The sequence below is a fragment of the Tachyglossus aculeatus genome, chromosome 3 (assembly GCF_015852505.1).
Source record: "Tachyglossus aculeatus isolate mTacAcu1 chromosome 3, mTacAcu1.pri, whole genome shotgun sequence".
NCBI lineage: Eukaryota > Metazoa > Chordata > Mammalia > Monotremata > Tachyglossidae > Tachyglossus > Tachyglossus aculeatus.
The window spans coordinates 108,673,213-108,745,301 of NC_052068.1; the positions used below are offsets into that span (position 1 = coordinate 108,673,213).

The 72,089-nt window shown below is 44.0% G+C and overlaps 1 protein-coding gene across 1 annotated transcript; it reads left to right on the plus strand.

Moving 5' to 3' along the window:
* Window positions 1–24,208: 24,208 nt before the first annotated feature.
* Window positions 24,209–34,860, plus strand: LOC119925396 (olfactory receptor 4C12-like). The gene is made up of 3 exons (XM_038743461.1): window positions 24,209–25,117; window positions 32,693–32,702; window positions 34,757–34,860. Exons 1-3 carry the CDS (start codon window positions 24,209–24,211, stop codon window positions 34,858–34,860), a joined length of 1,023 nt encoding a protein of 340 aa, XP_038599389.1.
* Window positions 34,861–72,089: the final 37,229 nt, after the last annotated feature.

The window sequence follows — 72,089 nt, forward strand, 5'->3', positions numbered from 1 at the left end:
GTAGATACATGCTAATCGGGTTCAACATAATTCATGTCCCACAGTGGGCTCACAATCTTAATCCCCTTTTTACAGATGAGGTAACAGAGGCACAGAGAAGTGAAGTGACTTGCCCAAGGTCACACAGCAAGCTTAGGTACACTGTTTCTCCTCTCACAGTTAAACTGGATTCTACAGATACCCAGGAATCTCATAACATTCTGTTCATACAGCCTCATGGGAATATGACCAGTCTCCCTTGTGGAAGGTTTGCCCAAGATAATGCCAAACTGAATTTTGCTTTAAAAATATGAGTACAGATGCAGGGAAGGAAAAACACATTTTCACTGGATTTTAATCCCAAAAGCGAAATCATTTCTGCTCCTCTTATGACCATCGTCAAATTGCCAGTCACCAGAACCTTGCAACCAAATGTACACTGGTGATTTGAAGATAGCTGAGAAAATATTTCAGACAATTTTGGAGGGAAATTTTCCAGCTCATTTTTCCGTGTATTTCAAGAAAAAGAGATTGCTTACTTGCTTGCCTGACTTTTGCCTCTCTGACCTCACACATTTGTCATGTGGAGACAGCATCAGTGGGCACTTAAGGTTGATAACGTTGTCAATAGACCAAATCAATCAATGGCATTTATTGAACACTTCCTCTGAGCAGAGCATTGTACTAAGTGCTCGGTAGAGTAAAATATATCAGAGCTTGTAGACACATTCACTGCTCACAATGTAGAGGACAAAAGAGTTGAATATGACAGATAGAATGCTCCCTTAGGAAAATAGCCAGTGTTACATCTTGGCAACAGGAAGCAAAATTACCAGTTCAGAATACAAAAACAAAGATGAAGAGAGCACAAGTCCAACTAAAACTAATCCATTCCAGGTTTATTTAACATCTGGTCTTATTATGTATGGTAAGTCCACTTGATTTTACTGAATGCTCCATTTTTTTCTCAGTTTAACAGATTTCTCTTTGAATTCAGGCAAAAGCTGGGCTTGCACGCCAACCTTGTCTTCCTGCTTACCTGATTGGCAAGAGTCTTTCTGATGGACAATTTTGTCCAGATTCACGAGTCCTATTCCTGGATGTTCACTGTTCCATTCCCAAACCTACCGAACCCTTGGCCCCCAGTGATGACATTTTGTGGGGAAAGAATATTTCACACCCACAGAGAAACTTTCTTCAAGAATATTTCATGGACATAGCCAAAATTAATGCATTAATTCTGACAGAATGCATGGGTGAAAATATTATCCACAAATGCCAGCTCATCTACACTGAAGGTCTAGGTAGATAACATCCACTTAAGAATTGGAATCAGTTAGCAGTAGAGATGGTGTCCATTCTAGTGGCCTTTCAATACACTCCAGCTCACTTGGAATATTCCTGAAGACTTCATTCTCCTAATACTAATGTCAACGTTCTCACTATACCTCCATCTCATCTATCTCGCCTTCGACCTCTCACCCACATCCCACCTCTGGCCTGGAATGCTCTTCCTCTTCACAGCCAACAGGCAACTACTCTCTCCCTCTTTGAAGTCTCATCGAAATCACATTTCTTCCAAATTGCCTTACCTGACTAAGCCCTCCTTTCCTGTTCCACTCCATTTTATGTCCCCTTGACTTGCTCCCTTTATTCATCCTCCCACCCAGCTCCACAGCACTTTTATACACATCTATAATTTTATTTATATTAATGTATGTCTCCCCCTTTAGATTTTACACTCACTGTGGGAAGGGAATGTGTCTGTAATAATGTGCTAAATATAGAACTCTGCACACAGTAAGCATTCGACAAATACGATTTACTGAATGACGGACACCACATCCCATAGTCATTCATTCATTCATTCATTCAATCGCATTTATTGAATACTTACTGTGTGCAAAGCACTGTACTAAGCGCTTGGGAAGTACAAGTTGGCAACATATAGAGATGGTCCCTACCCAACAGTGGGCTCACAGTCTAGAAGGGGGAGAAGAGAACAAAACAAAACATATTAACAAAATAAAATACATAGAATAAATATGTACAAGTAAAATAAATAAATAAGTAGAGTAATAAATACGTACAAACATATATACATACATACAGGTGTTGTGGGGAAGGGAAGGAGGTAAGGTAGGGGGGATGGAGAGGGCTCAGTCTCGGAAGACCTCCTGGAGGAGGTGAGCTCTCAGTAGGGCCTTGAATGGAGGAAGAGAGCTAGTTTGGAGGATGTGGGGAGGGAGGGCATTCCAGGCCAGGGGGATGACGTGGGCCGGGGGTCGACGGCGGGACAGGCGAGAACGAGGCACGGTGAGAAGATTAGCGGCAGAGGAGCGGAGGGTGCGGGCTGGGATGTAGAAGGAGAGAAGGGAGGTGAGGTAGGATGGGGTGAGGTGATGTAGAGCCCTGAAGCCGAGGGTGAGAAGTTTCTGCCTGATGCATAGGTTGATTGGTAGCCACTGGAGATTTTTGAGGAGGGGAGTAACATGCCCAGAGCGTTTCTGGACGAAGACTATCCGGGCAGCGGCGTGAAGTATGGATTGAAGTGGGGAGAGACAAGAGGATGGGATATTGGAGAGGAGGCTGATACAGTAGTCCAGACGGGAAAGGATGAGACCTTGAACGAGCAGGGTAGCAGTTTGGATGGAGAGGAAAGGGCAGATCTTGACAATGTTGTGGAGTTGAGACCAACAGGTTTTGATGACAGCTTGGATGTGAGGGGTGAACGAGAGAGCAGAGTCGAGGATGACACCAAGGTTGCAGGCTTGTGAAACGGGAAGGATGGTTGTGCTGTCAACAGTGATGGGAAAGTCAGGGAGAGGACAGGGTTTGAGAGGGAAAACAAAGAGTTCAGTCTTTGACATGTTGAGTTTTAGGTGGCGGCCAGAAATCCAGATGGAGATGTCCTGAAGGCAGGAGGAGATGCGAGCCTGGAGGGAGGGAGAGAGAGCAGGGGCAGAGATGTAGATCTGGATGTCATCAGCGTAGAGATGATAGTTGAAGCCGTGGGAGCGAATGAGGTCACCAAGGGAGTGAGTGCAAATCGAGAACAGAAGGGGACCCAGAACTGAACCTTGAGGAACCCCTACAGTAAGGGGATAGGAGCGGGAGGAGGAGCCTGCAAAAGAGACTGAAAATGAATGACCGGAGAGATAAGAGGAGAGCCAGGAGGGGACGGAGTCTGTGAAGCCACAGTTGGATAGCGTGTTGACATGTTCCCCTATGTCTTGGTCAAAAGAGGAATGAAGCTGATAAGTTTGTTTCTTTGCTTTGTTTTTTAATGTTGTATTTTTTAATGTTATTTGTTCAGTGTTTACTGTCTGACAGGCATTCATTCATTCATTTACTTGTATTCATTGAGTGCTTATTATGTGTAATGCGCTATATGAAACTAAGCACATGGGAGCATATGATATAACGACGAACAGACACATTTCTTGCCCACAGTGAACTCACAGTCCAGAGGGGGAGACAGACATTAATATACATAAAGAAATAAATGGATAGATAAATAAATCACAGTATATACAGGCACTGTAATAAGTGCTGGGGTAAGTACAAGCTAATCAGGTTGCATACGGTTCATGTGACACATGGGGCTCATAGACCTAATTCCCATTTTATAAATGAGGTAACTCAGACATAGAGAAGTGACTTGTTCAAGGTCCAAAGCAGACAACTGGCAGGGCCAGGTTTAGAAATGAAGCCCTCCCTGGTTGCTTCAGATTGCATTCTAGAACTGGGAAATCTTCCAAAGGAATCATCAACTCATTAGAAAGTTGTAAATCACGCCCTTTAACAAAATGGAGGTCAATCAGATAGGGGAGCCCAGGCACATCCAAAATTAAATCAAATACCTCTTAGGCAAATAACACCACCCCTCATCCCCTCCTTTGTCCATCATGTACCTGCTGCTGGACAAGTAGTTAACATCATTTCAAAGCAGTTCATCACTTGTCTGCTCTGGTAGTTTGGGCAAATCACTTCATTTCTCTGAGCCTCAGTTACCTCATCTGTAAAGTGGGGATTGAGATTGTGAGCCCCACATGGGACAGGTATAGCAGCCAACCCGATATGCCTATATCCGCCCAAGCACTTAGTACAGGGCCTGGCACATAGTAAGCACTTAACAAATATCAAAATTATCATTATTATTACTATTTCATATATATCCTGCTGAGGATACCATGGAGACCACGCCATTTTTGGGACTCGGCAGTGAGTGCAGGAACTGACAAGTATGACCTGGCACCAGGATCAGCAGGAAGGAAGAATTGGGCTCTTGAGATATTAGTGGCAACATCAGGAGATAGCTACAAATAACTAGAGGGACAATGTCCAGCAGGATCTAAAATTTGGAAACCCATTTGTAAGCAAATTTTGAAATCAAAGTTTAAAAGTAAAGTTTGATTCTTCTCCTCTTGCTTGAAAGAACATCTCAACTCTTCCTTCTATCCCTCTCCATCTCTATAGGAGGTTTGCACTTGGTGACTTCGTAGAATTGACTGACCACTTCAAAACCAACAGTCCTGGCTGCTTTTCTGGACAAAGTAAGGCCTCTTGAAACACTGAAAAATCAGGGAGGTGAAAGGCTAAGTATGGGGCATTTTGGGGGATCTAAGGACAGCTGCAGCAAATCACCGCAGCTCTAACACTCCCTATCTATTTCCCAGCCTAAATCTTTTCCCCAAGGGAGGTAGAGGGACTTAAAAGCATATCAGCATCTGTGAGTCCAGATTTAGGGGCAGGGGAGGTGTTCTTCCCTACTACCTTGTGACAGCTACCAAACATGGTGAAGATTTGACTTGACTTGACTCTTGAATCACCCATGCACTCTACCAATCAATCAATAAATCAAACAATGGTATTTATTGAGTGCTTACTATGTGCAGAGCACTGTTCTAATAACGTGGGAGAGTGTAATGCAAAAGAATTAGCAGGCGAATTCAATGCCCATAATGAGCTTACATTCTAGATGGGGAGACTGACATAAATATGAACATGAAACTTGGGAGAGAAGGGATACAGTGTGCTTTTCTACATGTATGATCTAGTTATTTCAGTGTCCAGCATCCTCTTGATCAATAGAGGGGAGATTTATCCTCAAAAAATCAACAGAAAATCTCTTTTAACACATTTGTCCATATACCAATAAATTAATTTGGTACTGAGACATTTATCAATGATAACCGGTCACTTCCCTGCACCGTACCTCTTCTGTGAAACTTTTCACTTCTGAGATTCTTGGAATGTAGATTTAGGGGTTTAGCATGGGGCTTATAATAGAATAAAATAGTGCTGTCACCTCATCGATGGGCAGGGTGGATGTAGGTCACACACACAAAGATAAAATGTACAAAAAATAAGATACACTGGTATGGGTAGCACAAGTGGAGAGACCTTTGCATCTCCCCTCAGAGCTTAGAGATTTCAGAGACGCTAAAATGACAGCATGAGAGACAGGAAGTATTGCAAGAAAGATTAAGATTCACTGTAGTGACAACTAAAAGGCCAAACATTTGGGTGAACCCCAGGTGGGACAAGGGACTGTGTTAAATCCGATTTGCTTCTATCCACCCCAGCATTTAGTACGATGTCTGACACAGTAAAAGAGCTTAACAAATACCATAATAATCATTATTATCTATCCAGGTGGTCTATCAGTTGCCTCTCTTTCCCAGTCTAGCCTGCAGATAGAGGCTCCTCATTGCTGGAATTTCTAGACTGAGAGAGAAGTCTTGGGGGACTTCCCAGCAACAGCTATGAATCACCTGAGGTGGCCCTGCCATTCAGAATGGAGTAGATAGGAAGGCCCTCTATTCTATGAAAAGCTCTAAAGGGAGGTGCACCAGGCAATGAAACCCTTTTGTGCACTTCAGTGTTGGATGAACTGCTGTCAGGTGTTTTGTCCACAGTAGGAATTCACCTTGCTGGTGTTTCCATCCCCAAGAGTATCTTCAGGGCCTGAACCCCAGTTAGGCTCACATGGAAGGTGATAAATTCATTGGGGGACTGCAGAATCCCTCTCTGAATTCACAAAATAGACTTGGTATCAGGGAAAGTCCATTCAAATGATGCGACCTTGTAGGTTGTTATTGTTCAACACATATCCACAGGGTGCTGAGCCCTCTCACTGCCCCCCATGATGGGAGCTGATGTCAGAGTCTGCATAATAATTGGTGCCACTTTCAAGGATGTAGTCAAGAACCTGTTACAAGACAAGGCTTGTAATGAAAAGAACCAATTAGTCAAGGACACAGCTGATTTTTACTTTGCATTAACATTCAAAAATGCACATTTTCATCCTTACTATTTAATATTTTTGGTGATGTATACAAATATATTCTCTTTCTACAGCTCACAAAAATATCCAAGTATCTTTCTAGGTCTGTACTTACATTCACTTGATATTGTCTTGAAATGATTCTTTTATAAACATATTGCAACTGGGAGAGGTATGGTCTAGTGGAAAGAGTATGGGATTGAGAGTCAAAGGACCTGAGTTCTAAGCTAACTCTGCCACTTGTCTGCTGTGTGGCTTTGGGCAAATCACTTCACTTCTCTGGGCCTCAGTTAGCTAATCTGTAAAATGAGTGTTTGACTGTTAGCCTCGTATTGGACAGGGTTTGTGTCTAACCTGATTTGCTTGTATCCACCCCAGCGCTTAGTGTATTGCCTAACACAGAATAAGTGCTTAATACAACTATTATTATTGTTATTATTAATCTTGGTGGTGTCTCTTTGCTGAGAACACAATGTTGATAGCTTCCTAAATCCATTCTTATCTACTCACTGTCCACATTGAGACCTGTCTGAGTTTCCTTGTTTCAACAGGGCTGCTGTGCATTTGCCACCAAAGACCTAGGAAGCAGCGTAGCCTCTTGGATAGAGCACTAGCTAAGAATCAGAAGGACCGGGGTTCTAATCATAGCTGCAAAACTTGTCTGTTGTGGAACCTTGGGCAACACATTTAACTTCTCTGTGCCCGAGTTACTTCACCTGTAAAATGCATATTAAGACTAAGAGCCCTATGTGGGACAGGGCCTGAGTCCAGCCTGATCAACTTGTATCTACCCCAGCACTTAGTAAGTGCTGGCACATCATAAGAACTTAATAAATACCTTTAAAAAAAGGAATATCAATCAATAAATATAATTTATTGAGCCCTTACTGTGTTAAAAACACTGTACTAACCACTTGGGAGAGTACAGTTTAACAATAAGCGAGCACATTTCCTGACCACAAACACTATTCAGGTCTTTTCTCAGAATTTGATATTTTTTGAAAGTTTGGATACCACCTTCCAATGCTTCGTTTGTACCAATACCCACGCATCAAAAATTATAACAAAGACTTTAAGCTTGGTCCTACCACCAGTAAAAGTTGGAGAGGTAATAAATAATAATAATAATAAAAATAATAACATTTATTAAGCACTTACTATGTGCAAACCACTGTTCTAAGCGCTAGGGGAGGTTACAAGGAGATCAGGTTGTCCCTCAGGGGGCTCACAGTTTTAATCCCCATTTTACAGATGAAGGAACTGAGGCACAGAGAAGTTAAGAAGTGACTTGCCCAAAGTCGCACGGCTGACAATTAGCAGAGCTGGGATTCGAACCTATGACCCCTCACTCCAAAGCCCGTGCTCTTTCCATTGAGAGACTGCTAGTTTACATTACGTTCTAAGTTTATGGTGTGTTTTATGTTTCTATGTGAAATTCCTGGGTTACTTACAATCTGTTTCCTTTGCAGAACGTCTTTTCTTCTTTGCAAAATAAATGACCAATGGTCCCATAAGAAGGAGGAAGAAACCTAAAGCTGACATGAGGAGAAATAATCTCAGAAGAGCATCAGGGGTATACAAAAGGTTAGAGATTTCTTGTCTGCTAAATATTTGGTTCATTATCCTCTGCCCAGTACGATTTTAGAAGGTCCTGAACCATCAATCTAATGCACTTTTCTCCTAGGGGAAATGTGAATGTGATTATCATTTGGCATTTATGAGACTGGAATAGTCAGAATTACTGAGCTTCTTGTCTATTGAAAAGGGCATGGAAATCAAACAGAGTGTACTCCAGGGACGACTGCATCGAAAAGGCTCTGAAGATATTGACTATGTTCCCAACTCCACCACTGACCAAGTAGGACATGTCTGGGAAGTTCATTCATTCATTCAATCACATTTACTGAGCACTTACTGTGTAACGAGCACTGTACTAAGCACTTGGGACAGTACAGTACGACAATAGTGAGCCAACAATCTAGATAGGGAGACAGATATTATTATAAATAAATAAATTACAGAAATGTATGTAAGTGCTGTGAGGCTGGGGGACAGGGGGATGAATAAAGGAAGCAAGTCAGGATGATGCTGAAGGGTGTGGGAGAAGAGAAAAGGGGGACTTAGGGAAGACCCCTTAAAGGATATGTACCTTCAATAAATCTTTGAACAAGTGGAGAGTAATTGCCCGTTGGATTTGAGAAGTTAAGTTAACCTGATTTGCTTCAATTTCCCACTGGGTGAATTGAGTACAATAAATATTTTCATATCCCGCCCTGGAGTTTGGAGAAAATTGACAAGATGATAGAGATATGATGCTTTGAGTTCTGTTACTTGATCATTTCAAAGCAAAACTAATGAGGATCATCATTCTCTATACAGAATCTGCAGCTCTCATCCATGCCCTCATCGCCTACCCTGAGTTGATGGGTAATAAAGACAATATGACAAAATTCATTCTATTGGGACTTACACTGAATCCAAGGATGCAGAAAGTCATCCCTGTTGTCTTTGTAATCATCTACAGCATCACCGTGGTGGGAAATCTAATCATTGTGGTAATCATAACTGTCAGTAAGACTCTGTACTCCCTCATGTATTTCTTTCTGGCCTATTTGTCATTTAGCGATGCCTGCTATTCTTCTGTCAGCACACCTAAACTGATCAGTGACTCTCTCTGTGAGAAGAAAATCATCTATTTCAAAGGCTGTATAACTCAGGTCTTTGGAGAGCATTTTCATTCATTAATTCATTCAATCGTATTTATTGAGCACTTACTGTGTGCAGAGCCCTGTACTAAGCGCTTGGGAAGTACAAGTTGGCAACATATAGAGATGGTCCCTACCCAACAACGGGCTCACAGTCTAGAAGGGGGAGACAGACAGCAAAACAAAACATGTGGACAGGTGTCAGGTCCTCAGAATAAATAGAAGTAAAGCTAGATGCAAATCATTAACAAAATAAATAGAATAGTAAATATGTACAAGTAGAGTACTAAAACTGAATAAACATATATACAGGTGCTGTGGGGAGGGAAGGAGGTAGGGTGGGGGATGGGGAGGGGGAGAGGAAGGAGGGGGCTCAGTCTGTGAAGGCCTCCTGGAGGAGGTGAGCTCTCAGTAGGGCTTTGAAGGGAGGAAGAGGGCTAGCTTGGCATATGCGCAGAGGGAGGGCTTTTTATGGCAGGCCCGAAACACCTCTCCTTACACTGATGATCTGTGACCGTTGCGTGGCGATATGTAAGCTGCTGCATTACATGATCATCATGAATTGGCGTATGTGTGGTGTGCTGGTGGAGGTCGTCTGGACAGGAGGCCTGGTGCATGCGACCATCAGATTCCCTTCATGGTCAATTTACCCTTCTGTGACCCCAACATCATCGATAATTTCCTGTGTGATTTGAACCCTTTGCTGAACCTTGCCTGCACGGACACCCACACCCTCGATTTCTTTGTAGCCATCAACAGTGGGTTGATCTGTCTATTAAACTTTGTGATGTTCCTACATCATGATCCTGCGCTTCCTGAAAACACAGAGTAAAGAAGAGTCACAAAGCGCTCTCCACCTGTGTCTCCCACATCACCGTTATCATCCTGTTCTTTGTTCCGTGTATATTTATGTATATGAGGCCTGCCTCCACCTTCCCCATGGATAAAGCTATTGCAGCATTTTACACGATTATAACTCCAATGCTAAACCCCCTCCAACTATCCCCTGAGGAATGACCAGGTGACAAATGCCCTCAGGAAACTGTGGAGCAGAAAAGTGACTTCTGAAGATAAATAGGTATCACCTTGTGAAAATGGTGATATTTGTATAAGTGAGGGAAGTGGAAAATATGGATTTCAGGTGCCTTTTTTAGGAAAAATGTATAGGGCCTTCAAAGCTCAGTGAAGCACAAGTGTCGTATGTCTGTTGCATTTCCCAAGAGCTTGTTATAGTGTATTGCATTCAGTAGGTGCTCAAGAAATACCACTACATGAACTACTAAAGAGTTTCTTAGCTGTAGAATTATTCATCCTCATTTAAGCTTATTTAGCAACCTTTACACGTTAAGAGCTGGTTTTACTCCTGCTACAGCTGCTTTCATTTATCTTTTTATCCTTCTTTCATCTCGTGAGGAGAAATGAGAGAAGCTTGCTCAGTAGCACACTGTCAGACCTGTTCTAGTTTAAAGAATGAAGTAAATGTTTCTTTAGCAACAGTGTTGTCTTATTCCTATTGTCATTTTCGTATAGCTCCAATGAATATCACATTGTACCGGACATATCATAGTCATTAACAGTAGACGTGGTGTTTCCTACTTTGATTACTGTAAAGCAGGTCATAGAAGGTGGGAACTACTTGTGAATTTCAAAACAAACCATTGCTAACTCTTTTTCCAATCAACAATCGGGAGAGGGACATTACTAGGAAGAATGACCCATGGGTAGCATTCCACATCCGTATCACAATGCTTACCTATGAAGGGAGTCAAGGTGTGCTTTCAATCATTGATTCTGCACTAGATTAAGCAACTCAGAAAACAAAAACAACCTGGAGGAGCCCAAGATCAAATCAGAGGCACTAGGACTGCTTGGCAAATTATTTGAGCTCCAAGAAAACTGCTTAACTAGGTCATTGTCCAATTTGAGGAATCAATGTTTGCATAAATCTGCATCTGCTCCTGAAACTGAAAGCTGTTGCGGACCAGTCTGGATCCACTGTGAGAAGCAGTATGACTCTCTGGAAAGAACACAGGCCTGATAATCAGAGGACCTGGGTTCTAATCCCACCACGTATCGGCTGTGTGACCTGGGGCAATTTACTTCACTTCTCTGTGACTCAGTTCCGTCATCTGTAAAATGGAGATTAAGGCTTTGAGCCCCATGAGGGACAGGGACTGTGTCCAACTTGATTATGTTGTATTCACCTCAGCGCTTACTACAGTACCTGGCACAAAGTAAGCACTTAACAAATACCATTTACCAAAATAAGAGAAAAGGAAAAGTCAGAAGTGCCTATGGTGGCAAGGGAAGAGCAGGAAAAGGGACAAATTTGTCAGTTGGTTTTTACCTTTCTCTCAGTGACAAAAGCTATTACCTGATAAAGAATGTATTGGTTCCAAGTGCCATCACAGAAGAAGACCCAAGACGTTATAAAGCATTTGATTAATCAGGCCTAGAAGCACTTCATAGGGACGCTGTGGCTGTATCTGGAGGTGATGACCAAGGCATTGAGGCGTCCCATCATAAGCAGCGTGGCTCAGTGGAAAGAGCCCGGGCTTTGGAGTCAGAGGTCATGGGTTCTAATCCCGGCTCTGCTGCTTGTCAGCTGTGTGACCTTGGGCAAGTCACTTAACTTCTCTGTGCCTCAGTTACCTCCTCTGTAAAATGGAGATTAAGACTGTGAGCCTCACGTGAGACAACCTGATCACCTTGTAACCTCCCCAGCACTTAGAACAATGGTTTGTACATAATAAGTGCTTAATAAATGCCATTATTATCTTATTTATTTATTATACTTCGCAGCCTTGCTCAATGATGGAGAATGCCTCTCCTAGTGTAAAGTCTCATCCTATTGACAGAGTAGTTTACATAATTGAGAGTCGGGTGAGAATCAATTACTGCAATCGACACTGTGAAACTCTGTGGAGGTGGGATGAACTAATGGCCCAGGCTGGTATCATCAGCTAATCTATTTGCAGAATTGGAATGGCTCAGAAACAGTATGGCCTACTAGATTGAGCACAGTCTTGGGCGTCAGAGTATCTGGGTTCTAACCTCAGCTCTGCCATTTCTCTGCAGTGTGCCCCTGGACAAGTCACTGCTCTGAGCCTCAGTTAGCTCATTGGTTTAAATGGAGATTAAGGCCGTGAGTTCCTTGTGGGACATAGACTATGTCCAACCTGATTAGCTTGTAACTTCCTCAGCACTTAGTACAGTGCCTGGCACACAATCAGCGCTTAGCAAATCTATTAAAAAAGCCAGGAGGGTGCAAGAGGCAGAGTCTTTGCCTCTAATTCTAGGGGAAACCATTCCACTGGGAAGACAGTTCTGGGTCACATTCAGGATGGAGGTGCAGTGGAACCCTGAGTCCTGCTAGGTGATCCTGGGTGTGTAGATGGGTTGCTGAGCTGCCATCAAAATGGACGTCCTCTTTGGAGGAATCATCTATTGGAGAAGAGACTTCCAAACTGTAAGCTCATTGTGGACAGGGAATGTTTCTGTTTACTGTGACATTGCATTCTCTCAAGCGTTTAGTACAGTGCTCTCCACATAATATGCGCTCAGTAAATGCCATTGACTATGAAAACATTCTCCTTAGGCAGAAAGGCTCCGTCCTCTAAAGTGTCTCTGTTGGAGTCCTTATAGGCACGGCAGTCCTGGGACCATGAGGCACTCTATCCAGGTTCTACCCAGGTTAAGAACTGACCATCTCCAGGGTTTTCAAAGTTATGGGTAACAGAAAGATCCAGGCCCAGCCAACACAAATAATGCACTAATCGCTTCAACTGAGGCTGTGACAAGAACAGAAGCACAATACTGGAAATATATTTGCAAGATCCGTCTTGGGGTATTTCTGGATATTCTGGGTGGCAGAGGCACCCTATGTGAAAGTGTTGGTCTGCTATATCTCTAGCCCCTCCTTCAGAATAGATTTAAGTCTTCTTTCTCTTCTCTTTCCTGCACCTCTCATTCCCCCATAAACAAAAGGCAGTGTCTTAAAATGAATGGTAAATGTTTGGTTTGAGTCAACAGTGTCTCATCTCCTACCTGCTTTCTGACACTTTCCACTTTTTCCACAGACCATCTCCAGAGAAAAGCACACACAAGGAGATGCTGAAACAAGGACAGGGACAGAAAGGGGAAGAAAGGGCAAGAAACATCCTGTTTCATACTGTGAACTCATTGTGGGCGGGGAACATGGCTACCAACTCTGTAATATTCTACTCTCTCAAACGCTTAGTACAGTGTTCTCACATAGTAAGAACTCAATAAATACCACTGATTGACTGAAGGAAAGGCAAGAGGAGAGGATAATTGGGGTCTTGGAGCTGGAGGGGAGGGAGGAAAGAGATGGAGGGGAGGGAAGAGAACTTAGCGATGAACAACCCAAGGAGATAGAGATAGATGGGAGCAGGGGTGAAAGTGAAAAAAAAATGGTTTCTTACCACAACCACCTGACATTTAACAATGTCATCAGCCTGAGATATATAAACAGAGAGTGTTCACACCAGACCTCCATATTTTTGGCCTCTGGGGTCAGGAAAACCCTGCTGCCCTTTCAAATCTGGAGGGGGTCAGTAAAGTTCACTAGGCATATGCCCAGAGATGGACTCTCAGATATTTAACACAAGGGATTGGACAAGAAAGATTAAGCCAAAAGACCATTAAGAGTTTCAGTTCAGATAACCCAGAGACAGGGTCAACTGGAAGCCTAAAATTCTTCTCAGGGTTCCCTAACTCACCCCAGAACAATAGAGGTAGCCCTGTAGAGTTGGGGCTGGTCACAAGGTGCCAGAAAAGTCTCTGGAATGAGTCAGTCGTTCATACAGTCGCATTTATTGAGCGCTTACTGTGTGCAGGGCACTGTACTAAGCCTTGGAAAGTACAAGTTGGCAACATATAGAGATGGTCCCCACCCAACAGTGGCCTCACAGGTTAGAAGGGGGAGACAGACAACAAAATAAAACATGTAGACAGATGTCAAAACTGTCAGAGTAAATAGAATTATAGCTATATGCACTTATTTAATAGAGTAATAAATAATAATAATAGCATTTATGAAGCACTTACTATGTGCTAAACACTGTTCTATGTGCTGGGGAGATAAAAATGTGATCAGGTTGCCCCACTTGCGGCTCACAGTTTTAATCCCAATTTTACAGATGAGGTAACTTAGGCACAGAGAAGTTAAGTGACTTGGCCAAAGTCACACAGCTGACAAGTCGTGGAGCCGGCATTCAAACCCATAACCTATGACTCCAAAGCTCGTTCTCTTTCCACTGAGCCACGCTTTTTCTGTATCTGTACAAATATATACAAGTGCTGTGGGGAGGGGAAGGAGGTAGGGCGGGGGCGGGGATGGGGAGGGGAGGAAGAGAGAAAAAAGGGTGCTCAGTCTGGGAACGCCTCCTGGAGGAGGTGAGCTCTCAGTCGGGCTTTGAAGGGAGGAAGAGAGCTAGTTTGGCGGATGTATGGAGGGAGGGCATTCCAGGCCAGGGGAAGGACATGGGCTAGGGGTCGACGGCAGGACAGATGCGAATGCGGTACAGTGAGGAGGTTAGTGGCAGAGGAGAGGTGGGTGTGGGCTGGGCTGTAGAGGTGAAATGGGAAGTGAGGTAGGAGGGGACGAGATGTTGGAGAGCCTTGAAGCCGAGATTGAGGAGTTTTTGGTTGATTCGTAGGTTGACAGGCAACCACTGGAGATTTTCGAGGTGGGGAGTGACATTCCCAGAGGGTTTTTGTACAAAGACAATCCGGGCAGCAGAATGAAGTATAGACTGAATCAGGGAGAGACAGGAGGATGGGAGATCAGAGAAGAGGCTGATGCAGTAATACTGTCGGGATAGGAAGAGAGATTGAATGAACAAGGTAGTGGTTTGGATGGAGAGGAAAGGGAAGATCTTGGCGATGTTATGGAGGTGAGACCAGCAGGTTTTGGTGACGTTTGGATGTGTGGGATGAATGAAAGAGTGGAGTAGAGGATGACACCAAGATTGCGGGTTTGAGAGACGGGAAGGATGAGAAAATCAGGGAGAGGAATGGGAGGTTTTGGAGGGAAGATAAGGAGTTCAGTCTTGGACATATTGAGTTTTAGATGGCGGGCAGACATCCAGATGGAGATGTCCTGAAGGCAGGAGGAGATACGAGCCTGGAGGGAGGGAGAGAGAGCAGAGGTGGAGATGCAGATTTGGGTGTCATCAGCGTAGAGATGATAGTTGAAGCCGTGGGAGCTAATGAATTCACCAAGGGAGTGAGTATAGATAGAGAAGAACAGAAAGGGACCAAGAACCGACTCTTGAGGAACCCCTACAGTAAGGAGATGAGATTAGGGGGAGGAGTCCGCTAAGGAGACTGAGAATGAATGCTTGGAGAGATAAGAGGAGAACCAGGAGAGGAAGGAGTCTGTGAAACCAAGGTTAGATAGTGTGTTGAGGAGAAGGGGTCGGTCTACAGTGTCGAAGGCAGCTGAGACGTCGAGGAGGATTAGGATAGAGTAGGAGCCATTGGATCTGGAAAGGAGGAGGTCACTGGTGACCTGTGAGAGGTCAGGTTTGGTGTAGCATAGGGGATGGAAGCCAGATTGGAGGAGGTCGAGGAGAGAGTTGGCATTGAGAAATTCGAGGCAGCAAGTGTAGACGACTCATTCTAAGAGTTTGGAAAGGAAGGGTAGGAGGGTGATAGGGATCTAACTAGAAGGGACAGTGGGGTCCAGAGAGGGTTTTTTTTTAGGATGGGGGCGACGTGGGCATGTTTGAAGGCAGAGGGGAAGGAACCAGTGGAGAGTGAGTGGTTGAAAATGGAAGTTAAGGGGGGGATGAGGGAAGGGGCTAGAGTTTTCATAAGATGAGAGGGAATGGGATCTGAAGCACAGGTGGATAGAGTAGCACTTGAGAGGAGGGAGATCTCATCTGCAGATACTGCTGGGAAGGATGAGAGAGTAGCAGAGAGGGTTGAGAACGAGGGGATGGAGAAGGGGGAAGGGTGACTTCGGAGATCTCAGACCTGATGGTGTTAATTTTCCTTAAGAAGTAGGAGTCACTGGAATGAGTCAGGGAAGGTGGCAACATCATGACATCTTGTTCTGTCAAGTTGGTGGTGATTTGGGGAATTCTAGTTCCACCTCTGTGACGAATGGCATTTAGTGTGGGGAAGGAAAGAGAGAAAAGAGACTCAAAAGAATCCTCTCCCTCAGGACACCAGAACTAGAGCTAGAAACTCCATTCTCCACCTCCTCATTTTTATAGTTTCCCAGACCCCCAGTTTCCCCTGTGATCTCTCTTGCGTGTGGACTCTTGCCTCACTGAAATCTTCAAATTTACCTATTGCCCGTAGAGTTGAACAGGGGAAGTAGGTAAGCTGTGTGCCCTCACGGAAAGAGCAGAGGCCTTGGAGTCAGAGGTCTCGAGTTGTAATCCTGAATCTGCCCATTGCTTGCTGGGTGATGTTGGGCAGTCACTTGACTTCTCTGTACCTCAGTTTCCTCAACTGTATAATGTGTATTCACTACCTGCTTTCCCTCTTACTTAGACTGTGAGCCCCATGAGAGACAGAGAATCTGTCTAACCCAAGTGGCCTGTATCTACCCCCGTGCATAGAAGAATGTTTGACATGAAGTAAGCCCTTAACAAATGCCATAAAAATGGCAGAGAGGCTGTCTACCGAAATTGTCCCCTTTTGTTGGGCTATCCCTACTTCAAACTCATCATCTTCCAAGGACATGCTCCACTAGTAATGGATGTGGGGCCCTGTCCAGGCCTAGAACAACTTCACAGTGGCTGGTCCAGTCCAAATCCTGTGGAGATTTTTAAAGACCTAAGGCTATAAGGTGCATCTATTCACCCTGACCAAAGCTTTTATGACCTCAGTGACCAACAGAGGGCAGGTGTGGTGGAGGCCCCAACTTTCACTTCTGAGGTAAGAGGTTTGTGCCTGGCTCCTAGTAGGAGCCATGTGGAGCATTAACTGAAGTTGCCAGGCAGACTGGGGGCGCTAGTTGAATGGAATGTGTGTAGAATGAGTGGTGGGCAGGGAGAGATACTGACTTCCCTTCTAGGTCCTCCTCCTTCAGGTGTAGGGTGAGGTCACATTTCTGGGCATGGGCTCTAGCTTGGCTGTAGAGTGCATCAATCAATCAATCAATCAATCAATCAATCGTATTTATTAAGTGCTTACTGTGTGCAGAGCACTGTACTAAGTGCTTGGGGAGTACAAGTTGGCAAAATATAGAGACAGTCCCTACCCAACAGTGGGCTCACAGTCTAAAAGGGGGAGACAGAGAACAAAACCAAACATACTAACAAAATAAAATAAATAGAATAGATATGTACAAGTAAAATAAATAAATAAATAAATAGAGTAATAAATAATTACTCTAAATAATCAGATACAGACGAGCTCAACAAATACTATTACTACTACTATTACTACTGCCTACAACCACTACTATTAATTATGATATTTGTTAAGGGGTTACCATATGTAAAACGCTGTTTGACACAAAGTAACTATGTAAAACAATGTTTGATACAAGGCACTGGAATAGATACAAGTTAATCAGATCAGAAATAGTTCTTGTCCCATGTGGAGCTAACAGTCTAACTACTTCTACTACTACTACTACTACTGCCACTACTACTACTACTACTACTACTACTACTACTACTACTACTACTACTACAAAAGGGGTCTGAGAAGACAGTGACCAGAACAGGAAGAACAAAATTGTCTTCTTACATGGCAGAGAGATAATGGGACAGAGAAGAGTGGGACAGTGAGGCGGCAAAGGTTTGGGTCATAGTGGTGGCTTGAAACAGTTGGATCTGAGAAGAGCTAGGCCTTGCAGACTCAGGGAGAGCTTTATGAGATGTCCGGGTGAGAGGATGAAATTTTATAGGGGAGAGGAACTAACGACTGAAAATATGAAGGGGGCAGGGGGGACCGATGACCTTTTAATCCACTTGGGAAGACTGTAAACTCATTGTAGGTATGAGATAGTTTCCATAAACGTTATTCTATTGTGCTCTCCCAAGGGCTTAGCACAGTGCTCTGTATACAGTAAGTGGTCAATGAATATGCACTAAGGACAGTGTTTTGCACATAGTAAGTGCTCAATAAATACAATTGAATGAATGAATACCGTTGACTGATTGATTGAAAGGCAGGGAGAACTGTAACCAACAGCCCAATCCTTGCACACAGAAATTACCTCAGCCCTCTGTATCGCTGTTTCACTCAGGGTAGTAATAATAATGTCAATAAATAATAACAATAGCAAATAATGCATTTTTAAACACTTACTAGGTGCCAGGAACTGTACTAAGTGTTGGGCGGAATACAAGCAAATTGGGTTGGACACAGTCCCTGGCACACATGGGGCTCACAGTCTTAATCCCCATTTTCCAGATGTAGCAACCAAGGTCCAGAGAAGTGAGGTGACTTACCCAAGGCCCACAGCAGACAAGTGGCACAGCCAGGATTAGAACCTATGACCTCTGGACTCCCATGCCTATGCTCTATCCACTACACCACGTTACTTCTCCAAGGTTCAGGGGCTTTTAACTGTCTAGTTCAGATGCATAGTGCACAGGCATGTGTGTACATTTTCGCACACCCATATACTTCTTCCATGAACACACATCTGGAGAATCCAACTCAGCATCACTGGCCCCAAATCTGCTCCTAAATTACAAGATTTGATTGGGCAGAGACACAGATAATCTCCCAAATAGCCTAGGGTTTAACTGCTTTGGCACATGTTTCAAGAGAAAAAAAGTAATTCCTCTGAGGGGAGGAGAGAGAATCCTAAGCATTACAATAGAGCTGTGAACTTCTATGGGATGCCCTTTAAATATCTGTCTCCAGCTTAAAGAGAAACCTGTGTAGTTGTAGACTGGAAGGAGGGATGGAGAGGCATTAAAAACGGTTTCCTCCTAGTGGTCTTTCCTATTTTCCACAGCTACCAGTTTGCAAAGAGGAAGGTCAGTGAGCTGTCCTCCAGGCATTAATATTTCAGTCCTCTGCCAGAGCACACGGTCACACGGTCTTTGTGAACTGAGCATGGTAGGCCAGTTGCCAACTGAGCTTGATTATCCTGAGAATTTTTACCTAAATGATTCATTTGTTTTGTGGCCACATATCCAACCTGTCTAGCACAAAAGTACACAATGTCCTTCATCTCTAAAGCAGCTTTATCATGTGAAGATCTAAGACCTGGGATGGTAAAACCCTAAATTCACCAAAGAGCATTGAGATCCACAACGGCAACTCAAGGTAAGGATTCTTGCCTCACTGGCTTTTACAGTTTATTCCTAAATTTTTCATTTTATTTCATCTGAAACCATTTAACTAAAAAGAATACTTTTTTACTATTTTCTCTGATATTCTGGCAATGTCCCTGATTCTCAAAAATATGCTTACCAATACTACAGATAATGCCATGACTGCACAAATTTTTATAGTCTCATTGTAAAGGCCATATAAGTGTGGGGCATCACAAAACAACTGATTGTGGAGAGGTAGTCACTAGGTCACCTAAATTTTGTTTTTATTGTTTTTATGATATTTGTTAAGTGCTTAGAATGCACCATGCACTGTTCTAAAGGCTGGGGTAGATGTTCACCATGTTCCACACGAAGCTCACAATCCTAATCCACATTTTACAGATGGGGTAACTGAGGCCCAGAGAAGTTAAGTGACTTGTCCAAGGTCACAACAGCAGAAAAGTGGCGAAGCTCAGATTAAAACTCAAGTCCATCTGACTCACAGGCCTGTGCTTTATCCAACAGGAAAAACTGCTTCACAATATTACTAAGTAATATTATTGTCTAAGAATTCATCTTTGGTCAAAAATTTCAAAGCTGTCTTGTGGTATCTCCTTGAACTGTGAGAATAATAGTTTGGATGGAAATCCTGTGGTGAGAGATGTACATTGATGTTCAATGATACACACTGATAAAGAGAGAATGTTTAAAAACCAATATTTGAGTACAGGACTGAAGTGATGTAAAGATCAGTCCAGTGTGCTAAAATGTTCCATTAACAAAGATGTGATATAGAAAGTTGGGTGAAAGTATATAAGTGAAAACAAAGAGATAGAATTCCTTCTACTTGCTGAAATCTAGCACCAACCGAACTCTGATTATGAGAGTTGGTCATGTTAGGCTATCAAGATCTGACATTCATTTACATCAAACCTTTCCTACTTGAGTTATTTTTCAGTGATGGCCTGGCTGCTGACACAAACTCCTCGTCCCTCAAATAAGGTCATTTTGAAGGCACATCTCCAAGGGGCCTTGCTCAACTAAGCTCTCATTTCCTAATAGTAATAGGAGGAAGAGGAGGAGGAGAGGAGGGAGAGGGGAGGAGGATAAAGGGGAGAAGAAGTAGGAGTAGTAGTAATATTTATTGAGTACCCACTGGGAGTAAAGGACTGTACTTAGCACCTGGAAAACAGAAAATAAAGACTTCTGTACATATCTTTAAATTATATATGATAAATTATTTATTTATACTAATGTCTGTCTCCCCTTCTAGACAGTAATCTCACTGTGGGCAGGGAACATGTCTGCCAACTGTTGAATTGTACTCTCCCAAGTTCTAATTACAATGCTGTGCGCATAGTAAGTACTCAATAAATGCCATTGATGACTATGGTGATTAAGGGACCAGTGGGTTATCCAAGTGGAGATGTCTTGGAGGCAAGAGGGATGTGGATTGCAGGTTAAATATTAGCAGTAGGGCTAGGGAAGTAGATTTGTGAGTTCATTCATTCATTCACTTGTGTTTGTTGAGCACTTACTAGCAAAGCACTGTACTAATCACTTGGAAGAGTACAATATAACAAAAGACATGTTCCCTGCCCACAATGCAATCACAGTCTAGAGGGGAAGACAGGCATTAATATACATACATAAATATATAATGACAGATATATACATATGTGCTGTGGGGAGTTTTCCATATGGAAGTGGTAGCTGGAACTATGAAAGTGGGTAAGCACCAAGACATTCTGGGTGTAGATCCAGAGGGGACCCCTATCAGATTTTTATGAAACACGCATAGCTGAGACAGGAGAGGTGAAATAGTCTGACATAGAATACCAGAAATTGGACCGACTCTTGCTAGGAGAGGTGTTAAGAATTTCTTGTCTGATACTTTTTCCTCATGCTGGTGAAATCGATTAGCCTTAGAAAGTAAATCTGTGAACCCAAAGCTAAAGCTAGATTATTGACAACATAAGAAATTTTGCTGAGCTTTTATCTTTATTGGTCTTAAAAGCTTCAAAAGCTTTGTAAAATATATTGTCTTTAATTATATTGTTTTCTCTGTTTTCTGAACGTCTCTCCGTGTCTTAGAATTCTGGTACTTTATGGCTCTGTGGCTCTGACCCCATCTCTGCTCATTTGAGATTCTGTTTTTGCCTTCTGAATCCCTCTGCTTCTCCATTTATGACTCTCCCTCTTTTTGCTTCCCTGTTTGTGTATGCTTTCAGTGGCTGTGTGAGGCTTTTGGGAGGTTTCTTTCCTTAGAAATCCCTGAACCGTCAACCCCTTATTTCTGCCGACTGCTGTCACGGTGTAGTGGATAGTACATGGGCATGTGAGTCAGAAGGCACCACCACTTGTCTGCTGTGCGACTTTGGACAAGCCACTTAGCTTCTCTGTGCCTCAGTTACCTCACCTGATCCTAATGTTTAGGGACTTCTTAAAATTCCTTTATTTTCTCTATATAACCATAATTTTCCCTCTAGTGCTACCAATTATTCATTCTGACTTGTTCACAAACTAGTTCAAATCCTTCTTAAAGCTCCCAACACTCTGTGCCTGCATAACTTCCTTTGCTCACCAGGTGCTCACCAATTGCTGCATGAAGAAGCATTTCCTTTGAGTTATTTTGAACCTAGCACCTTCATGGTTTAATGGTTCTCCCCACATCCTGGGGTTGGGGGATTTAGTGAACCCCAAGGAGAAGAGCAATGTGAAGTAATGTGACCTAATGGGAGTGGGAGTCAGGAGATCTGTGTTCTAATTCTGACTTTGCCATGTTTTCTTATGGTATTTATTAAATGCTTACTCTTTGCCAGGCACTGTACTGAGTGGTGGGGTATTTGCAAATTAATCAGGTTAGACACTGTTCTTGTTCCACCTGGGTCTCACAGTCTTAATCCTCAATTTACAGATGAGGTAACTGAGGCACAGAGCAGTGCAGGGTCATTCAGCCCAAGGTCACTCAGCAGATAAGAGGCAGAACCGGGATTAGAACTCAGGTCCTTCTGACTCCAAGGCCCATGTTCTATCCACTAAGTCACAATGCTTCTCATGTCTGCTGTTCTCCCTTCCTTTTAGGCTGTGAGACCCATCTGGAATAGAGGCTGTGTCTTGTCTAATTATCCTATATCTATTCCACGGCTTAGCACAGTGTGAGGCACATAACTGTTATTATTATTATCATTATCATTATTATTAAGTCATGCAGTTTTCCTGTTTGGTTGGTGTTAGATTTACAACTCAAGATAAATCTTCACGAGTTTTTTTTAAAGGTCTGGGAAATATTAGTCATAGAATCCATTTCTGGAGTCATAAATGCATTAATCAACTGACAGTTAAGAGAACAGACAATTGGGAAGTTTGTTATCTATGGAAAGGACGCTGATGTGAAGGCTACTGAGTGTTGTGCAGTTGACTGTGTTTCACATTTCGTCCAGGAAGGTCCTCATTTTGGATGCTTCTTAGCTGCCCCATTTAGTTGTTGAAGGGTATTAGCAAATTCTAGCAGTAACTGCAAGACTTCAAGCTGGAGTGGGTTATTTTTCAACAGCATTTAGCTCCAAGTTGCATGTTTCTGGGAGGAAAGAGACCCAGGAGTCCCCTCCCTACTGCCTTGATCCAGAGAGGAAGACCGGATAAAAATGGATGGGCTCCCACTCTAAATCCCGTGATTCTGGGAGGGGGTGGCATAAGGCCACACTTTGTTGAATTCACAGTCCCTGAGACTTTGAAAAGAAACTAAATTCAAGGGCGTGAGCATTGAACTGGATTCTAGTGAGCTGAATTTAATCCACACTTTCAATAGTGGCCCAGTGGACATTGGAGAGAAACAATCATCTCAATGTTCCTGTGTGAAATTGACCCTAGCCCTAACAACAGTACTTGGCATATAGTGAACCCTTAATAAATACCATAATTAACAAGCTTGGAGTAGTAAAACCACTGTTGAGGAAAGTTTATGGAAAATTGAACTGCAGTGGTTGAAGTGCAAACTCCTCACAATTGGCTTGAAGCTCTCCATCGCCTTGCCCTGTCTTACATCACCTCCCTTCTCTCCTTCTACATCCCAGCCCTCACACTCCGCTTCTCTGTTGCTAACCTTCTCACTATGCCTCCATCTTGCCTGTCCTGCCGTCGAGCCCTTGTACACGTCCTACCTCTGGCCTGGAATGCCCTCCCTCCTCAAATCCACCAATCACTCTTCCTCCCTTCAAAGACCTGCTGAAGGCTCACTTCCTCCAAGAGGCCTTCCCAGACTAAGCACCCCTGTTCCTCAGTGCCCCCTCCCTTCCACATCACCTTGACCTACTCCCTTTGCCCATCCCCACTTCTTGCCCCACAGCACTTATGTATATATGTATATATGTACATCTATAATTCTATTTATTTTTATTGATGCCTGCTTACTTCCTTTGATGTGAATATATCTATAATTCTATTTATTTATAATTGGTGCCTGTCCCCTTATTTTGATGTCTGCCTCCCCCCTTCTAGACTGTAAGCCTGATGTGGTCAGGGACCTGTCTACTTGTTTTGTCACCTGTCTGCTTGTTTTGTCACCTGTCTACTTGTTTTGTCACCTGTCTACTTGCTTTGTTTTGTTGTCTGTCTCCCCCTTCTAGACTGTGAGCCCGTTGTTGGGTAGGGACCGCCACTATATGTTGCCGATTTGTACTTCCCAAGCGCTTAGTACAGTGCTGTGCACACAGTAAGTGCTCAATAAATAAGACTGAATGAATGGATAAATTGTCTCTCATTACTGCTGAATTGTACTTTCCAAGAGCTTAGTACAGTGCTCTGCACACAGTAAGAGCTCAAGAAATTCGACTGAATGAATGAATGAATGTAAGTGTTTTAAGCTCATTTATGAAGCATTATTTAATCATCTCAAGACAAACCTAACAAGGGTCATCGTTCCCTTTACCGAATCTGCAGCTCTCACCTGTATACTTATTGCCTACCTTAAGTTGATGGAGAATGAAAGCAATGTAACAGAATTCATTCTGTTGGGACTCACACAGGATCCAAGGATGCAGACTATCAGCTCTATTGTGTTTTTATTCCTCTACATCATCACCGTGGTGGGAAATCTCATCATTGTGGTAACTGTAGCATACAGTAAGACTCTGGATTCCTCCATGTATTTCCTTCTGGCTCACTTATCATTCATCGAACTCTGCTATTCCTCAGTCAACACACCTAAATTAATCGTCGACTTCCTCTCTGAGAAGAAAATCATCTACTTCAAAGGCTGTATGACCCAGGTCTTTGGAGAGCATTTTCTTGGCGGGACTGAGATTATTCTCCTCACTGTGATGGCCTATGACCGTTATGTGGCGATATGTAAGCCGTTGCACTACACAACCATCATGAGCAGACATCTCTGTAATTCACTGGTGGCCGTGGCCTGGGCTGGGGGTTTCCTTCATGCCACAGTACAGATTCTCTTCATGGCGCACTTACCATTCTGTGGCCCCAATGTCATCGACCACTTCATGTGTGATTTATACCCCTTGCTGAAACTGGTCTGCTCTGATACTCACACCTTGCGCCTGCTGGTTGCTGTTAACAGTGGTGGCATATGCATGTTAATCTTTGTCCTGTTAATGATTTCATATGCCTTCATCTTGCACTCACTGAAGACCCACAGCGCTGTGGGTAGGCTCAAAGCTCTCTCCACCTGTGCCTCCCACTTCACCGTTGTTGTCATCTTCTTTATTCCATGCATCTTTGAATATTTGCAGCTCACAACAACCTCATCCACTGAGAAGGCTGTTGCAGTATTTTATACTATGATAACCCCCATGCTAAATCCCTTCATCTACACGTTGAGAAATGCAGAGATGAAAAATGTCATTAGAAAGTCAGTGAGCAAAACAGTGACTTGTGCCCATGAATAAATGAAAACTTAGGAAAAGGGTTATTAATATAATCGAGGAAATCATCTGCAGAATGTTTTTGCCCCCATGTTTGGAGACCACACACTGTATTGATCAAGGGAAACTTAGTCGAGGGTTTTCATAGATTTTAGGTCAGAGGTCAAATGAACATCATTTCCCCGTTAACTTCGAAATCTTCCAGTTTTAGATGTTGTTTTTCCACCATTCTCTGGCTACTTGTCATTCATTTATAACCATTCCTAATTTCATTCATTTCATTCATTCAATCGTATTTATTGAGTGCTTCCTGTGTGCAGAGCACTGTACTAAGAGCTTGGGAAGTACAAGTTGCAACATACAGAGACGGTCCCTACCCAACAGTGGGCTCACAGTCTAGAAGGGGAAGACAGACAACAAAACAAAACATATTAACAAAATAAAATAAATAGAATAGTAAATATGTACAAGTAAAATAAATAGAGTAATAAATATGTGCAAACATATACAGGTGCTGCGGGGAGGGGAAGGAGGTAAGACGGGGGGATGGGGAGGGAGAAGAGGGGGAGAGGAAGGAGGGGACTCAGTCTGGGAAGGCCTCTTGGAGGAGGTGAGCTCTCAGTAGGGCTTTCAAGGGAGGAAGAGAGCTAGCTTGGCAGGTGTGCGGTGGGAGGGCATTCCAGGTCAGGGAGAGGATGTGGCCCAGGGGCCGACAGCAGGACAGGTGAGAACGAGGCATATCATCATCATCATCAATCGTATTTATTGAGCGCTTACTATGTGCAGAGCACTGTACTAAGAGCTTGGGAAGTACAAATTGGCAACATATAGAGACAGTCCCTACCCAACAGTGGGCTCACAGGGGGGAGACAGAGAACAAAACCAAACATACTAACAAAATAAAATAAATAGAATAGATATGTACAAGTAAAATAAATAAATAAATAAATAGAGTAATAAATATGTACAAACATATATACATATATACAGGTGCTGTGGGGAAGGGAAGGGGGTAAGATGGGGGGATGGAGAGGGGGACGAGGGGGAGAGGAAGGAAGGGACTCAGTCTGGGAAGGCCTCCTGGAGGAGGTGAGCTCTCAGCAGGGCCTTGAAGGGAGGAAGAGAGCTAGCTTGGCGGATGGGCAGAGGGAGGGCATTCCAGGCCAGGGGGATTACGTGGGCCGGGGGTCAATGGCGGGACAGGTGAGAACGAGGTACGGTGAGGAGATTAGCAGCAGAGGAGCGGAGGGTGCGGGCTGCACTGTAGAAGGAGAGAAGGGAGGTGAGGTAGGAGGGGGCGAGGTGAAGGAGAGCCTTGAAGCCCAGGGTGAGGAGTTTCTGCCTGATGCGCAGATTGATTGGTAGCCACTGGAGATTTTTGAGGAGGGGAGTAATATGCCCAGAGCGTTTCTGGACAAAGATGATCCGGGCAGCAGCGTGAAGTACAGATTGAAGTTGGGAGAGACAGGAGGATGGGAGATCAGAGAGGAGGCTGATGCAGTAATCCAGTAGGGATAGGATGAGAGATTGAACCAGCAGGGTAGCAGTTTGGATGGATAGGAAAGAGTGGATCTTGGCAATGTTGTGGAGGTGAGACCGGTAGGTTTTGGTGACGGACTGGATATGAGGGGTGAACGAGAGAGCAGAGTCGAGGATGACACCAAGTTTGCAGGCTTGTGAGACAGGAAAGATGGTAGTGTCATCAACAGTGATGGGAAAGTCAGGGAGAGGGCAGGGTTTGGGAGGGAAATTAAGAAAGTAGAGAGAATAAAGGTGAGGAGTTTCATTAAAGAATAAGGAGGATCATGGTCTAATGGAAGGAGCATAGGCCTGGGAGTCAGAGGAAGTGGATTCTAATGCTGGCTCATACTATGTGCCAGGGTAGATACAAGTAAACCAGGTTGGACGCAATCCCTGTCCCGCATAGGACTCACATTCTCAATCCCCATTTTACAGATGAGGTAACTGAGGCACAGAGAAGTTGAGTTACCCAAGGTCACACAGCAAACAAGCGGTGGAGCCGGGATTAGAACCCATGACCTTCAGAATCCCGGGCCTTGCTTTATCCACTTTGCAGGCTGTTAGAATATATCATGTATCTATATCTGAAAATTTAACAGTTTTAATTGTGCAGTGATGATACAGTTTCAGGCAAGTATTATTAGTTTTTGACCAATTGTAAATAAGAGGAGCTCTGTTTTCATTTGAGCTTAGTCATTGTCATTGTCTCAACTTTAGGTTCTGTTGTATTGTACTCTTCCAAGGGCTTAGTCCAGTGCTGTGCAAATAGTAAGTGCTCAGTAAATACCATTGACTGATTTAGGTTCTTGTGCTCCTGATACCTTTCTGCTCCACATTATTACATGGATATTGTTATACTGTGTCTTTGCTTTTGGCCACCAATTAATAATTTGGTTTCTCTCTTGGTATACTGTAGTGGCAATGCTCTTTCACTCAATACCTTATGACTCCTGTGGTATTTATCCTCTTTGAAAGGTCTTAAATGTCTTTTTCTTGTGTCAGATAGAAAATGTACTTGCCAGAAAAGCCAAATATTTCATCACTACTTGTTACTCTTACTTCTCTTTTGTGAGACTTTTTCACTTGTATTCCATTTTGATTAATTTTAATACCAACACTCAGGAAATTGAAATTCCCTTTGAGCTAAAATACATTTATTTTTAATTCAGTTTTGCATGTATATGATGAGTTTTAATCAGTGTTGTTCAGTAATTCAATTCTGGGGACATGGAGTTCTCCACAGAAACATAAAGCATTTGGATCAACATGAAAAACAATCTTTTGACATTGTCCTTAAGTAATCCTGCCAAGTGACTCATTTTTCAATAAATCCCTAACTGTTACACCAACAATATTAAATATCTCTCTCTGCTGAGGGAGCTGAGCTATTTCAAAAAATTTCTTGTCAAGCAATATTTGAAGAACAGACAGAGTTGGTCATTTAGGGGTTTTATCACTCATTGAAGAATACAATTTATATGAATGTCTGTTTCTCTGGAGACAAGAGGGAAGGTTCTTGTTGTTTTTTTGAATTTACCATCCTCCATAACAGGTACAGATCTTCTGAGGCTCAGACTTGGAACATCTAGCTGAAGACTGAATTTCAGTCATGAACGCCGAGTGCCACAGCTAGTGCCCAACAGGAATATGACTGAATGACTGAACTCCGGAATAATGATCTCTGTCTTCTAGGCAATAATTTTGAAGAGAAAATTCATAGGAATTTCTTCATTACATAATAGTTCTACATAATTCTACTGTCTCCCCATATAGAATGTAAGCTTGTCGTGAACAGGAAATGTGTCTACCAACTCTGTTATATTGTACTCTCCTAAGCTATTTGTACAGGGCTCTGCACATGCTAAGTGCTCAATAAATATGATTCATTGATGCTTTTGTCTTATCTCTTTTTATATTCGTTCTCTAGGGACATTAGAGATAGAGGAGTCGTTTCATTCAAGTGTCAACAAGAAAAAGGAAGGGACAAAATAGGATTAGTTTTCAATGGTATTTGCTAAGCACATACTATGTGTAAAGCACTGTTCTAAACACTGATGTAGATACAAATCAATCAGGTCGGCTCCTATCTCACATGAGGCCCACAGTCTAAGTAGGAGGGAGGACAGGTATTGAATTCCCATTTTACAAGTGAGCTACCTGAGGTGCAGAGAAGTGAAATGACTTATCCAAGGTCACCCAGCAGGCAAGTTGTGAGCTGGGATTAGAACGCAGGTCCTCTGACTCCCAGACCTGTGCCTTTTCGACTATGCCAAGCTGCTTCCTGTTACGTTATCACAGGATGCCATTTCTAGTTACAAGTGAGTAAGGACTGAGTCTAGCTGAAAAATGAGTTGATTATTCAAGAACATTTATTCAACACCTTAAATGATAACATGCAGACCAGTACTTCTAGGCTGTAAACTCGCTAAGGTCAGGGAACATGTCTATTATATAACAATAATAGTGGCATTTTTAAGGGCTTACTTTGTGCCAAGCAGTGTTCCCGTCTGTACTCCTCCAGTCATTTAGTTCGGTGCTTTCACACAGTAAGCGCTCAAAAGCTACCACTGATTGATTGATTGACCAAGTTTTTTCTCTATTGGGAAGGAATGAAGAGGGATTGAGTGGGTGCCAGCATCATATATGCAGGTGTCATTGACCAGTGCATAGAGTAAGAGCATGAAGACACAGAGAGATGAGCTTTATGCTTTCAGATTTAGTAAGTCTATTCCAGGAAAACATTTTGGAATGCCACAGTCACAACAAGCAGATTTAGGAGTTCAGAGGACCAATCCATGAAAACATTTAGAATACTACATTCAATTTAACTGCTGAATCCAAACAAGATGCTTTGGGTGAAACAGAGGGAATACTTCCCAACTCTTCCTTTTTCAAAGCTGATCTCACCTTTCCATGCATTTCCTTGGATTTATGGTTCAATATTGTCCTACCATTGATGAGGCTGCATCCATGAGTGTGTTATTAAAAGAGACTCTCTCTTACACACTTTGTTCATGAAAATAGTGTCCCTTTTCTACTCAAGTACCATTCAGCTGAGTCTTCATCAGACATCACTGAGTTGTGTAAGCTCCTTGTGGGAAGGGATTGTGTTTACCAGCTCTGTTGTAATAATAATTATAATGGTGGAAATTGTTAAGTTCTTAGTATGTGTCAAGCACTGTACTAAGTGCTAGTGTAGATATGAGATAAGAATGATAATTCTGTTATATATTAAGCACTTGCTGTGTGCCAATCACTGACCAGGTCCCACATGTGCCTCACAGTCTTAGTATGAGGGAGAACAGGTAGTGAATCCCCATTTTAAAGATGAGGGAACTATAGCACTGGAAGGTAAATGGTCTGCTCAAGGTTACACAGCAGGCAAGTGGCAGAGATGGGATTAGAACCCAGGTCCTCTGACTCCCAGGCCTGTGGTCTTTCCACTAGGCCATGCTGCTTCTCTCCCTTATACTCACCTAATTACGTAGTCCAGATCTTTGCACACAATAAACAATAAATATCACTGATTGATTGCTAAGAAGGGGATAGTCTGGTCTACCACCAGCAGGCCTTGCTCCTATAGCTATAAGCTCCTTGTGGGCAGGCATCACATCTACCATCTCTATTGTACGGTACTTTCTCAATCAATTAATGCAGTGTTCCACACCCAGTAAGTGCTCAATAAAACTATTTGATTAACTGATACTCCTCAGTGGTTGATCCGACCATACTCTTTGGTCCACTCCACCTCTCCCGATTCATTGACCCCTGTTGTGTGACACTAGGTAGGACACAGAGCCAGATGATCTTCCTTTGGGAGAAAATAGGCCTAGTTAGAGTTCCAGAAGCATCAGAAAAGTCCAATAGGGGCATTCACTTGGGAGCTTGGGACTGAGTCTAAGTGGTGAGAATCAGGTAGGAGTTTAACACTTATGAGTTCACCCCAGTTTTCTACCATTCTTGTTTGTATGTTTTTCCTCTCCTCGCTGTTAGAGTACTTTGATTTGTCAACTCAGAACTTACCTTAGTGGGAGAGAATGTGCAGAGAAACTGAGGAATTCAGCAATGTTCTCAGTAGTTGTCTCTCTGGGAAACTGAGTGCAGTTTTGTAAATATAATGATTTACCCTCAAAATGCTGAATTGCCTGAACTGCTCTTTTTTAGACCTCTGCACCCTCTGCAAGTCCCACCTGGACTTGCTGAACAGCAGAAGACTCCATTTGAAATTATCCTGAGGTAAGGTGGCTTAGTGGAAGGAGCACGTGCTTGGGAGTTGGAGGATGTGCGTTTTAATGCTGGCTCTGCCACTTGTCTGCTGTGTGACATAAGGAAGTCACTTAACTTCTCTGTGCCTCAGTTACCTCGTCTGTTAAATGGAGATTAAGACTGTGAGCCTCATGTGGGACAACCTGATTACCTTGTGTCTACCCCAGCGTTTAGAACAATGCTTGGCACAGAGTAAGAGCTCAACTAATATCATAAACAAAAAAGGGATGAACATCTTCTCTGCGCACCATCTACGACATTAAATTATTATATTATCCCTCTCTTCAGAGATACCCTTCACTGATTATAATAATAATAACAATAATAAGGGCATTTATTAAGTGCTTACTATGTGCAAAGAACTGTTCTAAGCGCTGGGGAGGTTACAAGGTGATCAGGGTGTCCCACGTGGGGCTCACAGCCTTAATCCCCATTTTACAGATGAGGTAACTGAGGCACAGAGAAGTTAAATGACTTGCCCAAAGTCACACAGCTGACAAGTGGTGGAGCTAGGATTTGAACTCATGACCTCCGACTCCAAAGCCCATGCTCTTTCCACTGAACTATGCTGCTTCTTATAGCCAGACACAAATGGTATAATAGAACACTAGGACAAAGACACTATTAATAATGCTATTGTTTGGGGGTCTTTGGGTGAGATTTTTTTTTGGGGGGGTAAATTAGAGTAGATAGTAGTGTTCATCCAGGAAATGGACCCAAAACTCTAGCAGCAGGTGTGTTGAGAAGCAGCATAGCATTGTGGATTGAGCACAGGCCTGGGTGTCACAACTCTGTGACTTGTCTGCTGTGTGACCTTGGGCAAGTCACTTTACTTTTCTATGCCTCTGTTTCCTCATCTGTAAAATGGGAATTAAGACTGTGATCCCCATGTGGGACAGAGACTGTGTCCTACCCAATTTGCTTGTAAACACTCCAATGCTTAGTATAGTGTCTGGCACACAGCAAGCACTTAACAAATACCAGAATTATTATTATTATTCCCTGTAGAAAGCTAAGAACAGACACTTCACATGGCTGGAGGAAGATGAGAAAGAAGCACTTAAAATCTGGAGAGGTTTCTATAAAAGGAAAGGAAATACACAATTAAAGTTTTTGACCACGAACCCCAATGGCCACATTTCTCTTGATCAATTTTCTCTTAGAAAGTCAGCTGCTTCTCTCATTTGTGTGAACATGAGTTTCATTTTGGACCATTTATCTTGTGACTTGACGCTTTTCTTCTCCACAGTTTCCTCATGACATTCCTCACGTCTGCATTTGTCAGAGTGTAGATTAGGAGGCTTAGTATAGGGGCTACCATGGTATGAAATATAGCCACGGTTTTATCTACAAAGTAGTCATGGGTCACATATACACAAATATACAGAGTGTAAAGCATAAGACAACAATAGTGATGTGGGAGACGCAGGTGGAGAGGGCTCTGTGTCTGCCTTTCAAGCTGTGAGTTTTCAGGGAGTGTAAGATGATGACATAGGAAAGCATCAAAACGATGAAATTGACCCCGCTGTTGGCAGCTACGAAGAGACTGAGGGTTTGCGTGTCACTGAAGGTGAGTTTCAGCAAAGGATACAGATCACACATGAAGTTATCGATCACACTAGGGCCACAGAACGGTAACCTCACCGTGAAGAGAATCTGGATCTTTGCATGAAGAATCCCCCCATCCATAACGACCCCCAACAGAAGCCTGCATAACCACCTGTTGATGATGGTCGGGTACTGCAGAGGCTTACGGATGGCCACGACATAATCCTAGGCCATCACTGTGAGAAGGTCATTGGTTCAAAATCCGGCTCCACCACCTGTCAGCACTGCGACCTTGGGCAAGTCACTTAACTTCTCTGTGCCTCAGTTACCTCATCTGTAAAATGGGGATTAAGACTGTGAACCCCCCATGGGACAACCTGATCACCTTGTAACCTCTCCAGCGCTTAGAACAGTGCTTTGCATATAGTAAGTGCTTACTAAATGCCAACATTATTATTATTATTGTTATTATAAGGATGATCTCAGCATCTCCAAAGATGTGCTCTGCATAGACATGGGTCATGTACCCGTCAAAGGAGATGGTGTTTTTCTCCCAGACAGAGTCTGCAATCAGTTTAGGGGCTAAGCAAGAAGAATAAATCATATCTATGAAGGACAGATGAGTAAGAAAAAAGTACATGGGAGAACCCAGAGTTGTGCTGCTGGTTATGGCTGTCATGATGAGAAAGTTGCCAGTCATAGTAACACCTTAGACAGCTAAAAATACGATAAGTATTATTTTCTGCATCCCTGGATTCTGTGTAAGTCCCAAAAGAATGAATTCTGTCACACTGTTTTCATTCTCCATTCAGTCTAGGGGGAAGGTGAGCACACAGATGAGAGTCACTATTCCTGCCAAGAAAACACAGAGATAATGAACACCATCACTACTAACATCTCAAATTTATGGGCTACTTGTCAATGAAGCCTTAGATCTGTTTGTACTGCTGTATTCTAGCTCAAATGCTCCACTGATCGCTAATGGAGGAAGCCAAAATTGCCTCTGACCCACGGTGTGCACTACTTTCATCAAAAAGCAATTATGATAATCGCTTAATATGTGTCAAGAACTGTTCTAAACCCTGGGGAAAATACAAGATAATCAGGTCTGTCTTATGCTGCCAGGTCTTCTCCAACTCATAGCGATGCCATGGACACATCTCTTCCAGAACACCCCACCTCCATCTTTAATCGTTCTGGTAGTGTTTCCATAGAATTTTCTTCGTTAAAATATGGAAGTGGTTTACCATTGTCTCCTCCCACTCAGTAAACTTGTGTCTCTGCCCTTGACTCTCTCCCATGCCATTGCTGCCCAGCAAAGGTGAATTTTGACTTTGTAGCAGATTGCCTTCTACTTGCTAGCCACTGCCCAAGTTAGGAATGGAATAGGTATGCCTCTGCTTGACTCTCCCTCTCAAAGCCGAGACTGACAGAGTACTGGAAACTCTCCAGGTGTAACTCTGAGGGGGCAATCATGTCAGACAAAGTCCTTCATCCCACACAGCATTTAAAATCTAAGTCAGAGATAGTACAGGTATTTAATCTCCATTTCATAAATGAGGTAACTGAAGCACAGAAAAGTTAAGTGACTTGCCCACGGTCACACACCAGGCACGTGGCAGAGCTGGAATTAGAATTTAGGTCCTCTGATTCCCAGGCCTGTGCCCTTCCAGCACTTAGAACCATGTCTGGGACATAGCAAGTGCTTAACAAATACCGAAATTTTATTATTATTATTTCCACTAGGCCATGCTGCTCCTCAATGTATGCTAATCTTGCTTGATGAGCCCCATCTGGGACAAGGACTGTGTCCAACACTATTACCTTGTATCTACCCCAGCTCTTAGAACAATGCTTGGCACATAGTAGGCACTTTACCAATGCCATTATTATTATTATTAATATTCTTATTATCCATGCACCAAATGCATGAAACCAGACTTCAGTCTGATCAAGGCTTAGCCAAAATCTCTTCAACTGAAGGTAAGGTGCTCATGGTCTGAGAACAAGTCTACCAACTCTGTTATTGGGAAGCAGCATGCCACACTGGAAAGAGCACAGGTTTATGAGTCAGAGGTCATGGGTTCTAATACTGGCTCCACTGCTTGTCTGCTGTGGGATCCTGGGCAAGTCTCTTCCCTGGGCCTCAGTACCCTCATCTACAAAATGGGGATTCATTACCTGTTCTCCTTCCTACTTTGACTGTGAACCCCACATGGGACCTGATTATCTCTAACTACCCCAGCGCCTGGCATATAATAAGTGCGTAACAATCACAATTATCAGCATTACTATCATTACAAAAAGACGCCTCCACGTTTGCCTGTGAAAGCCGGCAAGACATGCCGCCAAGAGAAGCTGCAACCTTGAGCCAGTTCAACAGAGAAGGAAGGTCAGAGATCAACAGCTAACTAGAGCCCTCCTGCAGGAAGTGAGCAATTGACTCGAGTCTGGAAGGCTGTGACATTCTTTTAGGTACCTCAGACACAGACGGTGCTTGAGCTTAATAAATCAATCAATCAATCGCATATATTGAGTGCTTACTGTGTGCAGAGCACTGTACTAAGCGCTTGGGAAGTACAAGTTGGCAACATATAGAGACATTCCCTACCCAACAGTGGGCTCACAGTCTAAAAGGGGGAGACAGAGAACAAAACCAAACATACTAACAAAATAAAATAAATAGAATAGATATATACAAGTAAAATAAATAAATAAATAGAGTAATAAATATGTAGAAACATATTTAAATATATAAAGGTGCTGTGGGGAAGGGAAGGAGGTAAGATGGGGGGATGGAGAAGGGAAGGAGGGGGAGAGGAAGGAGGGGGAGAGGAAGGAGGGCACTCAGTCTGGGAAGGCCTCCTGGAGGAGTTGAGCTCTCAGTAGGGCCTTGAAGGGAGGAAGAAAGCTAGCTTGGCGGATGGGCAGAGGAAGGGCATTCCAGGCCCGGGCGATGACATGGGCCAGGGGTCGATGGTGGGACAGGCGAGATCGAAGTACGGTGAGGAGATTAGCGGCAGAGGAGCAGAGGGTGCAGGCTGGGCTGTAGAAGGAGAGAAGGGAGGTGAGGTAGGAGGGGGCGAGGTGATGGACAGCCTTGAACCCCAGGGTGAGGAGTTTCTGCCTGATGCGCAGATTGATTGGTAGCCACTGGAGATTTTTGAGGAGGGGAGTAACATGCCTAGAGCATTTCTGGACAAAGGCAATCCGGGCAGCAGCATGAAGTGTGGATTGAAGTGGGGAGAGACATGAAGACGGGAGATCAGAGAGAAGGCTGATACAGTAGTCCAGATGGGGTAGGATGAGAGCTTGAACGAGCAGGGTAGCGGTATGGATGGAGAGGAAAGGGTGGATCTTGGCAATGTTGCGGAGTTGAGATTGGCAGGTTTTGGTGACGGCTTGGATGTGAGGGGTGAATGAGAGAGCTGAGTCGAGGATGACACCAAGGTTGCGGGCTTGTGAGATGGGAAGGATGGTAGTGACGTCAACAGAGATGGGAAAGTCAGGGAGAGGGCAGGGTTTGGGAAGGAAGACAAGGAGTTCAGTCTTGGACATGTTGAGTTTTAGGTGGCAGGCAGACATCCAGATGGAGATGTCCTGAAGGCAGGAGGAGATGCGAGCCTGGAGAGAGGGGGAGAGAGCAGGGGCAGAGATGTAGATCTGGGTGTCATCAGCGTAGAGATGATAGCTGAAGCCGTGGGAGAGAATGAGGTCATCAAGGGAGTGCGTGTAGATCGAGAACAGAAGGGGACCAAGCGCTGAACCTTGGGGAACCCCCGCAGTAAGGAGATGGGAGGGGAAGGAGGAGCCTGCAAAAGAGACTGAGAATGAAGGACCGGAGAGATAAGAGGAGAACCAGGAGAGGACGGAGTCTGTGAATCCAAGGTCAGATAACGTGTTGAGGAGAAGGGGGTGGTCCACAGTGTCGAAGGCAGCTGAGAGGTCGAGAAGGAATAGGATAGAGTATGAGCCGTTGGATTTGGCAAGCAGGAGGTCATTGGTGACCTTTGAGAGGGCAGGTTCTGTGGAATGTAGGGGACGGGAGCCAGACTGGAGTGGGTCGAGGAGAGAGTTAATGTTGAGGAATTCGAGGCAGTGTGTGTAGACAACTCATTCAAGGAGTTTGGAAAGGAATGGTAGGAGGGATATGGGGCGATAAGTAGAAGGGGAGGTGGGGTCAAGAGAGGGTTTTTTTAGGATGGGAGAGACATGGGCATGTTTGAAGGCAGAGGGGAAGGAACCAGTGGAGAGTGAGCGGTTGAAGATGGAAGTTAAGGAGGGGAGAAGGGATGGAGCGAGAGATTTCATGAGATGAGAGGGAATGGGGTCAGAAGCACAGGTGGCCGGAGTAGCACTTGAGAGGAGGGATGAGAGCTCCTCTGAGGATACTGCTGGGAAGGATGGGAGAGTAGCAGAGAGTGTTGAGAGCCGGGGGGTTGGAGAAGGGGGGGAAGTGACTTTGGGGAGGTCGGACCTGATGGATTTAATTTTGTCAATGAAGTAGGAGGCCAGATCGTTGGGGCTGAGGGAAGGAGGAGGGGGAGGAACCGTGGGCCTGAGAAGGGAGTTGAATGTACAGAAGAGCTGACGGGGGTGATGGGCATGGGTGTCAATAAGGGAGGAGAAATAGTTTTGTCTGGCAGAGGAGAGGGCTGAGTTAAGACAGGAAAGGATAAACTTGTAGTGAACGAGGTTGGCATGGTGTTTAGACTTTCGCCAGCAGCGTTGGGCAGCTCGAGTATAAGAGTGAAGGAGGCGGACAGCGGCTGTGATCCAGGGCTGTGGGTTAGTGGTACGAGAGCGTCGAAGGGAAAGGGGAGCGAGTGAATCTAGCTGAGTAGAAAGGGTAGAGTTGAGAGCAGTAATCTGATCATCAAGACTCGGTAGAGAGGAGAGGGTGGCGAGGTGGGGTGTGAGGCGCTCTGAAAGATGGATGGGGTCAAGGGAGCGGAGATCTCTGTGAGGGAGTAATATGGATTTACAGGGGAACGGAGTGTGAGTGAGGATGCAGGTGAGAAGATTATGATCATAGAGAGGGATTTCTGAGTTGGTGAGGGTGGACACAGTGCAGCGATAGGAGATGATGAGGTCGAGGGTATGACCAAGTTGGTGAGTGGGTGAGGTTGGGTGGAACAAGAAGTTGGCAGCGTCAAGGAGAAATAGAAGGTGGGCCGGCAGAGGAGTCATCAGGGATATCCATGTGGATGTTGAAGTCTCTGAGGATCAGAGTGGGCATGGAGAAGGAGAGAAGGAAGGTGAGGAAGGGGTCAAAGTCGTTAAAGAAGTTGGAGGTGGGGCCGGGAGGTCGGTAGATGATGGCTACAAGAATCTGGAGGGGGTGGTAGAGGCAAATAATGTGGGCTTCAAAGGAATGGAAGGAAAGGGAAGGCGGAGGAGGGACAGTGTGAAAGCGACTTTGGGGGGCGAGAAGGAAACCGACATCTCCTCCTTTTCCGGTGAGTCTGGGGGAATGGGAGAAGAAGAAGCCTCCACTGGAGAGAGCAGCAGAAGAGACCGTGTCGTCCGGAGACAGCCATGTTTCAATAAGGGCAAGGAGGAGTAGAGAGCTGGAAAGGAATAGGTCCAGGATGAAAGGGATCTTACTTAAAACGGAGCGGGGAGTCATCAGCTTCCTTCAAAATAATTTCCGCAGTCTCTGCCACCTAGGAACAAGAAATGCGGAAGAGTCTTTTCAGCTCTAAATAATTCAACCCACTTCACGATCTATACATACCTAATTACAGCCCTGGGTTAATTCTAAAAGAGTACTTCTGTCAAGTAACTTTCTTACTTTAACCCTTTGTAAATTCAGTCCCTGTGAAAGTGCAGGTTTATTCTGTCATGATTTCTTAATGAGGCTTTATTGAGGGACCAAAGAAAAAATTTTCCAGTGACATACTTAAATTATACACTAGAAAAACCTACTCAAATCAGGCTGTGGAAGGAAACATAACCCAAGTCTTATTGTGACTTTTGACATTCTGCCAGGCCTTGGACATTGAAATATGTATGGGATTAAAAGATATGAAATATCCTGACTGAAGACAATTAAAACTGCATTTTTATTACACACATCCATCTTAGAAGTAAACAGCCCACTAGGGAAAAAGAAAAACCAAAGGAAAAGAACTGATGTGTTTTCACCCTTGAGCATCAAATACTTGCTCACTCTGCTTTAAAGAATCTGCAGTTGGTACTGCAGTTTCCCTGTCATTAATATGTAAATAAAAGGTGAGATATCCAAGAAGGGCAAGACACAAGTAGGCGTCGTTAACTTCTAAGATTGCTACTTTTCTAAGCTTCTACATATTCCACAACTTCAAGACCCTGGAGAACAATCTTTCTTTTTTTAAATGGTATTTGTTAATGCTATGTGCCAGGCACTATATTAAGCACTGGTATAGATACTATGAGCTCATTCTGGGAAGGGTATGTGTCTGTTTCTTGTTGTATTATATTCTCGCAAGCAATTCAGTGCTATGCACATGGTAAGACTCAATAAATACGACTGAATGAATACAAGCTGATCAGGTTGAACAAGTCCAATCCACGTGGGGCTCACAGTCTTAATCCCCACTTTACATGTGAGATGACCGAGACACAGAGAAGTTAAGTGACTTCCCCAAGGTCACAGAACAGACAAGTGTCAAAGCCCAGATTAGAACACATGTCTTTGTGACTCCCGGGCCCATGCTCATTCCGTGAAGCCACACTGCTTCTCTGTATATGTAATCAAGATAATAAGTGTGGTATTTAAGTGCAAACTAAATGCCAAGCACTGTGCTAAGTTCTGGAGTAGATGCAAGATAATCATACTATCCATACCAACTATGAGCTTCCATCTCATCCTGCTTTCCACCACCCTGGTGGGAAAAGAGAAAATCACCAGTGGCATGAGGCCACCACAAAACCTCAGGAAGATTGGGGGGAATGGCAGCGTGGTTGCTGTAGCTATGGGTATGTCTTACACTCTGAGCCATGAGAAGCCTGAAATTCTTCTCCTCTAGCCATAGCTCCATACTGATTTTTGGTTTGATATTATGGATTTGTCTTTGTCTTTAATGTTGTTGTAGTCTTTCATTGTTTCATCACTCCTTACATGTCTATATACTTTCAGACTGTGAACTCCTTGTGGGCCGGGGACCATATCTAATTCTCACCTGTGAATTATTTCGCAGAGCTCTGCACATAGTAAGTGCTTAATAAATGAAAGCACTTTGGCTACTAGATACAGATAGAGTCCCTGCCCCAGTTGGGTCTCACAGTCTATCAATCAATCAATCGTATTTATTGAGCGCTTACTATGTGCAGAGCACTGTACTAAGCGCTTGGGAAGTACAAATTGGCAACACATAGAGACAGTCCCTACCCAACAGTGGGCTCACAGTCTAAAAGGGGGAGACAGAGAACAGAACCAAACATACCAACAAAATAAAATAAATAGGATAGAAATGTACAAGTAAGATAAATAAATAAATAAATAAATAGAGTAATAAATATGTACAACCATATATACATATATACAGGTGCTGTGGGGAAGGGAAGGAGGTAAGATGGGGGGATGGAGAGGGGGGCGAGGGGGAGAGGAAGGAAGGGGCTCAGTCTGGGAAGGCCTCCTGGAGGAGGTGAGCTCTCAGCAGGGCCAGTCTAAATAGAGGGGAGGGAGAACAGGTATTTTATCCTCATTTTACAGAAGAGGAACGGGCACAGAAAAGATAGGTGACTCGCCCAAAGTGACACAGCAGCCAAGTGGCAATGACAGGATTAGGACCCAGGTCTGCTGACTGTCCTGTGTTCTTTCCACTAGGGCACAATGCTTCTCCTCCAGGAAAACAACTAGCTGCCAAAGCAATGAATTCACCAAAGTACACCTGAGCTACTCTGCATTATCCACTGAATACTCTCGGGTAAAGCAGGTTTCTATAACTCATTAAAGCATTCCCACTTGGTATTGGTCACTTGACCAGAGTTCAGTTCATTTCCATCTTTGAGTCCACAGAGATTCCCAGTCTGTCCCCCAACTAACAGGTATGGAAACGTCCTGAACTCAGCTTCACAAGGCTACTAGACTGTGAGCCCATTGAGGGCAGGGATTGTCTCTATTTGTTGCTGAATTATACTTCCCAAGCGCTCAGTACAGTGCTCTGCACATAGTAAGAGCTTAATAAATAAGATTGAATGAATACTAGACACAAATTCAATGCTGACCCTGTCAATTGGAGACGACCATCTTTCCCAACAAAGCAGATGGGCAAACAGGTCACGTTAAAGACCTCCCTGTCCTCCTTGCCCTGTCAAGAAACAATTTGGGCAGGCTTTAAGAAATGATTAAGAGCATATTTGTCCTCGGCTCATCTGATTCCATGCCAAGACACCAATAACAGCATCTAAAAATGGAATTTAATAAGTGCACAGCTAAATACACTTTTTGTTTGGGAAATTCTTTCTGAACACCACAAATATTAATTCTTCATAAAGGGGGAGTAGATGGTACACTTCACCACCGTAATTCATAAAAAATAGCTTCGACTAGTGGGGATTTGTACAGTGACACTAAGATCTGATATTTTCCACATTAACTACCCACCATCCTGGATCCATCTGGATTCTCCATCTGGATGTCTACCCGCCATCTAAAACTCAATATGTCCAAGACTGAACTCCTTATCTTCCTTCCCAAACCCTGCCCTCTCCTTGACTTTCCCATCACTGTTGATGGCACTACCATCCTTGCCATCTCACAAGCCCGCAACCTTGGTGTCATCTTCGACTCTGCTCTCTCTTTAACCCCTCAGATTCAATCCGTTACCTGCCAGTCTCACCTCTGCAACATCGCCAAGATCCGCCCTTTCCTCTCCATCCAAACTGCTACCCTGCTGGCTCCATTTCTCATCCTATCCCGACTGGATTACTACATCAGCCTCCTCTCTGATCTCCCATCCTCCCGTCTTTCCCCACTTCAATCTATACTTCAGGATGCTGCCCGGATCATCTTTGTGCAGAAATGCTCTGGGCATGTTACTCCCCTCCTCAAAAATCTCCAGTGGCTACCAATCAACTTATGCATCAGGCAAAAACTCCTCACTCTCGGCTTCAAGGCTCTCCATCACCTCACCCCCTCCTACCTCACCTCCCTTCTATCCTTCTACAGTCCAGCACACACCCTCTGCTTCTCTGCCGCTAACCTCCTCACTGTGCCTCGTTCTCCCCTGTCCTGCCATCGACCCCCGACTCATGTCCTCCCCCTGGCCTGGAATGCCCTCCCTCCGCACAACCGCCAAGCTAGCTCTCTTCCTCCCTTCAAAGCCCTACTGAGAGCTCACCTCCTCCAGGAGGCCTTCCCAGACTGAGCTCCCTCCTTCCTCTCCCCCTCTTTCCCCTCCTCATCCCCCCCGCCTTACCTCCTTCTCCTCCGCACAGCACCTGTATATATGTTTCTACATATTTATTACTCTATTTTACTTGTACATATTTGCTATTCTACTTATTTCATTTTGTTAACATGATTTGTTTGTTGTCTGTCTCCCCCTTCTAGACTGTGAACCCGCTGTTGGGTAGGGACCGTCTCTATATGTTACCAACTTGTACTTTCCACGCACTTAATACACTGCTCTGCACACAGTAAGCGCTCAATAAATACGATTTAATGAATGAATGATCCCATGAGGCCACAAACCGAATATGGAGGGGTCTTCTATAGCCATGGGTCATTATGTCTACTGCAATTTTTCCCAGGAGGAGGCGTGGAGATGGAAAACCTTGAAGACGAGAGTGAGGAGTTTTTGATTGATGCGTAGGTTGACAGGAAGCAACGAGATTTTTGAGGAGGGGAGTAACATGCCCAGAGTGTTTCTACACAATAATGATGCGGGCAGCAACGTGAAGTATAGACTGAAGTGGAGAGAGACGGGGGATGGGAGATCGGAAAGGAGGCTGATATAGTAACCCAGTAGGGATAACATGAGAGAATTAGCCAGCAAGGTATCGGTTTGGATGGAGAGGAAAGGGCATATCTTGGCCGTGTTTTGGAGACGCGACTGGCAGGTTTTGGTTACAGATTGGATGTGAGGGGTGAATGAGAGAGCAGAGTCGAGGATGACACCAGGTTTGTGGGCTTGCGAGATGGGAAGGATGGTAGTGCCGTCTACTGATGGGAAAGTCAGTGAGAGGGCAGGGTTTGGGAGGGAAGATAAGGAGTTCAGACTTGGACAAATTGAGTTTTGGATGGCGGGCATACATCCAGATGGAGTTGTCCTGAAGGCAGGAGGAGACACGAGCCTGAAGGGAGAGAGAGAGAGCAGGGGCAGAGATGTAGATTTGGATGTCATCAGCGTAGAGAGGATAGTTGAAGCCGTGGGAGTGAATGTGGTCACCAAGGGAGCGAGTGTAGATAGAGAACAGAAGGGGACTAAGAACTGATCCTTGAGGAACCCCTACAGTAAGGGGATGGGAGGGGGAGCAGAAGCCCGCAAAGGAGACTGAGAATGAATGGCCAGAGAGTTAAGAGTAGAACCAGGAGAGGACAGAGGCTGTGAAACCAAGGTTGGATAGTGTGTTGAGGAGAAGGGGGTGGTCTACAGTGTCGAAGGCAGCTAAGTCAAGGAGGATTAGCATAGAGCAAGATCCGTTGGATTTGGCAAGAAGGAGGTCACTGGTGACCTTTGAGAGGGCGGTTTGGGTGGAGTATAGGGGACAGAAGCCAGATTGGAGGGGGTCAAGGAGAGAGTTGGCGTTGAGGAATTCGAGGCAGCGGGTATGGACGACTCATTCTAGGAGTCTGGAAAGGAATAATTCACGCCGCTGCCCAGATTGTCTTTGTCCAGAAACTCTCTGGGCATGTTATTCCCCTCCTCAAAAATCTCCAGTAGCGACCAATCAACCTACGCATCAGGCAAAAACTCCTCACCCTTGGGTTCAAGGCTCTCCATCACCTCGCCCCCTCCTACCTCACCTCCCTTCTCTCCTTCTACAGCTCATTCCGCACCCTCCGCTCCTCTGACGCTAATCTCCTCACCGTGTCTCGTTCTCGCCTGTCCCGCCATCGACCCCCGGCCCACGTCATCCCCCTGGCCTGTAATGCCCTCCCTCCACACATCCACCAAGCTAGCTCTCTTCCTCCCTTCAAGGCCCTACTGAGAGCTGACCTCCTCCAAGAGGCCTTCCCAGACTAATCCCCCTCCTTCCTCTCACCCTCCTCCCCCTCTTCATCCTCCTCGCCCTTCCCCTCCCCACAGCACCTCTATATATGAATATATGTTTGTATTTATTTATTACTGTATTTATTGATTTATTTTATTTGCACATATTTTTGATTTTGTTAATGTTTTGTTTTGTTCTCTGTCTCCCCCTTCTAGACTGCGAACCCAATGTTGGGTAGGGACCGTCTCTATATGTTGCCAACTTGTATTTCCCAAGCGCTTAGTACAGTGCTCTGCACACAGTAAGTGCTCAATAAATACAATTGAATTGAATTGAATTGAATTGAATTGAATGGTAGGAGGGAGATAGGACGATAACTAGAAGGGGAGGTGGGGTCAAGAGAAGGTTTTTTAAGATGGGGAAGACGTGGGCATGTTTGAAGGCAGAGGGGAAGGAACCAGTGGAGAGTGAGCGGTTGAAGATGGAAGTTAAGGAGGGGAGGAGTGATGAGGCGAGAGATTTGATAAAATGAGAGGGAATGGGGTCTGAAGCACAAGTGGATGGAGTAGCACTTGAGAGGATGGAGGAGATCTCATCTGAAGATACTGCTGGGAAGGATGGGAGAGTCGCAGAGAGGGCTGACAGTAGAGAGGTTGGAGAAGGGGGAGGAGTGACTTTGGGGAGCTCAGACCTGATGGAGTTAATTTTACTAATGAAGTAGACTCTTGCCAGCAGCGTTCAGCATCTTGAGCATAACATCGAAGGCGGCAGACAGTGGCAGTGATCCAAGACTGTAGGTTAGTGGCACAAGATGGCCAAGGGAAAGGGGAGCGTGCAAGTTGAGTTGGGTAGAGAGGGTAGAATTGAGAGCGGTAATCTGGTCATCAGGATTGAGTAGAGACGAAAGGCAGGCGAAGTGGGGTGTGATGCGCTGAGAAACATGGATGTGTTTGAGAGAGCAGAGGTCTTTGTGAGGTAGTAATATAGATTTACAGGGGAGAGGAGTGTGATTGAGGAGGCAGGTGAGAAGGTTATGATCAGAGAGAAGGATTTCAGAGTTGGTGAGGGTGGAGATAGTGCAGCGGTAGGAGATGATGAGGTCAAGGGTGTGACCAAGTTGGTGAGTAGGCGAGGTGGGGTGGAGCAGGAGGTTGGCAGCATCTGCTGGCGGCAGATGAGTCACCAGGGACATCCATGTGGATGTTGAAATCTCTGAGGATCGGAGTGGGCATGGAAAAGGAGAGAAGGAAGATGAGAAAGGGGTCAAATTAATTGAAGAAGTTGCAGGTGGGGCCGGAGGAGGGCAGTAGATGACGGCTTCAGGAATCCGGAGTGGGTGGTAGAGGCAAATAAAGCGGGCTTCAAAGGAAGGGAAGGAAAGGGAAGGGGGAGGAGGGATAATGCGAAAGTAACATTGGAGAGCGAGAAGGAAACCTACACCTTCTCCTTTTTTGGTGAGTCTGGAGTAGTGTGAGAAGAAGAGGCCTCACTGGAAAGAGCAGCAGAGGATACCGTGTCATCCGGAGAGAGCCATGTATCGGTTAAGGTGAGGAGGAGTAGAGAGCTGGAAAGGAATAGGTCCAGGATGAAAGGGAGCTTGCATATAATGGAGTGGGGGTTCCAAAGGCCACACTTGGCAGTATCCGTGGAGGGAGGGAAGGGAGGAGGAAGGATGCGAGGGGTGGGGAGGGCTTGGATTGGGACGTGTTGGCAGGGGCCTGGGCAGGGAGAAGGGGAGAGGGGTGGTGATGAGAAAGGAGAACTGGGATGGGGTGGAGGCAGGGAGGAGAGGAGGGAGGGGGTGGGAGGGGAGGAATTGAGGGTTGGCACTGGTACAGAGTGATTCTGGGGAGGGGTGGGGGCAGGGGTGGGGGGAAATGGAGGGAAAGAGCTAGGTGGGAGACGAGAAGGGGAAGGTGACGAATGGGAAAGGCAGTTGGGAGCAGGGCAATTGATAGTTCATGGTGAGGTCAGCAAGGTAAATGACAGCACAGCGGGTAGTTAACAATTAACATGCAGTAGCAATAATGCAGTAGCAATAATAAAGTAAGTAGGTGATGACATCACAGAGAGTAGTTATCAATTAACATGCCATGGCAATAATAAAATAAGCAGATGATGATATCACAGAGAGCTGATAACAACTGATATGTGATGGAAAAAAGCAGATGATGACATCACAGAGAGCAGTTAACAATTACCATGCAATGGTAGTAAAATAAGCAGGTGATGACATTATTGAGAGACCTTAACAATTAACGTTCGATGGGAATAATAAAATAAGCAGATGATATCACAGAAAGCAGTTAACACTTAAGATGCATAAGCAACCATAAAATTGGCAGGTAATGCTCACAGCAGAAGGATGAGTTGTCCATAGGTCAGTCAAATCATATCAAAGAGGTTAATGGCAAAGAGAGTCCAGGGGCTCTTGGCAAAAATGTCTCTGAGGTGGTGGAGGATGGAGTCCACTGGAGGGCAGTCCTGGAGTAGGGCGGAACTGTTAAGGGAGGGTCATGGGAGCGAAGATGCCTGGGGAGAGGAGTGAACAGCCAGATAGCATGGGTGGGATGACTAGGTGCGAATAAGCTTGTTGTTAAAGTAACTCGATAATAACAAGGGCCTTTTTCCCAGAAGAGGAGAGCGGGAGGTGGTGGTGGGGAATCATTCAGTTCTGGACCAGGAAGGGGGGAGTGGGGAGGCTCCTCACAGAAGGTCGCTTATAGGGTATGGGGCGGGGGGGCGATGGAAACAGGAGGACTCAATAACCACGTTCAAACAGGGGGACACAATGTCCCACGATCCCAGTTGGCTACTTGGACAGAGTTGAGGTGGCTTCGAGGGGTGAGTAAACTGATGATGGGGGGGGTGAAGGCCCAGCCCAGGGTCCTCGGGGTTGTCGGGAGGGGATGCAGATGTCCCAGGGAGGACGGCCAGGAGCCCGGCCGTGGGGCGTGGGAGCCCGATAGCAGGCTGCTCGGGAACGGCCGGATGGAGGGAAGGTGGGTCGGGGAGCCCCGGCCCTCGCGGCTGCGTCCAGAGGAGAGGATCCTTCCGGAACCAGCAGGGCCGCACGGTGTGATGGCAGGCGGGCCTCTCAGGATCGGAATCCCGGGCTCCTATGGACGTGGTCTGAGGAGAGGATCCTACCGTGAGCAGCGGGGCCACGCGGTGCGCCTCACCTCCCTTCTTTCCCTCCCCAGCCCAGCCCGCAGTCTCCACTCTTCTGCTGCCGCTAACCTCCTCACTGGGCCTCGCTCTCACCCGTCCCGCCATCGACCCCTGGCCCACGTCCAGTAAATTTCAAATTTGGTCTCCTCTTGTGGATAGGCTGTGTGAGCTGAATGGGTTAAGGTGCTCACCTTCCTCCTCCCAATAGGACATTTACTCGAGACTCACCCTAGCTCCCTCCTACCCTTCCTTTCCAAATTCCTAGAACGAGTCGTCTACACCCGCTGCCTACAATTCTTCAACGCCAACTCTCTCCTTGACCCCCTCCAATCTGGCTTCCGTCCTCTACCCTCCAACGACACTGCCCTCTCTAAGGTCACCAATGACCTCCTTCTACCAAATCCAATGGCTCCTACTCCAACCTAATCCTCCTCGACTTCTCAGCTGCCTTCGACACTGTGGACCACCCCCTTCTCTTCAACACGCTATCCAACTTTGGCTTCAAAGACTCCTTGGCTTCTCTGCCCCCTCCCATCCCCTTACGGTAGGGGTTCCTTAAGGGTCCGTTCTTGGTCACCTTCTATTCTTTATCTACACTCACTCCCTTGGTGAACTCATTTGCTCCCGTGGCTTCAACTGTCATCTGCACGCTGATTACACCCAAATGTACATCTGTGCCCCCGCTCTCTCTCCCTCCCTTCAGGCTCCTGTCTCCTCCTGCCTTCAGGACATCTCCATCTGGATGTATGCCCACCATCTAAAACTCAGTATGCCCAAGACTGAACTCTTTGTCTTCCCTCCCAAACCCTGTCCTCTCCCTGAAGTTCCTATCACTATATATGGCACTACCATACTTCCCGTCTCACAAGCCTGCAACCTTGGTGTAATCCCTGACTCTGCTCTTTCAGTCACCCCACATATCCAATCTGTCACCAGAACCTGCCAGTCTCAACTCCACAGCATCGCCAAAATCTGCCCTTTCCTCTCCACCCAAACCGATACCTTGCTGGTTAAATCTCTCATTCTATCTCGACTGGATTACTGCATTAGCCTCCTCTTTGATCTCCCATCCTCCTGTCTCTTACCACATCAGTCTATTCCTCACTCTACTGCCCGGATCATCTTTGTGCAGAAACGCTCTGGGCATGTTTCTCCCCTCCTCAAAAATCTCCAGTGGCTGCCTGTCAACCTACGAATCAAGTAAAAACCCCTCACTCTCGGCTTCAAGGCTCTCCATCACCTCGCCCTCTCCTACCTCACTTCCCGTCTCTCCTTCTCCAGCCTAGCCCGCGCCCTCTGCTGCTGTGCCACTAATCTCCTCACTGTGCCTCGTTCTCGCCTGTCCCACCATCGACCTCTGGCGCACGTCCTTCCTGTGGCCTGGAATTCTCTCCCTCCACACATCTGCCAAGCTAGCTCTCTTCCTCCCTTCAAAGCCTTACTGATAGCTCACCTCTTCCAGGAGGCCTTCCCAGACTGAGCCCCCTTTTTCCTCTCCCCCCGACACCCTTCCTCCTCCCCCCCACAGCCCTTGTATATATATTTGTACAGATTTATTACTCCATTTATTTTATTTGTACATATTTACTATTCTATTTATTTTGTTAATGTGCATATAGCTTTAATTGTATTTGTTCTGACGATTTGGTACCTGTCTGCCTGCTTTGTTTTGTTGTCTGTCTCCCCCTTCTAGACTGTGAGCCCATTGATGGGTAGGGACCGTCTCTAAATGTTGCCGATGTGTACTTCCCAAACGCTTATTACAGTGCTCTGCACCCAGTAAGCGCTCAATAAATACGAATGAATGAATGAATTAGACTGTAAGCTCACTGTGGGCAGGGAATGTGTCTACCAACTCTGTTAAATCGTAGTCTCCCAAGCACGTAGTACAGGGCTCTGCACACAGTATGTGCTCCATAAATGCCATTGATAGTATTCAACAGAAATTCTGTACATTTGTTGCTATTGTTTCCCAACCTCGCCCTGAAGAACACTTTCCAGTGACTGACAATCTTCATCTGTGAATTCAGATGAAAATCATTTTCCCATTTGCAAATTAGATGAATATTGATATAGTACCGTGAAGTGGGCAGATGTCCTAGTGCTTGAAGAGAGCTGCATAGGTGGGTCTATTGACTCAACAATTCTCCTTGACCTTGTTTATGGGAGAGTCTAAACTGTCAATAGTTTTCCACATTGCAAATTTAGCTAAATGTAATTACGATTACCTCATGCATATTAGGTTAGCTTGTTTGTCATTGGCCACTAGTTTATATCCAGCTTTGAATAGCAAGTAGCTAATAATAATAGTATGCTAAGACTGTACTGTGTACCAGGCACTGTACTAAGAGCTAGGGTTGATATAAGCAAATCCAGTTGGATACAGTCCCCATCCTACTTGGGGCTCAAAGTCTTGATCCCCATTTTACAGGTGAGGCAGAGAGAAATCAAGTGACTTGCCCAGGATCACACAGCAGATAACTGATGGAGCCTGGATTAAAACCCTGGTCCTTCTGATTCACAGGCCCATGCTCTATCCATTAGGCCATGCTGACCTGAAGAAATAATAATTAATCTTTGACTTTTGGGTTGCCTTTCCTTTAGTGCCTCTTACCCATGCTTATCCTGCCATTTATCTTAGATTGTGAATCCTCTGGGGCCACGGGACCGGAGTCATGTCCATACCATATACACGTATTTCTCTTTCAGTGCTTAGCATATTGCTAAGCACCTAGTAAATGCCTAATAAACATTGTTACTACTAGTACTATTAGAAATTGAAACACTGATTGTACATGGTCATGTTCAATACCATGGATTGCTGCTACATTTAGTTGATTGCAATATTTTGGGATGTGGCTTACATTGTTGATAAGTGGATAGCCCGGGGGTTGATTGCAGTAATTCTGCTTGTGGAATTTATCAAAGATAAATGGATAACCCATCCATTAGCCTTCTCACTGGTCTCCTCCATTCTCTCCACTCTCCAATCCAGAATTCTCTGCTACCTGGATCATTTTCTAAAACATCATTCTGTGTTTTTGTATATATATATATATGTATTTATGTATATATATATATGTGTGTGTGTGTGTGTGTGTTTTATGTGTTCATATATCGTTCTGTATATATGTATATATGTTTGTACATATTTATTACTCTATTTATTTATTTATTTTACTTGTACATATCTATTCTATGTATTTTATTTTGTTAGTATGCTTGTTTTTGTTCTCTGTCTCCCCCTTTTAGACTGTGAGCCCACTGTTGGGTAGGGACTGTCTCTATATGTTGCCAATTTGTACTTCCCAAGCGCTTAGTACAGTGCTCTGCACACAGTAAGTGCTCAATAAATACGATTGATGATGATGATGATGATGTACTTCTCCCCAGTCCTCAAAAACCTCCAATGATTGTCCATCCCTTGCTACACCTGTCCACTGACTTTGAGACACTCCATCAGCTGTCCCCACTACTTATTGTCTCCTCTCTCATTAAACTCCAGTTCCCATTCTTTGTTTCTCTCAAACCAATTTACTTATTGTACTTCGTTCTTATCTGTTCCATTGGCCACCTATTGCTGAAATGCCCTCCCCCCTGCCAGGCATTCATGCTCTCCCCCACCTTACCTGGCAGACCACTGTTTTTCCAATCTTCTGAAATCACATTTCCAGGATGTCTTCTTTGATTAATGTCCCATGCCTTCACTCTGTATCCCTCCTTGTGTCGTGTCACATAGGCACTTGGGTAGTCCCATTCCCCATAACAATTTATGTCAATCAATCAGTCAGTCAGTCATATTTTTTTGAGCTCTTACTGCATGCAGAGCACTATACTAAGCACTTGGGGGAATATAACGACAAACTCCCTGACCATAGCAAGTTTAGCTTAAAGTATTATTCATTCAATCGTATTTATTGAGTGCTTCCTGTGTTCAGAGCACTGTACTAAGCGCTTGGGAAGTACAAGTCAGCAACATATAGAGATGGTCCTTACCCACCAACGGACTCACATTTTAGAAGACAGGCTCACATGTTCAGTTATTATCACTTCTCTGTGATTTATTTTAGTATCTGACTTCCCTGATAAATTGCAGGTTCCTTGTGGGCAGTCAACATGTCTATTAACTCAGTAGTACTCATCCAAGTACTTAGTAAAGTGTTTTGCACACTGTCAGTAAGCACTCAATGGATCAATTTTTTAATGACATTTGTTGAACTCTTACTATGTGCCAGGCACTGTAGTAAGTGCTGGGGTAGATTCAAGTTATTGAGGATGGACACGATCCATGTCCCATGTGGAACTCAGAATCTTAATCAGAGAAGCAGCATGGCTTAATAAAAAGAGAAAGGTCTTGGGAGTCAGAGGTTGTGTGTTCTAATCCCGGCTCCACCACTTATCAGCTGTATGACTTTGGGCGAGTCACTTGACTTCTCTGTGTCCCAGTTACCTCATCTGTAAAATCGGGATTAAGACTGCGGGCTCCACGAGGGACAACCTGATTTTCTTATGTCTACCCTAGTGCTTTGAACAGTGCTTGGGACATGATTAGCATTTAACAGATGCCATTATTATTATTATTATTATTATTATTATTATTAATCCCCATTTTACAGATGAAGGAACTGAGGCACAACTACTACTACTACTACTACTACTACTACTACTACTACTACTACTACTATTATTATTTTATTTTATTTTATTTTGTTAGTATGTTTTGTTTTGTTCTCTGTCTCCCCCTTTGAGACTGTGAGCCCACTGTTGGGTAGGGACTGTTTCTATATGTTTCCAACTTGTACTTCCCAAGCGCTTAGTACAGTGCTCTGCACACAGTAAGTGCTCAATAAATATGATTGATTGTTTGATTATTATTACTACGACTACTACTACTACTACTAATATTGCTACTACTGTTAATAGCAATGTTATTTGTTAAGCGCTTTCTCTGTGCCAGGCACAGAAATGAAAGGATGCACACAAGGTCACACAACAGACAAGTGGTGGAGCCAGGATTAAAGCCCTCTGACTCCAAGGCTTGGGCTATTACCACTAGGCCACATGGGTTCTCATATGTTATTCAATTGATTAACAGATATGTTAGTATGTTTGACTTACAAACCTCTAGCTAAAACCTCACCCTCTACTGTGTTTATCCTGATCCCAAAGGTTGCTTAAGGCACTATTAAATTTATATCATTTTCTTAAATGCTGAAATCACAAAATTGGTGTTAGTTTCATCATTTCCTCCTAGTAGATGTGCAAGACAACTATATTTGATTTCGAATCCAACCTGCTCATTGTGCAGGAACACAGGGAAACCAGCAATCCTTGGTTTCCTTCATTCATGTTTATGAGAGTTCTACTCCAGAACTTCCCAGGATCTCAGTTTAGCAGGAACCATCCTGTTGAATATCTCCTCATTTGTGGCTTCAGAATGAAAACCAAAGGGGAACCAGGCTGATAGCTTTATTTTGGGAAAAAAAGGATTATCCATAGCAGTATTCACAATGGCCACCCAGAATGCAGCCAGGCTTTGTTATCCACACCCTGTATAGAATTCCATCTCCTCCCCTTTTTCCCTTGCCAACAGGGATGCCCCTGCATTAGGGAGTACGATCTTTAAAAACAAATGGAAGCTTCCTCTTCTTCAACCAGTCTGCACATTTCACTAATGAAGACCACGCATGGCAAAATGGTAAAAACTCTTCTTATCTTTTCTTCATTTGGGGTGCAGGCCCCCCGTCACAGCCCAATCCAGCCAGGCAAAGAGAAACACCAGTTGGATGCTCAGCTTTGAGGTGCAGCATGGTGTAAATGAATGAACCACTATTTTTAAGCTTCCTGTTCCATTCTCTGTGTGAGCAGAAACCTCACAAATACAATAAGGGTCTACAATGAGCCAAAATGAGAGACACAATTGCCTAATATGTTTTCAGTGTCTGGGGATTAGAGCATTCCATTTGAAGATGATAAATTAAATCCAGGCAATAAGGCTACCGATTAGAGAGTGAAGGGCAGAACACCAAGGAACAAGCACCATTCCAGAGTCTCCCAGTCAATGAAAGGCCCCTTTTTCCTGTCCCTCGGGGTTCAGATTCGAGTCTTAGAATGTGGTTCATGAGAAATATAAGAGATCACAGTCACCACATCGCTTATGGAAAGATCGGAGATACCATGTCAATATCCCCCTTCCTCCAGGTTCTAGAGACTTTATTTTGGGTCAGGCTCCTCAACTAGAAAATAGCGTCTCCTCTATTAGGTTCTGCCACGTAACAGAACTTTGAGAGTACAGATACTCACCATCTCTGCATCTCCCTTTAAGGGTAAATGGTGGAAAGCAGCCAACTACAGTGACAGCACACAGCAGACGTCTCCACGGGGGAAGGAGACTGGATCTGAGCTCTGATGGCCTCGTATTTAACCCAACGCTTAGCACAGTTCTTGGCATATAGTAGTAGTACAGAGAAGCAGTGTTGTCTAGTGGATAGAGCACGGACCTGGGAATAAGAGGGACCTGTGTTCTAATCCTGGCTCTGTTTGTTCTCTTCTGGGTGACCTTGGGAAAATCACTTAACTTCGCCGTGCCTCAATCTCTGTAAAATGGATATTAAGACTGTGAACCCCATGTGGGACAGGAACTGTGTCCAACCTGTTTAGCTTGTATCTTCCCCAACAATTAGAACAATGCTTGACAATTATTATATTGTAAGAGCTTAGCACATACCACCATTATTATTTTTACTACAAAATAGGCATCTGGGAAGGTGAGCTCGTTACGGGCAGGGATTCTCTCTCTTTATTACGGTAATTGTACTTTCCCAAGCGCTTAGTAAAGTTCTCTGCTCATAGTAAGTGCTCAATAAATATGACGAATGAGAAGAGGCAGAGTTAAGCCCTGACTCCTGTAGATCCTTTACTCCCTCACAGGGCTGTGATTGCTGAGCTAGTGATCAATCAGTCAATCAATGCAATTTATGGAGTGCTTACTGTGTGCAGAACACTGTACTGAACACTTGAGAGCTTAATACATTTTTCCTCAAAATCCAAATGATTTTTCTAGACAACTATTCAGTTCATGTTTCTTCACTTCCCGCGAACTTCCAGTGGTTGTCCGGAACTACCTCCCGCCCAACATCCAACCGATGATCACTCTCCCTGCCTTCAGTGCTTACTTGTCTGCTGTGTGGCCTTAGGCAAGCCACCTCACTTCTCTGCTTCTCAGTTACCTCATCTGTAAAATGGGGAATGTGAGCCCTGTATGGGACATGGACTGTGTCCAACTCGATTCGCTTGTATCCTCCCCAGTGCTTAGTACAGTGCTTGGCACGTAGTAAGAACTTAACGAATACCATAATTATTTTTGAAATCACATCGTCTCCAAGAGCTCTACCCTGACTTCATTTCCTCTTCTCCCACTCCCTTCTATATCTCCCTTGCACTAGGATTTGCAACCTTTATTCACCATCCCTTCAGCCTCACAGAACTTATGTACATGTTTGTTATTTATTTACTATTGTCTGTCTCCCCTTCTGCACTGTAAGATCCTTCTGGGTAGGGAACTTGTCTACTAATTCTATTATACTGTACTCTCCCAACTGCTTAGTACAGTGCTCTGCATGCAGTAAGCATTCAGTAAATATGACTGATGATCAGGAGAATACAGAATTAGTATATACATTCGCTGCCCACTAGAAGCTTGCAATCTACACCTAAAGACACAGCTCCTGCTGAGAAGCAGATATTTTCTTGTTTTCCTTCCTGCTCCGTTACCTTCCCTCAACCCCTCACCGATCAGCAGATACCATTTTTGGATAGAGCACTATATCGGAAATCACAATTCTAAATTCATTTTGGTTCCTTCTTTACCATCTGGGTGACATAATTGGAAAAATTATGAAACCTCTTGTGCCCCAGTTGTCTGAACTATAAAACTGGAAGAGGATTTTTCAAAAGCAATATCGGTACAATCAATCAATGGTACTTATTCCTGCATGCAGAGCACTGTACTAAGCCCTTGGGAGAGTACGTTACAACATGTTCCCTTTGGAGGACTGGGATCCCCATGGAAGAGTAGTTATTTTCAAAGCAATGGTGGTGCATTCCTACCTTATAACATATCTCAGGGATTCTAATATGTGTACAGTACTTATTGCATTTAGACAAGTTATCACAGGGATTCTAATATACATAAAGCATACAGCACTTTAGGGTACTTTCATTTAGAGTACCCTCCCTCTAAAAAGCCCCATGAACTATTTCCTAGTCCATTTCTCGACTGCTTAGATCAGGCTTAGATGAGGCCAAATTAAAGCCTCATACCCTAAAAACAGAGAACGTGGCTTACACTCAGACACACTTTTTTAACAAAAAAAAATAATAATACTAAAACCACATTCTCTTCTTCTCCAAACCTTCCTTTAATACGTTTTCTGAGTAAAAGAGAATTCATGATTGCCACCCCACTGGCAAGAAGCAGGAAGAGGAAGTAGTTACTGCATGCACAAGCAGATCCCTGGGCCTTTGGCTTGGCCACTTGATGTTGTTTTCTTACTCCACCCTACCTCTCTGGTGATATCACCAGAAATGGTAGCATCAACAAGTGATTAGGGAGCTTTGACTCTCAATAAGCCTACTTAGGGGTAAAAGCCCTTTTAAAAAGCCAAAGTAATCCATCAAAGAGGCCTCAGATGACTTCTGTCTCCTTCAGGACTGCTCATATGGCTTTATTTGACCGCTGCCTAAGGACATGGTAGATTTGCTGAATTTAGGAAGCTTCCCTAATCTCATCTGGGCATTTCTGGGGACGCTGGAGATGATTTAGTGGACAGGGAAGGTGTCTATAAACTCTGTCATATTGTACTCTCTCAAGCACTTAGTACTGTGCTCGGCACAAACTGTAAAATAAATATGATTGATCAGTAAGGTGGAAAACTATTTACTCTACATAGTGACCCAGGCAACCCCTCCCCAGGGTCTAATCCAATTCCAGATAAATCCACAGAAAGTAGCCCCAGATGGGGGTTTCTGAACAGGAAGGATTTTAGAGAGACATAGAATTTTGTGCCTATGGTTTTCTGCATCAATCCCAGTGTCATCCAAATAACCAGAACAAATCTTTGCCACACTTCCACATAGTACTGTCCTGGACCGTACAGAAATGAAATACAACCACAACCCCATCCCTGCACTTTAAGAGATTAGGGTCATAAAAACGAGAGAACATATTGATAAACCATTTGAGTAAAGCCTTGGGCAAAATATGGGAAGTGTTTTTCCCTTCCTAGTTGTCTTCTTCAATTGTGCTCTCCAAGGGTACAATGTGTGGCACAGAGTAGACTCCCCAAAACAGCCATTGGTTTGTTTAATCGAAATGGAAATTTCACAAGGAAAAGAAGAGATTGAAACAGATGAGCAAAACCAAGTAGGGGAGGGAGAGAGAAAGAAGGAATAGGGCTTAGAACAGTGTTTGACACATGTAAGTGCTTACCAAATACCAATATTATTATTACTATTATCATTATAATTATTATGAAGACTCAGGATTGAAGGAAAGGGGACACTCAAATCATCTTCAGAGATGAGACAAAAAGGTTTGGAAGACTGCGGTCTAGTGGGAAGGGTTGGGTACTCTGAATATGGAAGAACTGCATTCAAGTTAATTTTTGGAAGTTATGGTATATATAATGTTCTGGTGTGCACCAAGCAAACTGGAGTATATGCAAATATCACACAGTCCCTGCCCCATATGGTGTTCACGATATAGGTAGGAGTCGACAGATTAAAAACAATTGTTAACAATGGTTTGCAAATAGCAATATTAAACCAACCTGGGCAACAACATAAAGACAAGTAAATGAACCGTTCTTGCTCCAAGCAAAACAGTTCTTAGTTATAAAGCATGGCAGTCTCCCACAATCTATTTTGGCAGGGGAAGGAGAACACTCTTGAACCCAGGGGTTTTAAGAGGGCACCAAAACCTATTAGTCTCAGTCCCTGTTAACTCCCTGCCATGCAGGGTATGGGGATTGTGGCATACAGTGCTCCACGGTGGCAGGGTAGGCTGTTCGAGGTGTATAAGGAAGAGGGCTTCAACCTCCCTGATCTGCTGCTGGTCTACTGGGGCATCTCAGACAAGCCCCTGAACCTCTTTGGCCCTCAGGTTCTGCATCTGTAAAATGGGGACAATACCACCTGTTCCTCATTCATTCCATCATATTTATTGAGCACCTACTGTGCATAAAGCACTGTGATAATAATAATAATAATAATAATGACATTTATTAAGTGCTTACTATGTGCAAAGCACTGTTCTAAGCGCTGATAATAATGATGGCATTTATTAAGCGCTTACTATGTGCAAAGCACCGTTCTAAGCGCTGGGGAGGTTACAATGTGATCAGGTTGTCTCACGGGGGCTCACAGTCTTAATCCCCATTTTACAGATGAGGTAACTGAGGCACAGAGAAGTGAAGTGACTTGCCCAATGTCACACAGCTGACAATTGACAGAGCCGGGATTTGAACCCCTGACCTCTGACTCCAAATGGTATTTGTTAAGCGCTTACTATGCCTGCACTGTACTAAGCGCTGGGGTAGATACTAGCAAATCCGGTTGGACACGGTCCCTGTCCCATGTGGGGCTCACAGTCTCAAGCCCCATTTTTTCAGATGAGGAAACTGAGGCATAGATAAGTAAAGTGACTTGCCCAAGGTCACTCAGTAGAAAAGTGGCAGAGCCAGGATTAGAAACCATGACCTCTCAACTCCCAGGCACATGCTCTATCCACTACATCATGATGTTGTTCCTCCCTATCTCCTAGGCTGTTCTGAGGGCAAAGTGAAGTAAACTGCATGATGACTAGTAAAAATGAATGCATTATAAAATCTCAAGGTATTATTCATCCATAAAACCAGGTTTCCTGCCCCCTCATGTAGATGATTCCCCTACGTTGCTTCCTATCGTGTTTTGAAATGACACAAAGGAAACATCAATCAGTGGTATTTATTGAGCACTTACTGTATAAAGAGCACTGTACTATGTGCTTGTGGGAGTACAACAGGCTTGGTAGACAGCTTCCCAGCCTACATGAATCCCACCAAACCTTCATTTGTCAGGCCTCATCTCTTCACACTGGCATTATTTTGTGAACGTGTCTACTTACTGTTGTACTTTCCCAAGCACTTTTTTTTAATGGAACTGTCAAGCACTTACTATATGTCCGGCACCGTACGAAGCTCTGGGGTAGATATAAGTTAATCAGGTTGGGCACAATCCCTGTCCCACATAGGGCACACAGTCTTAATTCCCATTTTACAGATGAGGTCACAGAGGCACAGAGAAGTAAAGTGACTTGCCCAAGGTCACACAGCAGACTAAGTGGCAGAGCCTAGATCAGAATCCATAAATACCATTGATTGACTGATATTCGAACCAAACCAAAGGAAATCTCATCTTCCTGAGATCTGAACCAAGACTTCTTTCCCGTATCCAGCATTCTCAGTCTCCTGGCCCACTTAGAAAATGCTTCCTACAAATTCAGATTTCATCTCTTGAACGAGTTGTCTACATGCGATGCCTAGAATTCCTCAACAACAACTCTCTCCTCGACCCCCTCCAGTCTGGCTTCCATCCCCTACATTCCACGGAAACTGCCCTCTCAAAGGTCACCAATGACCTCCTGCTTGCCAAATCCAACAGCTCATACTCTGTCCTAATCCTCCTCGACCTCTCAGCTCCCTTTGACGCTGTGGACCACCCCCTTCTCCTCAACACGCTATCTGACCTTGGCTTCACAGACTCTGTACTCTCCTGGTTCTCCTTTTATCTCTCCGGTCGTTCTTTCTCAGTCTCTTTTGCAGGCTCCTCCTCCCCCTCCCATCCTCTTACTGTGGGGGTTCTCCAAGGTTCAGTGCTTGGTCCCCTTCTGTTCTCAATCTACATGCACTCCCTTGGTGACCTCATTCGCTCCCACAGCTTCAACTATCATCTCTACACTGATGACACCCAGATCTACATCTCTGCCCCTGCTCTCTCCCCCTCTCTCCAGATTCGCATCTCCTCCTGCCTTCAGGACATCTCCATCTGGATGTCTGCCCGCCACCTAAAGCTCAACATGTCAAAGACTGAACTCCTTGTCATCCATCCCAAACCTTGCCCTCTCCCTGACTTTCCCATCTCTGTTGACGGCACTACCATCCTTCCCGTCTCACAGGTCTGCAACCTTGGTGTCATCCTCGACTCAGCTCTCTCATTCACCCCCCACATCCAAGCCGTCACCAAAACCTGCCATTCTCAGCTCCGCAACATTGCCAAGATCCGCCCTTTCCTCTCCATCCATACCACTACCCTGCTCATTCAAGCTCTCATCCTATCCCGTCTGGACTACTGCATCAGCCTTCTCTCTGATCTCCCATCCTCGTGTCTCTCTCCACTTCAATCCATACGTCATGCTGCTGCCCGGATTATCTTTGTCCAGAAACGCTCTGGGCATATTACTCCCCTCCTCAAAAATCTCCAGTGGCTACCACTCAATCTGCGCATCAGGCAGAAACTCCTCACCCTGGGCTTCAAGGATCTCCATCACCTCGCCCCCTCCTACCTCACCTCCCTTCTCTCCTTCTACAGCCCACCCCGCACCCTCCACTCCTCTGCCGCTAATCTCCTCACCGTACCTCCTTCTTGCCTGTCCCGCCATCCACCCCCGGCCCACGTCATCCCCCTGGCCTGGAATGCCCTCCCTCTGCCCCTCTGCCAAGCTAGCTCTCTTCCTCCCTTTAAGACCCTGCTGAGAGCTCACTTCCTCCAGGAGGCCTTCCCAGACTGAGCCCCTTCCTTCCTCTCCCCCTCATCCCCCTCTCCATCCCCCCATCTTACCTCCTTCCCTTCCCCACAGCACCTGTATATATGTATATATGTTTGTACATATTTATTACTCTATTTATTTTACTTGTACATATCTATTCTATTTATTTCATTTTGTTAGTATGTCTGGTTTTGTTCTCTGTCTCCCCCTTTTAGACTGTGAGCCCACTGTTGGGTAGGGACTGTCTCTATATGTTGCCAATTTGTACTTCCCAAGCGCTTAGTACAGTGCTCTGCACATAGTAAGTGTTCAATAAATACAATTGATGATGATGATCTCTGAATTGCAATCCTGTCATTAAGACACTGAGATAAACAACAGTACTTTTTCATTCCCTGTGAGATCATTTCAGGCTTATTTGTTTTTTAATATCCTAATTTTTCTAAACTATACACATTTTTATAGCAAAAACCTCTATTCACTATCTTTCCTTTAAAGCCTATCACCAAATAAAAGCCTGAAGATCCCCAAACCAAAGACTGAGTGGCTTGGTATTCTTCAGAGGGACAGCTTTGAAGTGGACTCTTTGAAGTGAACTTAGAGTTCTTTGAGAAATGAGGACGAAAAATGGAAGATAAAATATGAGGAATGAGGAGGAGGAAGAGAAGGGGGAGTGTGGCACAAGCATAGGAATAGGAAGCGGAAAGTATTCACCTTTCAGGCAACTGTGCATAAGTCATGGTTTAGGTATTGCCAAAATCCCTCTTGGGCCAAAGTGGCACCAGGATAAAGATTTTGTTGTTGTTGTTGTCGTTGTCGTTGTTGTTGTTATTGTTGTTGTTGCGTGTGTGTGTGTGTATTTTTTTAAAAATGGTATTTGCTACATGCTATATGCCAGACATCTATTATGCTATGGAATAAATACAAGCTAATTAGGTTGGACTCAGTCCCTGTCCCACATGGGACTCATAGTATTAATCCCCATTTTTCCAGATGAGGTAACTGAGGCACAGAAAAGTGAAAAGAGTTGCCCAGGGTCACACAGCAGACAAGTGGCAAAGCCAGGATTAGAACCCAGGTCCTTCTGACTCTCAAGCCCTGCTCTACCCATTAAACCCTGCGATGTCTCTTGAAGTAGTGGTTCTATCAATGACCTGCTTCTCTTGAAGCAGTGATTTGTACCACTGAGCCCTTTCGACAGGCTTGTACTCTTTGCTAGAATAAATGACTGAGTGCAAAGCAAATGTAGGATGAGGATGGTATCCAAATGCTCTTCATTTTCTTTTTATTAGATACAATAATAATAATAATAATAATAATAATAATAATAATAATAGTATTTGTTAAGTACTTACTATGTGCCAAGCACTGCTCTGAGCACTGGGGTAGGTACAAGGTGATTAGATTGTCACACGCAGGGCTCACACTATTAATCCCCATTTTACAGATGATGTAACTGGGGCACAGAGAAGGTAAGTGACTTGCCCAAATTCACACAGCAGATAAGTGGTGGAGTCAGGATTAGACCCCACAACCTCTGACTCCCAAGCCCGTGCTCTTTTCACTAAGCCACGCTGCTTCTCAATACAAGTTGAAAGTCTCCAAATTGACCTGCTCTCTCACTGATTCACCTCATTTCTGAGAAAGTCCATGGTCAAGTTCTTAGGAAAATATCATTATCATTACCTGTAGACTTAGCTCCTTGTGGGCAGGGACCTTGCCTACCAACTCTGTAGCTTTATATTTTCCCAAGTACTTAATACAGTGCCCTGCACACAGAAAGAGTTTAATAAAAACCAGAGATTGATTACCAGTTAACATTTCCTCTAGCTTTTCCAAAATTCAAAGGATCAAAAACAAAGTACATGATTGTGAGCCCCTTGAAGGACAGGGACTGTGTTTAATTCCCTGCGGAGTATTCTTCCCCAGTGCTTAGTACTCTGCACACCGTGAGCATTTAATGAATACTATTACGAGTACTGCTAGACTAGAGGGAAAGAAACATCTTCTTGACAGAAAAGCAGAGATAGAGAAACAGCATAGCCTGCTTGATAAACACGGATGTGGAAGTCAGAGAACGTGGGTTCAAACCCCACTCTGCCACTTGTCTAGTGGGTGACTTTGGGCAAGTTACTTAACTTCTCTGGGCCTCTGTTGGCTTATCTATAGAATGGGGCTTAAATCAATCATTCACATTTATTGAGTGATTGATGTGTGTAGGTCACTGTACTAACACTTAGGAGAGTACAATGTATGAGGGCTGGTAGACATTTTCCTTCCCACATGTCCTCCTCCCTCCTATTTGAACTGTGAGCCTTCTGTGGGGCAGAGACTGTGCCCAAACTGATTCCCTTTTATCTACCCTAGTGCTTAGTACAGTGCTTGGCACAAAATAAGCATTTAACAAGTACCATTAAAACAAAAGTACAGAAAGGCCCTTTGCTGGGTATAGAGTGGGGTTGATGCTAATGGCAGAAAACACATCTGATCCATAAGGAAATACCTCTGACAAGAGTACTTTGATTTATGGACCAATCCAATCGAGATTGCTACATACTCAAATCAATCAATCCATCAATTGCATTTATTGAGCACCTACTGAGTACAGAGCACTGTAATAAGCACTTGGAAGAGTACAATATAACAGAGATGGTAGACATGTTCCCTTTGCACAAGGAGCTGACATGATATGCTGAACCAAATACTTTGATACTTCCTAATTATTGAGAAATTCCCATCAAGACCCCCACAAACCTTGACACTGCAAAGAGCATTATGTAACAGATACACACCAAAGTGAATGGGCTTCTTTTTTCAAGCCAGCTACAATTAATTTACCTTTTAAATGACTGCTATAAAGGAATGCAAATATGCTCCCTTTTGTACAGCTTTCTTATAAGCCAAAATCACCCATGTTCACTAGATGATATTAAAACATTTTCATGAAGCATTTTAAATAAAGTTTTCTTGTTAATGTACAATTGGAGATCTGGAAGTTGACTCATAAACAGTGTTTTTATCTGTTTGCTATTCATGCTAATTTGCACATATAACAAGTTCACAAAACACTTAAATTGTTATACTATATACTATGAGCTGAGCACTATGCTGAGCACCAGAGGAGATATGAGATGATCAGGTCAGGCACTATCCCTGTACCACAGAGGCCTTACAGTCCAAAGGGATGGTGAAGAGGTATTTCTACCACTGATTTTATAGATGAGGAGATTGAGGCCCAGATTCATTCATTCATTCAATCGTATATACTGAGTGCTTACTGTGTGCAGAGCACTGTATTAAGCGCTTGGGAAGTACACGTTGGCAACATGTAGAGACGGTCCCTACCCAACAATGGGTTTACCCCAGATTAAGTGGTAGGGCCGAGATTAGCACCGATGATACCAATGCCCATACTCTTTCCACTAGCCATACTGCTACACCCTGGAAGATGAAAATCACCTTAGAAGGCTGTATGAGGCCCAGGTAAACACTAAGGACTTCATTCTCATGAAAAGATGCATTAATTCTGAAAATATCACTTAGCCAAAGATTTCATTATCCCGTCCTGGGTTGCTTATATTACTGTCTCCTTTCCCTATGACTTAGTAGATCAATCTCAATCATATACTTCCATTCCTTCTCATCTGTTGACCTTTAGGTCCTTTCAAGTTGCTCTTCCTTCCCATCCATCCTACCTCCCCAGCCCAGTTCTTCTGATGTGACTCTTTAATCCCCTTGCCTTCTCAACTGACTCCCTAAATTTAGCTACCTTTTCTTCCCTCATCCATAAAAATAAATGCAACTTTTAAAATGAGGAACAGAAAAACTGAACTAGAAAATGAAAAATTGCCCATATACACACGGTTTTTCTAATAGTAATAATGGCACTTGTTAAGCACTTACTATGTGCAAAGCACTGTTCTAAGCGCTGGAGGGAGATACAAGGTGATCAGGTTGTCCTGCGTGGGGCTCACAGTCTTAGTCCCCATTTTACCAATGAGGTAACTGAGGCACAGAGAGGTTAAGTGATTTTCCCAAGGTCACACAGCTGACATTCGGTGGAGCCGAGATTTGAACACATGACCTCTGATTCCCAAGTCCGTGCTCTTTCCATTGAGTCATGCTGCTTCTCCGCGATGTGGGGATTACATTCTTGCAAAGGTCTGCACTGAGGAAAGCTCACATTGCAGTAATTCCCATGCCTGAAATTGCCTGCAGACAATGCACACATGCACAGAGCATTTCTTCAGACACTGCGTCATGGCACTGAGCCATGGTGGTTCCTCACTCTGTGTCGGGAACATGTTATTCTGTACTCTCCCAAGCACTCAGTACAGTGTTCTCTGCATACTGTGCTCAATAAATACCGTGGATTCGATCCAAAGAGGGACTTATCCTTGGAAGAACATTCCCTTTCATAATTCCCTAACAGCATTCTGGTCCACATGTGTAGTGAAAGCATACATTATGGTAAAGCTGAACGGTTATTCTTCTTCTTTGATGGGAAAAAGCTGAGAAAGGGATTTTGGAGGGGGGTTCTCATTATCAGGAGGCAAGTTATAAATCCCAAATTTCTGGTTGTAGGACTTGTTATTGCTTTAAAAGAGGCAATTTTCAATAAAGTGGTAAAAACAGTAAACCTGAAAATGGGAGATGTGGGTTCTAATTCTTACCTAGTCACTAGCAGTAATCTTTGGAAAGTCATCTAACCATAATGTACCCGTTAGAAGGGTGTAATAATACCTCCTTCCTATCCAATTGAGGAAACTGTAAATTAAAATTATGTCAATTGAATTGTTGCTAAAGGTTTTGTACTCATTGACATAATTTACATAATTGTAGGTGTGGAGGCCCTTATCACTCAGCTTCTCCACACCAGTCCCTATCCCCACCCTCTCCCATTTCTGCCAGCAATCCTAACTGAAACACAGGGATGTTTTGAGGTTAAATAAAATGGCAATGATTGACATGCTCAATCGATAAATCAAAGGAATTTATTGTGCTCTGACTTTCACTTAAGCACCTGCAGTTCAGAATGCTCAAAAGGGTTTTCGTGGCATGGCAATGAAACATGGGCACTGCTTAAAGTATCACCTCTTCGCGAAGGACTGGGAAAGACTATACAAGCTGCAAACTATGACATTCATTTGTGCATCTGAGTACATGATAACTGTGATATTTGTTAAGCACTTACTATTTGCTAAGCACTATATTAAGCACTGGGGTAGAGACAAGATGAGCTCGTTTCTGTACTGTAAACTCCTCTCATCAGGGAACGTGTCTACCAGAGAAGCAGCGTGGCTCAGTGGAAAGAGCACGGGCTTTGGAGTCAGAGGTCGTGGGTTCAAATCCCAGCTCCGCCAATTGTCAGCTGTGAGACTTTGGGCAAATCATTGAACTTCTCTGGGCCTCAGTTACCTCATCTGTAAAATGGGTATTAAGACTGTGAGCCCCCCGTGGGACAACCTGATCATCTTGTAACCTCCCCAGCGCTTAGAACAGTGTAAGCACTTAATAAATGCTATTAAACAATATCTTTGGTTGTACTTTCCCAAGAGCTTAATAGAATGCTCTCCGCACAGTAAGAGCTCAATAAATATAGCTTATTGATTGAAGGTCAGGCACAATCCCGGTCCCACATGGGGTTCACCATCTAAGTAGGAAAAATAATTGAATCCCTCATTTGGCAGATGAGGAAACTGTGACACACAGATGTTATGTGACTTGCTCGAAGTCATACAGCAGGCCAAAGGTGGAACGGGGATTAAAACCCAGGTGCTCTGATTTCCAGGCCTGCCCTCGTTCCACTAGGCCGTGCAGCTTCTTATCCTAAACTCTAGAAATTAGTATTAAGGATGTACAGTATCCAAACAGGCGTAATTGAAACACGTTTTTTAAAGGTTACACTTGGATTCTTTCAGTTTTCAGTTGATCCCTACTTAAAATTTTGGAAATATGGGTGGGGGGAAGGGGCAGGGAGAGAGGATGTACAGGGGAAAAAGCAGGTTTTGATTAAATGAGTCATGGGACACAGCACAGGACAATTTGAAAGCAGGTTTTGACTTCCCCTTTTGAACAAAGTAATATTCAACTTTCCTTCCTCTCATTGATGCATTTAAGTTCTGTAAGTTTCTAGAACATAGAATAAAATTCCTCTTCATCAAGGAAAATAAGAATAGGTCACTGCCTATAGTTACACGAATAATACCAAGAATAAATATTTGTTGTGATTACACATCACCAGAACAAACAAAATAGTTATGCTCATTCGAGATTTTTTTTGTTAATAGGGGAGGCTGACAAGGCACTGATAGTATGGTTTCACCAGAATAGAGAATCCAAATCAGAAATGACAAAAAGTTGGAGGATTTTGATACATTTTAAAAAAAATCAGCTACCTCACCCTTAACTAAAACCTGTTGACAATGATCTTTGGCTAAAAGAAAGTATTTACTTTCGAAGGACCATACTGAATTCAATTTTGTTATCTTTAAACTTGAACAGAAATTTACCAAAATATCGTATTTACCATCATACCCATTAGGACATTTGGCCCAAAAAATAATATGTCTTTCCAATACAAGAAGATGTGAAGATGAAAGGGCATCCTATAGAGCAGCAGCCCAGATTAGATCAGTTTCGATGGGTAGCCTTACATCCAAACTGTTTTATTTGGGGAGTCATCAACACCATAAGCAAATAAACTTCTTGTGTTTCCTTCCCCGCTTCGTTTTTCAAAAGTTCATTGTATCTCTCCCAATTCAGTTGAGGGAGAAATTGCTCTCTGAGGTTCTACAAAATGGGTGGTTTCGGGCTAAGGGGTTTGCTTCTGTTTTCTTTTTGTCATCCCTAGTACAACATAACTGCACATTTTCAGTGTTTCGCCCCTACCAAAAGCCAATTTCTGCTCTAGTCACGATATATGAAGACAATAATTCGACTCATCCATAAAATGCCCAAGACATGAAAGTGAAAAGTAGAAAAGAAAATATAGAAAAGACTGTAAAATGTTAGCACCTCGTGGGCAGGGATTGCATTTACCACATTTAATGTATTGAATTTTCCTGAGCACTTACTACAGTGCTCGGCACACAGTAAGTGCTCATTAAATACCATTGATGGTTTGATCAACTGTGTTCACCTAAAAATGCACTACTTTGAAGGTCAACACACGGGAAACACTGTGCCTAATCGAGTAGGAGCAACTGGTAGTTCACTGTGTGGATTGACCATCCGCCATGAGTAGAGGACTGAACAAGTGCTGGGGAAGAGCTACCAAGACAGTGAGGGTTGTCTTTAAAAAAAATGGCATATGCTAAACGCTTACTATATGTCAATCACTGTTCTAAGCTCTGGGGTAGATATAAGCTAATGAGGTTGGACAGGGTCCCTGTGCCACATGGGGCTCACAGTCTAAGCAGGAGGGAGAACTCACCATTTTACAGATGAAGAAACTGAAGTTCAGAGACGTTAACTGATTTGCTCCAGGTCACACATCAGATTTAGAAGCCAGGTCCTTTGACTCCTCACTCCATTTTCTTTTTACTTAGTCCACACTGCTTCTAACCCTCTCCAGTTCTACATCCTTGAGAGCAGGGATCATCCCTAACAGAGAAGCAGCATTGCCTAATGGATAGCACAAGGGCCTGGAAGTCAGAAGGACCTGGGTTCTATTCTCAGCTCTGCCACTTGTCTGCTGTGTGAACTTGGGCAAGTCACCTCACTTCTCTGGGCCTCAATTACCTAATCTTTAAAATGGGGATTAAGCCTGTGAGCCTTCTATGGGACAGGAACTGTGCCCAACTCGATTATTTTGTACTTACCCCAGTCCTTAGTACAGTGACTGGCACATGATAAGTGCTTAACAAGTACCATTATTATTATTATATTAGTATTCTCTGGGTCTTACCTCATCTGTAAAAGGGGGGTGAAGACTGTGAGCAACATGTGGGATATGAACTGTGTCCAACCTGATTAGCTTGTATCTACCCCAGTGCTTAGTACAGTGTCTGGAACATAATAAGAGCTTAAGTCAGTCAGTCGATCATATTTATTGAGTGCTTACTATGTGCAGAGCACTGTAGTAAGTGCTAGAGAGGGTACAATAAAACAGACACATTCTCTGCCCACAATGATCTTATAGTCTGTTGTGCTGGGGGAGAGACATACATTAATCTAAATTACACATATGTACATAAAAGCTGTACAGCCGGGTGGGTGGCTGAATAAAGGGAGCAAGTCCTGGTGACAGAGAAGAGAGTGGGAGAAGAGGAAAGGAGGACTTAGTCGGGAAGACCTCTAGGAGGAGATGTCTTCGATAAGGTTCTGAAGAGGGATAGAGTAATCGTCTGTCAGACATGAGGAGGGGGGGCATTCCAGGACAGAGGCAGGGCATGGGTCAGAGGTCAGCAGCGAGATAGATGAGATCAAGATACAGTGAGAAGGTTAGCATTAGAGGAGCAAAGTGTGCTAGCTGGGTTATAGTAGGAGAGCAATGAAATAAGGTAGGAAGGGGGTAAGGTGATTGAGGGCTACAAAGTCAATGGCAAACAATTTCTGTGCGATGTGGAGGTGGATGGGCAACCACTGGAGTTTTTTGAGGAGTGGGGAAACATGGACTCAACGTTTTTGTAGAAAATGATCCAGGCAGCAGACTGAAGTATAGTCTGGTGTGGGGAGATACAGAAGGGTAGGAGATCAGCAAGGAGGGTGATACGGTAATCAAGGCAGGATAGGATAAGTGACTGGATTAACATGGGATCAATTTGGATGGAGAGGAAAGAGTGGATTTTAGCGATGTTATGAAGGTTGAAGTGATAGGACTTAGTGATGGACTGATTATGTGGGTTGAAGGAGAGCAAGGAATCAAAGGTAACACGAAGGTTACAGGCTTAATCATTCACCCATTCAGTAGTATTTATTGAGAGCTTAGTGTGTGCAAAGCACTGTATGCAAAGCAAAGCAAAACACTTGGGATAGTACAATATAGGAACAAACAGTCACATTACTGCCCACAACGAGCTCACAGTCTACAGGGGAGATAGACATTATTATAAATAGATAAATAGTTACATAAATTACAGGTATATACATATGTGCTCTAATCCACTGTCTAAGCCTTTCCCTGGCTGGGACTCCCTTTCCTTATGAGACCAGCCTGGAGGGTTGGGGAGGGAAAGAGGGAGCAAAGTTGGGGATGGAGAGAGAAGGAGGCAGGACATCTGAAATCATTTATATTAGGCCCCAGTGTGGATTCTGGGAGAAGGGGATTTGATGAATTAGGGCTCCTGGTTTGTTTTACTAAAAATCTGAGGGCTGCTGGTGGATTTTATATGAATTTAGGGCATGGGTTTAACGTGAAGTTGACAGCTGCTTTACCCCACCATAGGCAGGGGGGTATTTTCTGAATTCACTGGGGATGTCAGAAGCAGTGTGGCCTTGTGGATAGAGAATGTGGATTCCAACTCCATCTCCACCACTTGTCTGCTATGTGAACCTGGGCAAATCACTTAACCTCTCTGTGTCTCAGGTACCTGACATGTCCTACATGGGACAGAGACTGTGTCCAATCTGATTATCTACTACCTACCTCAGTGCCTATTTCAGTGCTTAAAACATAGTAAGCGCTTAAATACCGCAATTATTATTATTATGTCTTTCATTCTACTCTGGGAGAAACTTTGATCAGCACACAAAAGTCCATAAAATGACAGCTTGGAAACAGGAATTATACTAATAATGATGGTATTTGTTAAAGGCTTACTAGTATGTTAGGCACTGTACTAAGGGCTGGGTGGATACAAACAAATCGAGTTGGATGTAGTCCCTGTCCCATGTGTGGCTCACAGACATAAATCCTCATTTTACAGGTGAGGTAACTGAGGCCCAGGGAAAAATAATAATAGTTATGGTATTTGTTAAGCACTTACTGCAAGCCAAGCAATGTTCCAAGCGCTGGGGTAGATACAGGATAATCAGGTTGTCCCACGTGGGGCTCACACTTTAAGTCTCCATTTTACAGATGAGGTAACCAAGGCACAGAGAAGTTAAATGAACTTCCTGAGGTCACACAGAAGACAGGTGGCAGAATCAGAATTAGAACCCATGACCTCTGACTCCTAGGCCTGTGTTCTATCTATCTTTGCACCCTACTGCTTCTCTAATTCTGACCTAGATTCAACTGAGTCTGGGAACTTCATCAAAAGCCATCAATGCCCAGGGGGCAGGAGACAGAGGAGTTCTAGAAATTGGTTGTGGGTGGATTTGCAACATCATCTAAAGAGGCTCCTCAGAGCCTAACCTCTGCCTTCAGGGACTAATCCATCCAGCCCATTCCCCATATGTAACATCTAGGTAAATAGCAATTCCTGATAATAAGTTATCATGACTCCTGTAGGACCTTTTCACCTTATAAGTGTGAAAAATCATTTACTTGATTTAGAAGTCAAAATAGTTTAAAATGTCTAAAATCTTGAAATTCTTTCCATCTCAAGTTTATTTCACAAATTAACCCTAGTCAGAACAGTACAGTGCACAGTACAGAGCACTTGGAACAGTGCTCTGCACATAGTAAGTGCTCAATAAATATGACTGAATGAATGAATGAGAAATGGTTCTCAAATGTGAATATTCAAATCACAACTGGCAAATTTCCACTGACATTGCACTTTATACTCTGGAGTATTTTTTTTATAGGGTTTGATGTTTAGGATCTAGAAAACGGAAGGATGGTGGTGCCGTCTACAGTGATAGAAGGGTCAGGGGGAGGACAGGATTTGGGAGGAAAGATAGAGAGTTCTGTTTTTGACATGTTAAGTTGGAGATGACAGCAGGAGAAACAGGTAGAGATGTCCTGAAGGCAGGAGGATTTGGAAGACTGCAGAGAGGGAGCAAGATCAGGGTGGAAATGTTAATTTTGATATCAACTGCACTGATATGGTAGTTGAAGCCATGGGAGTGAATGAGTTTCCCAACGTTATGAGTGTAAATGGAGAATAGGAAGGAACCTAGAACTGAACCTTGAGAGACATCCACAGTTAGCGGGACTGAAATAGAAGAGGGGCCCATGAAAGAGTTTGAGAATGAGTGGCCAGAGAGATAGAAGGAGAACCAGGAGAGAACAGTGTCAGTGAAGCCGAGGTTGGATAATGTTTCCAGGAGAAGGGGGTAATTGAAAGCAACTGAGAGGTCAAGGAGGATTAGGATGGAGTAGAGGCTATTGAATCTGGCATGAAGGAGATCATTGGTGACCTTTGAGAGGGCAGTTTCTGTGGAGTAATGGGGACAGAAACCAGATTGGAAGGGGTCAAGGAGAGAATTGAAGAGAAAAACTGGAAACAATGGATGTAGATTAACTCGCTCAAGGAATTTGGATAGGAATGGTAGATGGAAGAAGGGGCAATAACTGAAGGAATCCATGGGAGTCATGGGAGGGTTTTTTTAGGATAGGCGAGACATGGGCATGTTTGAAAGCAGTGGGGAGGAAACCACATGCAATTAAAAAAACCCTCTATTGCACTGTACTTTACTAATCACTTAGTACAGTGCTCTTCGCACAGTCAGTTCTCACTGAATACCACTGATTTAAACATTTATATAAAAGAGGGAGGGGCCAAGGAGAGGGGACAGAAAGTCACAATTCTCCACTGCCCCTCCTCACTTGAGCTGACCAGGAAGGTAAAAATCTCAGGAAGTTTTCACAGGAAGCAAATTGTCAGCCTCTCTGGGAATTCCACAGCCCTCCTACAAGTTTTTGATAGTGCCCCACTTCAGGAGCCTTGACTTTTGGGGTGGATGATCATTTTCCAGGGAGTAAAATCACCCAAAGTCAAAGGAAAGCAAAGGTTGGCTGTCAAAATACATTTAGGTTGAGAACATTCTGCCACAACTGGCAGATTTAGGCTCAGGAGAAAGATAGCAGCCTTGGGAAAAGTAAACAGAAGGCTGGGGTGTGGGGGGGCGGAACCATATCATAAATTCGTGGAAAAAAGTATCTTCCTGCAGATCAACTTCTGACCATTACACGAACTCCAAATAACTAGCTCATGGTTTCGCAAAGCAACAAGAATGGTAAGCATTTTGAGTGACACTAAAAAAATCTTAATTCCCTTTTGAGTGACACATTTACCTGCCTTACAAAATGTCAAAGAAGAAGTAGCTAAAAAATGCACCCTTATTTCACTGAGAGAGAGATCATATTGGTATCGCAGAATAAAAAAGGGAAAGAAACAGTGATTATCTTATTCAAGTTCCTGGGCATTACCAGCATTTGCCAAGTGTCAAACAAGAGATGAATATTTTGAATCCAAAAACATGAACTATGCAAGAAAGATATTTCTAGTGAAGTTACTCATATTGTCCCTAAAGTCTGCCTCCCAATTAGGCTTTAAATAACGCTGATTTTTCTGGTAAGGGAGATTTCTTTGCTGTTGAAAAAAAAACACATCATTTCTCATTACAATTTCTGATACTCATGCCCCTTATCACTCACCCACCTACATTCCAGCGTGCTTAAAAATTTTG

Excerpts from the sequence above, each read along its gene's own strand:
- LOC119925396 (XM_038743461.1), top strand. The coding sequence starts at position 24,209 with ATGGAGAATGAAAGCAATGTAACAGAATTCATTCTGTTGGGACTCACA.